The 72,089-nt window shown below is 36.8% G+C and overlaps 1 pseudogene; it reads right to left on the reverse strand.

The window, feature by feature from the left end:
• Positions 1-29,568: 29,568 nt before the first annotated feature.
• Positions 29,569-30,540, reverse strand: LOC140502626 (ras-related protein Rab-43 pseudogene; annotated as a pseudogene).
• Between the last annotated feature and the right edge of the window lie 41,549 nt (positions 30,541-72,089).

The following is a 72,089-nucleotide window of genomic DNA, read 5'->3' on the forward strand; positions in this document are numbered from 1 at the left end:
ATGCTTTCTGATTATCCCTTTCCCCAGTCTGCCCTCCCTTCTATTACACCCTTCCATTTCGTTATCTCCATCTTCTCTATTTCCTTGTAGGGCAACATAGATTTCTATACCTCATTGCCTGTATATCTTATTTCCCAGTTGCATGTAAAAACAATTTTTAACATTTAAAGACTTTGAGTTCCAACTTCTCTCCCTTCCTACCTCCCCACTCATCCCCACTGAGAAGGCAAGCAATTATATATAGATTATACATATGTAGGTATCAAAAGATTTCCATACGTCATGTTGTGAAAGATTATATTTCTCCATCCTATCCTGCCCTCTATTTATTCTAGTCTCTCTTTTGACCTTGTCCCTCCCCCAAATTTATTATTTCTAATTACTCTTCCCTCCCGTTTGCCCTCCGTGTTATCATCCCCCACACCCCACTTATCCCTATCTCCTCTACTTTCCTGTATTGTAAGAAAAATTTTTGTAGTAAATTGAGTGTCCATATTATTCCCTCCTTAAGCGAAATGTGATGAGAGTAAGCTTCAGTTTTTCCCTCTCATCTCTCCACTTTTCCCTTCCATTGAAAAAACTTTTCCACACCTCTTTTATGAGATACAATTTGCTGCATTCCACTTCTCCCTTTCTCCACTCAATATATTCCTTTCTTAGCCCTTAATTTTATTTTTTTAGGTATCATCCCTTCACAATCAACACACCCTCTGCCCTCTGTCTATATGTATATAATCCCTCCAACTACTTAAATACTGAGAAGAGTCTCTAAAGTTACCAATATAATCTTTCTATGTAGGAATGTAAACAGTTCAACTTCAGTAAGTGCCTTATGAATTCTCTTTCCTGTCTACCTTTTCAGGCTTCTCTTGATTCTTATGTTTAAAAATCAAATTTTCTGTTCAACGCTGTTCTTTTCCTCAAGAATGTTTGAAAGTCCTCTATTTCATTGAGTGACCATTTTTCCCCTGAAGTATTATACTCAGTTTTGCTGGGTAGGTATTGCTTGGTTTTAATCCTAGTTCCTTTGACTTCTGGAATGACATATTACAAGCCCTTCAATTCTTTAATGTAGAAGCTACTATATCTGTGTTATCCTGATTGTATTTTCACAATACTCAAATCGTTTCTTTCTGGCTGTTTGAAACATTTTCTCCTTGACCTTGGAACTCTGGAATTTGGCTGCAATATCTCTAGCAGGTTTTCTTTTCAGATTTCTTTCAGGAGGTGATTGGTGGATTTTTTCAATATGTATTTTACCCTCTGGTTTTAGAATATCAGGATCATGCTCCTTGATAATTTCATATAAGATGATTTCTAGGTTCTTTTTTTGATCATGACTTTCAAGTAGTCCCACAATTTTTAAATTGTCTCTCCTGAATCTATTTTCCAGGTCAGTTGTTTTCACAATGAGATATTTCACATTGTCTGCTATTTTTTAATTCCTTTTGTTTTGCTTTATAATTGCTTGATTTTTCATAAATTCATTAGCTTCCTTCTACTCCATTCTAATCTTTAAGGAATTATTTTCTTCAGTGAGCTTTTGGATCTCTTTTTCCATCTGGACAATTCTGCTTTTTAGGGTATTCTTCTCCTCATTGGCTTTTCTGTATCTCTTTTTGCCATTCGGGTTAGTATATTTTAAACTGTTTTAAACTTTAGTTTAAATTTTTAAGCTTCAGTATTTTTGGGTGCCCTTTAGCAAACAGTTTACTAGTTTTTCATGATTTTTTGGAATCACTTTCATTTCTTTTCCTAATTTTTGCTCTACTTCTCTTAATTTTCAAAATCCTTTTTGAGCTCTTCCATGGCTTGAGACCAGTTTATATTTTTCTTGGAGGCTTTGGATGGAGGAACTTTGACTTTGTTTTCTTCTGTTTGCATGCTTTGGTCTTCCTTGTCACCAAAGTAAGATGCTATGATCTGATTCTTTTTTCAATTTTTGCTCATTCCCCCAGCCATTAACTTGACTTTTGAGCTTTTTGCCAAGGTAGTTCTCTGCTTCCAGTGGGGGTGGGGGATATATTATCAGCTGCTCTATCCCCCCACCATCTTTGGGTCTAGAGTTCCAGAAACAGTGGCTATAGCTGCCTCTAATGCTTCTGTGACTGCTGGGGGATTACTCCACCTTTCTCTACTTCCCTGGGGTTGTGGCTAGACCACTCCAATCTCCTGCACTGGTCCCACAGGCTTTTCCCACTGACCTTCCAATGTATCCTCAGCATTTTGGGGTCATGAAGTCTGGAAACCACCACAGATGTGAGAGATTCAGTCTCCCTAATACCTGCTCAATTCTCCTCTGTGCTCTTGTGGCCCACAGTGGACTGTGCTCTGCTGCCAGCATGGCATGATAGACACTTCCTGGCAAATTTCTAGGCTGTTGTGGGCTGGAGATTTGCTTCACTCTGTCGTTCTGTGGGTTCTGCAGCTCCAAAATTTTTAGAGTCATTTTTTACAGGTATTTGGCTGGGCTTGGTGGAAGCACTCTTGAAGGTTCATGCTGTTACTCTCCCATCTGGACTCCACACCCTCCCTTGCTCATTTCAATCAAACTGTCTTACTTAGTGCTCATTCCATCTCCCATCTCCATTTTCCTTGCCTTTATGTATGTTCTCTTATGTCTGGAATACACTACTTACCTTTGCAGCTTAGAATCCCTAATTGTCTTCAAATTTCCGTTCGTATTACCTCATAAAAGAATCTAATTCTTATCTTTCCCTTTGCTAGTATGACGCTGATAGAAATTCCTTTCAATATGTGTTACATAAGAGTTGATATTCTTAGAGGATGGAGAACAAGACTCACAACCTGGAAGGCACTGACTTAAAAAAATACCTCTTACATATATTGGTTGAGTGGCCCTGGGTAATTGATTTACTTAATATGTAAATGTTCTAGACCAGCGTGGGGAAACTGGCACCTCAAAGCCACATGCAGCCTTCTAGGTTTTTGGGTGCAGCCTTTTGAATGATTTCAATTTATACAAAACAAATACTTTTATTGAGAGGATTTGTTCTATGAAGTTTGGATTCAGTCAAATGGCAGAATTTGAGGAAATAACAGGTCCTGTGTGGCCTTGATGCTGCAGGTTTTCCACCCTTGTTTTAGATGCTGTTTATAAGTTGCAGAGAAAATGAAGGTATCTGTTGCTAGAAATAGATGCTGAGAATTTTCACTACCATTGAAATCATAAGTTGCTTATGCTTATCTCTACTTATATAATTTCTCCCCTTCTCCTCCTAATATGTACAATGTGATATGTATATATGTATGTATGTGCATGTGTGTATTTATATGAGCATAGTTCTGTATATATGTGTATAAATTTATTATCATTTTCCCTTGTCATTTTACCCGGATATAAACTTAACTCCTTGAGGTCACATACTTGTTCACTTTTTCTGGGCCTAGCCAATACTCAAAAAAGTTTCTGATAAATTTCAAGAATTTAATAAATGCTTTTTGAATGAGTGAACTTACCTTTGAAAATGAAGAAACAAAAACAAAACAGAAAAATATTGTACTGTGTGTCAGTAACATTGAATCCAGTCCACACTCTTACACTAAATTGCTGTTTTGTTTTCTTCTTTTGTAATATGAGAGGGTTGAACAAGTCATTCTTTAAGAAAAATAATTCAATTAATTATTTTTTTCAAATTACCTGCAAAATTTTAGCATTTTTTTTCAATTTTGTGTTCCAAATTCTCTCCCTCCTTCCTTACAATCCGTCCCCACATGTTGAGAAGACAATTAGGTATTAATTATGCATGCGAAATCATTCGAAACATTTCGATATTAGCCACTGAACAAGGCGTTGTTCAAATCCTCTTCCAATTCTAACAATTTTTATGCATAAGATTTATATGATTTATTTGATATTGTATAACTTTAATTTTACTTTCTACTATTTAAGGATTCTTTTGTCTCACTGAAAAGTTAGGAAGCTGAACAAGACATTTCCTCCTTTGCTGGTTTCTAGGAGTACCCTTCGAGGGCTGGAAAGGACTTCACAATGCTGCCAGCTAGGGCTCCTATTCTGGTGTACCTATCCAATATCAGTTTCTAGGTATACTTAGTATCTCACTTTTATCATTGCGTGTCCCAGTGATTTATCTCTACTATTATTTACCAAATTGAAATCAAATAACTTTCTAAAACAGAAAGTGAATTTTACAGTTAAAGTACTCATAAGAGTGAATCACAGCTCTTGGAAGCCCCTTTGGTATAGTTGTTAAACTGTTGTTTTCAGTTCAAGTGTATTTTCCTGCTGGGCTCTATGTTAAGCTCCAAATCCGTATCCAATCTATTCTTTGAAGTTTTAATGCATATATTTTCTTCAGATAGGGTGACCAGTGAGATTTCTAGGCAGATATTCTTTTTTTGCTGTCTTTCAAAGAAGTATACCCGGTGTGCAGTTAATTAAATAATTTGGCACTTTTTGAAAACTTTGGGAAACACTTGGTCTTATACTGCATGCTGAGAGCCTCTGCTATGTCTCTTTTATTTCTTTTTTTTAGTAAATTATTTTATTTGTTTGACAATCACTTCCATATAACTTAGATGTTTTTTGCCTCATTCCCCTCATTCCCCCCTTCCTCCCCACTCCCTCCCTGAGATGGAGTACAATCTTATATAGGTTCTACACGTACATTCCTATTAAATACATGTTGCGTAGAAGAATTAAATGAGTGCAAGAAACCATAAAAGAACAAAACATAATAAAAATAAAATTGCCAGGCTTAGAGGCCTGAGGGCTACCCGAGTCTTCTTACCTCACCTCCGGAGGTCTTCGGTTGGCCAAACCGGATGCTCGTATGAGAGAAAGGACGTTCCAGAGTCGAACAAGGGTTGAGCTTTATTTCAGGGTCTAGTTACAAGTGCAGGGAATTCTTCCTTAAGAGGGAGCGAAGAATCTCCCAAGGAGGCAAAGATCTTACAATAAGAGATTGGAAGTAGAAGTATAAGCGGGGAGAGAGGGGGAGGGGAGAGAGGAGAGAGGAGAGAGGAAAAGCGGAGCCTTGTTGTCCTCACCGCTCCGCGCCCCTCCGCCCAAGAGAGCTTTCAGGCTTTCCTGATCCTACCTAAACTCTCCAGCAGCATAGTTTGCAACTGAATACCGTGCTGTTAGATAACAATAGTGTGCCCAGATCCGGGACTATCTCGAGGGCGGGGAGAGCTCTCTCCCATCACGTTTCTCACGGGAAGAGGCAGAAATACACGAGATAGCTCGGTTCACCTCGATTCCCAGCCGTTTCCTGGGGGGTCTCGTGAGAACTCTAAGATTTAGAAGTTCCCACCTTTACCCGCCCGAGACTGTCCACATGGAATTGAGCTTCCAACCCTAGCATAAAATGGTAAGCTTCTATCTGTGATCCAGCTCCATATTTCTTCCTCTGAATGTGGAAGGCCTTTTGCCTCAAGACTCCACTGGAAATTTTTTAAGTCCTTGCATTGCAATGAATACTAAGTCTATCAAAAAAAACTTCACACATTGTGGTTGTTGCTGTGTACAATATTTTCCTATCTGATCTTTTCACCCAGCATCAATTATATAAGTCTTTCTAGGCCTCTCTGAAGTATTCCTGTTCATCGTTTCCCATAGCACACAACACAATTCCATTATATTCATAAACCATAACTTATTCAGTCATTCCTCAACTGAAGGGCATCCTCTCTATTTCCAGTTTTTGGCCACCACAAAGGGAGCTGCTATAAATACTTTTGCAAATGTGAGACTCTTCCCAATTTCTATGATCTCTTTGGGATAGAGTCCCAGGAGAAGGGTGTGCACATGGTTGTGGCACTTTGAGCATAGTTTCAAATTGCTCTCCAGAATGGTTAGATCAGCTCACAGTTCCACCAACAATGAATTAGTCTTCCAACTCTCCCACATATACCTCGAAATTTGTCACCTTCTTTTTTGTCATGTTAGCCAATCTCATAGGTGTAATGTGGTAACTCAAGGATGTTTTGACTTGCATCTCTATAATCAATAGTGAATTACAGCATTTTTTCTCATGACAACAGAGAGCTTCCAATATCTTCCTCTGAAAACTCCCTGTTCATATCATTTGACCATTTATCAGTTGGAGAATGACTTGTATTCTTGTACATTTGACTCAATTCTCTACATATTTTAGAAAGGAAGTTTTCTTCACAGACACTACTCCCAAAAATTCTTTCAAATTTTTTTGGCTTCCATCCTAACCTTGGTTGCATTGGATTTGTCTGTGCAAAAACATTTCAATTTAATGTAATCAAAATTATCCATTTAGTACTTCCTTACATTCTCTTTTGTTAGGTAAAAAATTTATCCATTCTCCATAAATTTGACAAATACATTTTTCCTTGCTCATCTAACTTGTTTATAGCATCAATCTTTATATCTAGATCATGTATGCATTTGGAATTTATTCTTATATGTTGTGTCAGGTATTGGTCTACGACCAGTTTCTGCCACATTATTATCCAATTTTCCCATCAATTTTTGTCAATGAATTTTTATCCCAGAAGCCAGGGTCCATAGGTTTATCAAACAGTAGATTGCTATTGTCATTGACTACTGTGTCTTGAGTAGATAACTTATTTCATTGGTCTACCCGTCTATTTCTTAGCCCATAATAAGTGATTTTGATGAATGCTGCTTTACAATAAAATTTGAGATCTAGTAGGACTAGACCACCTTCCCCTAGCATTTTTTTCATGAGTTTCCTTGATTATCTGGACCTTTTGTTCTTCCAGATGAATTTTGATATTATTGTTTCTAATACTAGAAAATAATTATCTGGTAGTTTGACCAGTATGACACTGAATAAGTAAATTAATTTAAGTAGAATTCACATTATTATTATAATAGCTTGGCCTATCCATGAGCAACAGATGTTTCTCCACTTATTTATGTCTGACTTTATTTGTGCAAAAAGTGTTTTGTAATTGTGTTCCTATAATCACTGGGTTTATTTTGACAGGTAGACTCCCAGATATTTCATAATATCTCCTGTAGACATAAGTGGGATTTCTCTTTCTGTCTCTTGCTGTTGGGCTTTGATATCAATATATTGAAATTAATCTGGGTTTATTTTGTAACCTGAAACTTTGCCAAAGTTGCTTATTATTTCAAGAAGTTTTTCACTTCATTCTCTGCGATTATCTAAGTATATCTTCATATCATATGCAAAGAGTGATGTACGGGTTTAGGGCCCGTTCCCTCAGACCAATAGGTCTTACTCTGACCGGCAGTGCCCGTTAGTCTTGGCGGAGCGAACTGTGAACAATGAATGGAGCGGGAGATGAGACGGTGAATAACTCCGTTTATTCCAGCTAGCTCATGCACTTTTATGGCCTTAGTTACGTAAGCAGCTCGAGCAAATTTTATGCCAGTTTAAGCAAGTTTTTACTCCTACTTTCCAGGAAGTATCTGGTAGTAAACAGGGGCAGAACCATTCCTCCTAGCGCCATTTTGTCCATGCCTTACCAATCTCTCCTCAGTTTACCTGAGCCGTGACTAGTGTACACCCTCCAAGAGGGCTGAGGGTTGGCAATTCCCTTACAGAGTGATAACTTAGTTTCTTCTTTGCCTATTCTAATTCTTTCAATTTCTTTTTTTTCTCTAATTGCTCCAGCTAGCATTTCTAATACCATATAGAATAACAGTAGTGAAAATAAATACCCTTGTTTCACCCTTGATGTTATTGGAAATGCATCCAGCTTACCCCCATTGCTTGTAATGCTTGCTGATGGTTTTAGGTAGATTCTGCTTATGATTTTATTAAAAGTTCCATTTATTCCAATTCTCTCCAGTGTTTTCAATAGGAATGAGTGTTGCATGGTGTTAAAAGTTTTTTCTGCATGTATTGAGATAATCGTGGGGTTTCTGTTGATTTTCTTTTTGCTACAATCAATAATGGTAATAGTTTTCCTAATATTGAAACAGTCCTGCATTACTAGTACACATCCTACCTGATCATAATGTATTATTCTCGTGATAAGCTGCTGTATTATTTTGGCTAATATCTTATTTAAAATTTTTGTATCCTTATTCATTACAGATAGTGGTCTATAATCTTTTTTCTCTGTTTGGGCTCTTCCTGCTTCAGATATCAGAACCATATTTGTATCATAAAAAGACTTTGGTAGGACTCCTTCTTCTCCAATGTTCCCAAAGAGTCTGCATTGTTTTGGAATTGGCTGTTCTTTAAATGTTTGATACAATTCACTTGCAAATCTATCCGGCCCTGTCAATTTTTTTTTCCAAGGGAGATCATTGATGACATGTTCAATTTCTTTTACTGACATGGGGTTATTTGAAGTACTCAACTTACTCTTCTGTTAATCTGGCAATTCATATATTTTTTTTTTAAATAATAATCAATCTCATTTAGATTGTCGATTTTATGGGCATACATATGGGCAAGATAATTTCTAATTATTGCTTTAATTCTCACCTCATTGGAAGTTAGTTCACCCTTTTCACTTTTGATACTGTTAATTTTATTTTCATCTATCTTTTTTTAATCCAATTTACCAAATGTTCATCTATTTTACTGGTTGTTTTATAAAACAAACTCCTAGTTTTATTTGTTAGTTCAATAGTTTAATTTATTTCAATTTTATCAATATCTCATTTGGTTTTCATTATTTCTAATTTGGTATTTGCTTGGGGGTTTTCAATTTGTTCTTTTTCTAACCTTTTCAACTGCATGTCCAATTCATTTGTTGTTGGGGTTGGAAGCTCAATTCCGTGTGGACAGTCTTGGGTGGGTAAAGGTGGGAACTTCTAAATCTTAGAGCTCTCACGAGACCACCCCAGGAAACGGCTGGGAATCGAGGTGAACCGAGCTATCTCGTGTATTTCCGCCTCTTCCCGTGAGAAACGTGATGGGAGAGAGATCTCCCCGCCCTCGAGATTGTCCTGGATTGGAGCACACCTAGTTACCTAACAGCACGGTATTTAGATGCAAACTATGCTGCTGGAGAGTTAAGTAGGATCAGGGAAGCCTGAAAGCTCTCTTAGCACGTGAGGAGCCAGAGGACACAAGGCTCCGCTTTTCCTCTTCTCCTTCTCTCCCTTCCCCCTCTCTCCCTGCTTGTACTTCTACTTCCAATCTCTTATTGTAAGATCTTTGCCTCCTTGGGAGATTCTTCTATCCCTCCTAAGGAAGAATCCCCTGAACTTGTAACTAGACCCTGAAATAAAGCTCAACCCTTGTTCGACTCTGGAACGTCCTTTCTCTCATACGAGCATCCGGTTTGGCCAACCGAAGACCTCCGGAGGTGAGGTAAGAAGACTCGGGTAGCCCACAGGCCTCTAGGCCTGGCAATTTGTCTCATCCTCCTAGATTTTATTCATGTAGGAATTCAAAGACATAAAACTTCCCTGAGGAGCCACTTTTGCAGTATCCCCTCAAATTTGTAGGCTGTCTCATTATTGTCATTCTCTTCAGCGAAGTTGTTGATTGTTTCTATAATTTGTTGTTCAACCAAGTCATTCTTTATGGTTAGATTGTTTAGTTTGCAATTAGTTTTTAGTTTATATTTCCCAGGCCTTTAATTACATACAATTTCTATTGCATTATGATCAGAGAAGGATGCATTGATTATTTCCAACTTTCTTCACTGTATTGTGGGGTTTTTTTTAGCCTAGTACCTAGTGAATTTTTGTATCTGTGCCATATACCTCTGAGGAATAGGCATATTCCTTTCTATCCCTATTCAATTTACTCCAGAGATCGGTCATGTGTACTTTATCCACAGTTATATTCACCACCTTAACTTCCATCTTGTTTATTTTCAGGTTAGATTTATCAAGGTTAGAGAGTGTGAGGTTGAGGTCGCCCACTAGTATAGATTTGCAGTCTACTTTTTTCCTGTAACTCCCTTGACTTCTCCTCTAAGAAACTGGTTACTTTACTACTTGGACCATATATGTTTAGCAATGAAATTGCTTCGTGTGTCTATGGAGCATTTTAGCAGGATATACCTTCCTTCTTCATCTCTTTTGATAATGTCTATTTCTGCTATTGCTTTGTCTGAGATTAGGATTGCTACCCCTGCATTTTTTTTTTACCTCAGATGAAGCATAATATTTTTTGCTCCAATCTTTTACCTTTACTCTTTGTGTATGCCCCTATTTCAAAGGTGTTTCTTGTAAATAACGTGTTGTTGTATTATGTTTTTTAATCCATTCCTCTATCCATTTGTTTTTCTTTCCCTTTTTGCCTTCCCTCCTTTTTCTTTTCCCCTTCCCCTCCTACTGCCTATAGAACTAATTGTATTTCTCTTCTTAACTGAGTTTGTTTACCCTCCTTGAATCCAATCAGAAGAAAGTGCTTCTCAAACTATGCTCATCTCCCTCCCCTCTTTCCCTCTACTCTCATACATTTTTGTGCCTCCTCTTGTGATGAATTTACCTTTTCATATCTCGCATTGTAATTCCTTCACACTCTTAAATCACATTTTTATCATGACATCATTTACTTTATAAGACTCTCTCTATCTATGTATATCCCTTTTACATATTAGATAGATAGATAGATAGACAGACAGACAGTCAGACAGACAGACAGACAGACAGACAGACAGACAGACAGACAGACAGACAGATAGATAGATAGATAGATAGATAGATAGATAGATAGATAGATAGATAGATAGATAGATAGATAGATAGATAGATAGATGGATGGATGGATGGATGGATAAATAGATATCTGAAGATTTACAAGTATCATCTTACCATATAAGAAGGTATACTGTTTGCCCATATTGAATGACAAGTTCCCCCCCTCGCCCCATTTACCTCTTTCTGCCTCTTTTGAGACCTGCGTTTGAAGACTGAATTTTCTTTTGAGGTCTGGCCTTTTCATCAGGAAGGTCTGGAAATCACTTATTTCATTGAATGTCCATCTCCTTCCTGAAGTATTGTGCTCAACTTTGCTGGGTAACTGATCCTTGGTTGTAGCCCCAGCTCTTTGCCTTATGGAAGAACATATTCCAAATTCTCAAATCTTTTAATATAGAAACTGTAAGGTATTGTGTGATCCTTACAGAAGCTCCTCAATATTTGAATTGTTTCTTTCTGGCTGCCTCCAGTATTTTCTCCTTCTCTTGATAACTCCAGAATTCGGCAACGATATTCCTTGGTGTTTTTAGTTTGTGATCCCTTTCAGGAGGTGAATGGTGGATTCTTTTGATGACTACTTTCCCATCTGAATCTAGAACTTTTAGGCAATTTTCCTTGATAATTTCTTGGGAGATATTGTCCAGGATCTTTTTTTCATCATGGCTTTCTGGTATACCAATAATCCTTAGATTTTTCTCTCCTGTATCTGTTTTCCAGGTCAGTTGTTTTTCCAATTATATATCTCACTTTTTTTCTATCTTTGCATTCTTTAGATCCTGTTTGGCTAATTCTTGATGTCTCATAGAATCATTGGCCTCTACTTGCCTCATTCTATTTTTTGCCAATTTGTTTTGTTCAGTTAACTTTTGCTTCTTCTTTTTCTTCTGTCAAATGTTTCTTTTAAAGGAGTTATTTTCTCCAGTTAGGCTTTGTGCTTCCTTTTTCTTTTCTCCAATTGTTCTTTTAAATTCTTCTGAGATTTCTTTTTTCATATTTTAAAAATCATTGGTCAGTTTTTCTTCTTTTTCTCTAATTTGGCTATTCACATCCTTCCTGAATTCTTCCAAGAATGCTGTTTGTCCTTCAGAGCAGTTCATATTCCCTTCTGAAGTTTCAGGTCAGTGTACAGTCTCAGTGTTGACGTGTTTGATAATCTTATTTTGGCCATTGTACCCATAGAAAGATTCTATTATCTTTTCTTTTCTACTTTGATTTTTTTTCATGTTGATCACCCTTTTCCTGACTTTTAAAATAGACCTCTGCCTCTGCAGCACAGGGAGCTCGGTCTCACAGTTCTTGTGCCTAATACTTCAGGCATTGTGTGCTGTATCCTCTGGTTCTTTCAGCTAGAAGATAAAATGCAGCAACTGACCTGGTGCTGAGCTGGCTGGTGTTTGAAAGCAGAGACTCAGTGAAGTCTTTTTGGTTTTCTCCAGAGTTATGGGAGAAGGGTGTTCTGACCACAGGAGGTCTCCTCTGCTAAGTGAGAGCATAGGCAAGCTTTTCATTTGCTGACCCCATTGTTATTGGTGTCTTCCCAATTCCCCTGGTGTACTAAGGCATGTCTGGATTCCTTGTGTTGGTGGCTGCGGGCTTCTACCCCTGAGGCTCAGGATTTTCTTCGGTTTGCTGGGGTGGGGCCATCTGGGACAGCTCTGATCCTGCACTGGACCCCTTCTGTCACAGCAAGAAGGACACTCTTAAGCGATTTTGCTAGGCTCTCAAGCAAAGAGACTGTTTACCCCTTCCGCTGCTCCCATTGTTTCAGGATTTATCCTGGGGAGATATTCTGTGGGTTCTTCCAGGTAAACAAGGGGAGGGAGGTAGCAATTACTAATCACTCTGCCATCTTGGCTCCCGGAAGACCCTCTATGTCTGTTTTCCAAAACAAACTTGAGAAGCTTCTGAAACTGACTGCACTTTTTAGTTATTATGGTCCTTAATGTTGACTTCTAAATTGGTGTGACAGTTTTGTGATGTGGCCTGATGACCATTTCACAATGAATCAAAATGAAACATTTTCCCTGTGACCTCTCCTGATGTATGAAGTCTTGAAATCTAAATATTGGCTGAGAGTGGATATCCTTTTTTAATTGGAATCATGGAGCTGGAAAGAACATTCATTTCTTATGATTCAACCCTCTAACTTCATACTTGAAGAAACTGAATTTCAAAAATGATGTAACACTTATGGTTGCATCAGAGGGAAATGGTATTTCTTAGTCTAGAATCCAGTTACTCTGACTCTTCTAGTACATCATCTCTCTTTGTTATTTTAGGATTCCTCTATATTTTGCATATTTTGCATCTAAAACTTGATATGTCTAAAATGGAATTCATCATCTTCTCTCAGGCTCCCTCTCCCTCCCACAACCAAACCCTCTATTTCTAGTTAGAGCACCTTCAGTCTCATAATCACACAGGTTTATAACTTTAGAATCATCCTTGCTTGTTTTATCTTCCCCAAAATTTATGTTCAATTATTGAATCAATTCCTTTTTTGAATCTACCTGTACAAACACATTTACATTTTCTGATCCATCCTCTCATTTTTCTCCATTTGGATAATGATCAGTTTATTTCAGGGCTCCATCATATCTTCCTTGGATTATTGTCTTAACTTCTTCTATTGTCTCTCGCTTTCTAGTCTCCTCTTCCTACTTAGTCAGCCTTTAATGGAAACTTCTATTTTATGTTCCTGCATAAAATTTTGAAGTGCTTTACAGTTCTGAGGATAAAATGTGAAGGACTCAATTTCACATTCAAGGCAAACCTTCTTCCATGAACAGCAAACCCTTTCCTATATTCATAGCTTGGAATATCCCTTCCAGTTCCAGCTCCAATTCTATCATCACACTGAACCTCCTTTAATCTTTCTAGTCACCACTATTTTCTTTTTTAGTAATCTACACTATTTTACTACCTTGAATTGATTTAATTACAACAGGAATTTGAATTACCCAAACAACTTTTTGCTGAAAATGGAGAATTCAGTCACATTAAATCAGGAAGAAGGACTTCCACATTTCCTGATCCTCTTTTTATAGTTTAAATTTTTCTTCCTGTTACTTGTTTGGATAATGAATAGAATAGATTATCTATGTAATAAACCCAATTGAAGCAATTATGAATCACCAGTGGTTTTGTAAATAAGGAACTTTTACATGAGCTTCTTTAAACATCTGGTGTGTCTTACACATAGAAGACTTCTACCATGTGCTACTTAGAGTCTAGTGGTATGGGATTACTGAAGGTCAATTATAATATAATGGTAACTGGATTCAGAGTTAAGAGATCTGGGTTCAAATTTTGATTCCAATGTACATTACTTGTGTGTTCTTCTTAAGATGGATGATCTCTCTGAATTTTAGTTCCCATAAGTATAAAAAGAAAAAAAAAGTAATGTTATCTAGTTCATAGTAGTGAGTATACAATTAAATCATTTACAAAAATTGTTTTTGTAACTATACCTTATCATACAAATGTAATTCATTTATATAATCATGTTTCATCAAGTCAAGCCCTAGTGTTTAAAAAACTATCTTTTTTAGAAGTTAAATTCTAGGAAGTTCTACCAAGATAGAAAAGTATTAGTAACTTCCCCAGTAATGGACTATACATATATATATATATGTGTGTGTGTGTGTGTGTGTGTGTGTGTGTGTGTGTGCGCGCACACATTACATATATATAGATGATGTGGATATATACGTGTTTTCGTATGTGTCAATCCTTAGGATTAGTTAAATTAAATTTGAAGATTATTCCTGGATGATGAATTGCTTTCAAAATATCCTATAAAGTCCTTACCATTTAATGTACAGTGGTGTTACTTTTATTAAAGTAACACCTTAGGAGAAATACAGCCCTAAACAATTAAAGAAGCATTAATTACATAGAGAGAAATGAAAAAGTTAGAACAAGCAGATCAATTTTTTATTGATTTATTACTGTGTCAGGAAACTCAACATATTTTGGAGTTCAGAAAAAATATCAAAATTCTTATTAAAGAACAAAAGGTCATGATTCTCATGAATAATAATGAAAAAAAAAAGAAGGGAGTTGGTAGTCTACCAGCAACATATCTCAAAAGGTACCACAAAGCACTATCTATTAAATGATTTGTCAATGGGTAAGAGAAAAATAAGGAGACAGATGGACATAAAGAGAAAGACACACACATACACACACACACACACACACACACACAAATAAGAGAAACAGGGACCAAGAGACCCATATAGTGAGACAGATTGACAGAAAGGGGCAGATCAATCAAGCAGTATAATAAATTAGGTTCATAGGTACAAACAAAGACACTAGTGTAGTTTTTTTATAAATATAATAGGGAGCTACTCCCTATTTGCCAAAATCAACTCTGAAAACTGTATAACACATTGGTAGAAATTAGATTTACATCAATATGTCATACAAACACCTACACGGGCTCCAAATATATATCAATTACATACTATATATAAAAGCCATCATTACTAATTACTTCCTGATCAAAGAAGTAATTAGAATAGACCACTACATAAGTCAAAAAGAGTATCACTCAAAATAAAATGGGAAACTTAGATTATATAAGTTAAAAACTTTTAGCCTTAATATAATGTGGTAAATATAATGTGGCTAAGCGAGGAATAAGTAATAAGAAAAATATATTTGAAGTAGTTGTTTTGTATTTTTGTTTTTAATAATGGCATCATATACAATATCTAGAAAGGACTTATAATTTATAAGTCCAGGCACCCTTCTCAAATATACAAATAATAAAAGGATATGAACTGTCAGTATTCAAAAGGAAAAAATCAAATATATATACAATCCTATGGGAAAAAATAAACAAAAGGAAATGAGAGAACATTAATTTTTTTTAAAAAAATGGTTTTTCTAAAAAAAGAAAAGAACAGAAAAGAACATACACCCTTATTATTATTATTAGTGATACACACCTTAAATGAGGCTATATAGTAGGAAATTGTTTTGCCCCATAATATCTCCTTTTCTAAATTCTCTCTTAGTGATTTCATCATCTAATATGCATTTAATTTTGTTTTCTAGTGGTCTCTCTGATGAGCTTCATTCCCATATTGCCAACTGCTTGAACAATTTGTATTCTTTGATCTGTACTTTTCTCAAAAGGGATATGTTCAAAATCATACACTTTTTTTTTTTACATCCATCCCTCTTCTGAATATCTATTTCATTTAAAGGATATCAACATTGTTTAGTCACTCAGATTATAATTTCCATGCCAACTTAAATTCATTACTCTTCCCAAACCCATATATTAATTTTGTTTTCACTCTCTTACTTATTTTTTCCCCTCCCTATGTCTCCATTCTACCTCTCTGATCATTCAACTACAGTGCTAATTTAGGTCTATATCACCTTCACCTGGGATATTACAATAACCTGCTAATTAGTCTCCATGACTTACAACTCTCCTTTCTCTGATCCATCCTCCATCTCCTCAAGGTGTTTTTATTTGTTTGTTTAGCTTTGATTTTAGGTCCTAAAATTGAAGTCTAAACATACCACTCCTCTACTCAACTATTTGCTGGTTCCTTATTAAGTTAAATATCAAAAACAAACTCTGTTGTTTGGCATTTAATATGCTTTTCAAGGCGGCCTCATTCTAGCTTGCTGGATTGTTGTTCATTACTCCTCCTCATACGTTCCATGTTCCATCCAACATGACTTTCTTGAGTTTCCTCAAGCACAAGGCTCTATTTTATATGCCTTTCTCACTGTATTTCTTCAAAGGTCAGAAGAAGGACTAGATTGCAACAATCACTTGAATCCTTTCCTGATCCCTTCAGTTCACAGAGGCCCTCTCAAGAAAAAGAAAGGACTTAATTTAAATATCTTCTTTATGAGGGTAATAGTCAATAGCAAATTAGTTTCAGAATGTGGAAGACCTAATTTCAAGTGAAACTCTGGATATAGAAAATCTATGACACTCTGGGACAGTCACATACAATAACCTTTCAGTGTTCCAGGTAACTCTCTTTATGTGATCCCAGGCAAACCATATAACTTTTCAGGTTCTCAAGATGTTTTCCAGACTGCAGAGTTAGTGCCAATTTATACTAATAAGGGGTGTTCATAGGACAAGGGAATCATGGGAATTTTCTCAAATGGAAATCTTTTGGATAAATATAAAAGCACACATTGTTTTCCTAAGAGAAAGCAAACTCCATGAAAGTAGGCAATGTTTCATTTCTAGGCTTTTTCCCCTATCACAGTTTTTTGTGCACAGTACTTGTTTAATAAAATCTTTTGTGATTAATATGCTATGGACTTGACACCCTTCCCATTTGTGGTTACTCATCTGTGTATATTGTCCAAATTATTAACATCCTACCTCAACTGTTATGCTTAGAACTGACCACTGTACAGATAGTTGATGGCCAGTGTTGGACACATCAGATTATTACATCCTGATTCCTGTTAACGAAAAATGTTTAATCTAGACTCCATAACCATTTAAAATGTATTTTCAGAACTATATTTCAAATATTTTGTTTGCTTTGTAATCTTATGAATTTTATTTTATGCATTTAAAAGCATTGTTATAATATTCATATGAAGAGTAGACCCTCATAGGCTTGTTCAGATTGCCAAATGGGGCTAGAACACAAAGAAAAGGTTAATAACTCCTGTTGTAAATTATATCTCTCAATGCACCAGAAGAACATCTTAGATTTCTCTTGTGCTATATCCCATTATTGACTCATATTATGCTTGTAGTCCACTAAAACTTTCAAAGATTTTCTTTCACACTGCAGTACAAACATTCCTTCCTCACCTCATATATTTGAATATGATTTAACTCAACTCTAAGATATTTGTCCGATTTCAATTTGATTATGATAGATTATATCCAATTATTTACTTTCTCAAGATCTTTTTGGATGATGACTGTCATCTCATATCTAATCTATCTCTTATATTTTTATTCTATGTACAACTGTGAAAAGAGCAAAATTTATGCCTTCATAGAAATCATTTGGGCAGCTAAGTGATATAGTAGGTAGAGTGCTAGGACTGAAGTGAGGTAGACTCATCTTCCTGAGTTCAAATCTGGCCTCACTAGCTGTGTGACCATTAGCAAATCACTTAACCTTGCTTGCTTGAGATCACACAGCTAGTGTCTGAGGTGAGATTTAAACACAGGTCTTCCTAATTCCAGGTCCCATGCTGCACTGTCTAGGTGCTTCTTAAGTATTTGTTTAACAGTTGCCTCTCCCAGTAGAAAGTGAGTTGATTAAGGTCAAGCACTGTCTTGCCTTTCTTTCAATCCTCAACCCTTTCTACAATTCCCGGCATATAGTACGTCCTTAATAATTGTTTACTGATTGATATAACTACATGGAAAATTGTTCCAGATAATTACAAAGAGAAAGTCATATCCAAACATCTTTCAGATCAGGAAAGATGACAATCCATCGAAAAGATCACTTTTCCCATTGTGCTATGAGAAGAAAAGTATATTTCATATACTATTTGTGTAAATGTAGCTTATTTCAATTATTCTGGAAAGAAATCTGGAATCTTGCTAAAGAAGAAACTAAATTTTTATACCCTTTCATCTAATGATCTTATTACTAGTTATATGCCCCACAGAAATCAAAGGCATAACATTTCCATACACACATAAATGTGTGAGTATACACATATATATGCATATGTATGTATTTTGTGTGTATGTATGCATACACATGCATATATAAACACATTCATATCTGAGTCTTTCCTGTCTATCTCTATTTCTCTCTCTGTGTATCCCATCTCCCTCCCTCACTTCCTCCTTTCTTTCTTCCCTCTCTGTCAATTGCCCACTGACTCTACCAAAAATATAACTTTGTGACTATTCAGACCAAACACCCCTCCTTGGTCATCATTCATGTATATGTTTTGACTTCCCCTTAGATTGTAAGCAGAGACTTTCTCACTTTTGTATTTGCATTCCTGGTAATTAGTGCAGTGCCTGTAAAATAGTAAGCTCTTTTCATTCATTCATACTATCAGTCATTTATATTTACATACAATATCTGTCATGGCGGCAGCAGTCAAGAATAGGATGACAAATCACATTATTTTTTGGTGAAAATCTTTAATCACAATTGTGGTTCTTATATTTCCTACACCATGTTGAAACTTGTGATCAAGAATTTTAATCAAAGTTATTAAAAAGGTTAACAATGTAAGTGAAACATGAGAACTGTGGACAAGTTGCTGTATTTGATGACAATTAACACTAATAAATGTATTTGAAAGAGTATTATAGAGTATAATTGTACCCTTGCTTCTAGTCTTTTCTCAGCTTGAACCTACCAATTGATTCTTATTCTTATTGCTCTAAGTCTGTTTTACCTCATACCACTATTCAATTTTCCTAGCAGTTTTATTATATAATAAGTCTTTTTCGTAATTGCCGTGATCTTTGTGTTTAAAAGATTTCAGTTGTTCATTTCTTTCAGTGATGTTCAACTTATCTTGACCCCATATGAGGTTTTCTTGACAAAAATACTGAAGTAGTTTACCATTTCCTTCTCTAGCTCATGTTACAGAACAGGAAACTGAAGAAAGGAGGGCAAAATCACTTGCTCAGGTTCACAGTTGATAAATGTCTGAGGTTAGATTTCAACCAAGGGAGATGAGTCTTCCTGACCTCAAGATCAGTGCTCTATCTACTGTACCACCTAGCTTCTGTGTTCAGAGAATATTAAATCATTAAATACATTTGATACTATAAGATTCATGCTTACTTTGATTCATTCATCCCTCTCTCTAGCTTTTAACTACTACCAAATTGTTTCAAAATATTCAGTTTGTAGTATACTTTGTAATGTGAATTCGATGCTCTCTTTGTTATACTTTATTTTATGGGAGGCATAAGGGCTAGAAATGCAAATCTGAGTCACCATAATCAACATAATCATTTAACCTATGTGAAATTTTAGACTACATGATCTCTTCATTCATTTGTTCTTCCTTTAAATTCCTACACTCAAGATGTTTTCTAAATCCTTCATTTATCACTTATAATACTATCAGATATGAAATGAAATGCTGTAGTTGTTTAATACATCTGTTTATTTGACCAGGAATAAAACTGTAACTGGAAAACATAAGTGATTTTCCAAAGAATACAGAAGTACTTTTGGCCAGGTGAAGATTCCCAATAAAAATCTGTTTGAACCTACTTGATGCCAGGGATTTGTTAATTTTTTTCACATGTACTAATCTTTAGTATTTCCTCCTTCAAGAACTATTTCAGGGTGGAGCGAAGATGGTGGAGTGAGAGCAACTACTCACCTAAGCATTTAGACAAAATCCTTCAGATACCTCTAGAAAGAGAATCTGACCAAATTTTGGAGGGGCACAATCCAATAGGCGACAGACTGTAGCGGTTTGACAGTCCAAGACCGACTGGAAGGTCGACTGGAAGGATCTGTTCCATGGGAGTGGAGGAGCATACAGCGCACAGTGCAGCCTTTCCCCTCAGCAGCAGGGGCGAGTTTCCAGGGTGGTCTGAGGCAGCGGCAGCACAATGGAATCTCGGGCATAACAGCTTAAGGTGGGAGTCCAGCGAAACCAAGCAAGTGAGATCTGCAGAGCCCCATCTGCAGCAACTGCTTCTGAGACTATCAGCCCACAGATTAAATGTCTGTAAATCACCTACTTGAACTTCTGGGACCCAAAATGACAGAATAATCAGTAAATGCTCTCTCCCCCTCCACTTGCTGACATTGAAAGAGCCACAAAATATTTCTCCAGAAAAATCTGGGAACAATGTGATCAGCAGAAGGAGCTAACAGTCTCATGGCTTGTGAGGCTAGGAAAATAGCTAAGGAGTATTCCTTTTCCTGTGGCAGAGTACCATTGCTGTCCCAGGCAGCAGCACCTCAACGAACCAGGAGCAGAACCCGAAATCCAGGGTGTTAGAGCCTCGCAACCATCAACACCAGGACCCCAGGCACTCCTCAGCACTCCGGGGCAAACAGGAAGACACTAGGGCAGCCAAGATCAATAAATGCTGTGCTTGCTTTTGCTCTAGCCTAGTTGAGATCTCCTTTGACCAGACCACATGTCCCCCACACATAAAAAGCATGCTCCAGGGTTAATCCAGGGAAACCCAAAAAGAAAGAATTCACCCGGCCTCTGCTTTCTACCACCAGTTAGGTCAGCACCAGACTTTTTTTTTTTTTACAATGTTCTTTAATTTATTATTTTTAAAATTTATTTTCAATGTTTCACAATCACTACCAAGCAACCTAGATTTTTTTCTTTCTCTCCCGAACGTCCACCTACTCCTCCCTCCCTGAGACGGTATGCAATTTTATATAGGTTCTACACCTATATTCCTATTAAATGCATTTTCACCATAGTCATGTTGTTTAGAAGAATTAAAATGAATGGGAGAAATCATATAACAAATCCAAACGTAATGCCAAAGAAAATGATCTTCTACATTCTGGAACTGAATTCCATACTTCTTTATCTAGATGTGGAAGGCATTTTGCCTTAAAAGATCATTGGGAATTTTTTAAGTCCTTGCATTGCAATGAAGTTCTAAGTCTAACAGAAAAAATCCTCGCAAACTGTGGTTGTTGCTGTGTACAAAGTTCTCCCGGTTCTGCTCCTTTCACTCAGCATCAGATCATATAAATCTTTCCAGGCCTCTCTGAAGTCTTCCTGTTCATCAATTCTTACAGCACAATAGTATTCCATTACATTTATATACCATAATTTATTCGGCCATTCCCTAACTAATGGGCATCCCTTTTATTTCCAGCTTTTGGTCACTACAAAGAGTGCTGCTATAAATATTTTTGTACATGTGGGACCTTTTCTATTTTTATGATCGCTTGGGGATATTATCCTAGAAGCAATATTTCTGGGTCAGGAAGAGCTATAAATTAAATAAGGTCTTCTGGTTCCAAATCTAGTGTAGAAAATTTATGGAATCAAAATATGGAGTGAGGAAAATGTCATAAATCCATTCTTTTTACATTGCATGAAAATATCAAAAAAAAAAATCCCATAACAAACAACCAGTCTTCTTTTGGATTCTTGCTTAATTGGCAAACATTTTCATAATCTTCAACACGAAAACAGTCTGGTGTGTTTGAAGCATATTATAATATAATTATAGGAATTTGTTGATATATGTTTGCATATATTTATGGGAGGCAAAATGCAGTACTATATGCACTAAGCCCTAACCTACAGTGCTTTAATATAAGAAGGAACAAAATAACTCTGCATCTTGCACTGATTTAAGAAAACTTCGTTCTCAAACAGACATGCTTGCTAATTGATTCTAACACCTCTTAAAGGATTAAGACGTTCTTTACATTTAGGCTTCATATCGCAGATATTTTTTTTCTGTTCTGCATTATACAACCCTTTAGATAGTAAGAATAATTGTATCACAAGTAACATTTATAGGCTGAGTTCTCTCTCCCTCGTACACAGTTTGCTTGACCACACCACATAAGTAATTCAATTTATTGTTCCTAAAAGGTGTCTGTCACATGTAATTTCCCATTTGCACGTTAAGTGTGAGAAAGTCAAAGTGTCCAACTATGCAACTGAATTAGAATCATGACCATCCTGCAACAAAGTTAGTGCAGAACATAATACGCTATGTGTGAACTGTTTATCTTTGTACTTTCTATTGTGATCACATCGTTACCCTAATTCTTTTTTTAGTATTAATTTTATTTTTTTCAGTGTTCTACAGTCACTATTATATAACTTAGATTATTTTTCCACTCCTTCTTCCCTCTTCTCCCTCTCACTCCCAGAGATGGCATAAAATTTTATATAAGTTCTATACATATATTCATAGTAAATACATTTTCACTATAGTCATATTGTGTAGAAGAATTAAAACTAATTGGAGAAATCGCATAGCAACTCAAAACGTAAAACAAAAGAAAATGATCTATTACACGCTCGTTTTGAATTCCAAAGTTCTTTCTCTGGATCTGGAAGGCATTTTGCCTTAAAAGATCATTGAGAATTTTTTTAAGTCCTTGCATTTCAATGAAGTTCCAAGTCTACCAGAAAAAAAAAAAAAAAAAAAACTCTCACACATTGTGGTCGTTGCACAAAGTTCTCCTGTTCTGATCCTTTTGCTCAGCATCTGATCATAAAAGTCCTTTCAGACCTCTCTGAAGTCTTCCTGTTCATTATTTCGTATAGCGCAGTAGTACTCCATTGCATTCATATACCATAATTTATTCAGTCACTCCCCAATTGATGGACCCCTTGATTTCCAGTTTTGGGCCACCACAAAGAGCTGTTATAAATATTTTTGTACATGTTGGGCCATTTCCCATTTTTATGATCTCTTCAGGATACAGTACTAAAAGAGATGTTACTATGTCAAAGGGTATGCACATTTTTGTTCCCTTTGGGCATCGTTCCAAATTGTTCTCCAGACTGGTTGGATCAGTTCACAGCTCCACCAACAATGAATTAGAGTTCCAACTCTCTCACATCTTCCCCAAAATTTATCATCTAAGTCTTCTGTCATGTTAGTCAATCTGAGATGTGTTATCTCAGAGTTGTTTTGATTTCCATCTCTCAAATCAATAGTGATTTAGAACATTTTTTACATGATTATACATGTCTTTCTTTTCTTCCTCTGAAAGCTGCCTATTCATATCCTGTGACAATTTATTAATTGGAGAATGACTTGTATTCCTCCACATTTGACTCCGTTCTCTATATATTTTAGAAATGAAGCCTTTACCACAGACACTAGTTGGAAAAATGCTTTACTAGTTTTCTGCTTCCCTCCAAATCATGGCTGCATTGGATTTGGTTGTGCAAAACCTTTTCAGATTAATATAATCAAAATGATCTATTTTGCACTTCTTGATTCTTCCTATCTCTATTTTAGCCAAAAATTCTTCTCTTAACCATAAATCTGATAAATACACGAATCATTGCTCCACTAATATGTTTAAAATTTCAATCTTTATACGTAGATTATGTACCCATTTGGACTTTATTCTTCTGTACGGTGTCAGGCTCTGGTCTATGCCTAATTTTTGCCACACTTTTATCCAGTTTTGTGAGCAATTTTTGTCAAACAGTGAGTTCTTATCCCAGAAGCTGGTGCCCTAGGGTTTATCAAACAATAGATTGCTATATTCATGGACTACTATGTCTTGAGTACCTAGGTTATTTCACTTGCCCACCCTTCTGTTTCTTAGCCAGTACCAAGTGGTTTTGATAATAGCTGCTTTATAATACAATTTGATATCTGGTAAACCTAGGTCACCTTCCTTAGAATTTCTTTTAATTAATTTGCTTGCTATTCTGTACCTTTTGTTCTTCCAGATAGATTTTGATATTATTTTTTCCAACTCTAGAAAATAATTATCAGATAGTTTGACTGATATGACACTAAATAACTAAATCATTTTAGGTTGAATTGTCATTATTATATTGTCTCAGCCTACCCACGAACAACTGATATTTTTTTCACCTTCTTAAATCTGACTTTATTTGTGTGAAGAGTGTCTTGTAATTGTCTTCATATAGTCCCGGACTTTGTTTTGGCAGGTTAAATACCAAATATTTTATAGGGTCCACCTTAGCTTTAAATGGGATTTCCCTTTCTATCTCTTGCTGTTGTGCTTTGTTATTAAGATATAGAAATGCAGAAGATTTGCACAGGTTTATTTTGTAACCCTCAACTTTGCCAAAGTAGTTTTTTTTTTTAATTTCAAATAGTTTTTTACTTGAATCTCTGGTGTTCTTTACGTATATCATCATATCGTCTTCAAAGACTGATAACTTAGATTCTTCTTTACCTATTCTAATTCCTTCAATTTCTTTTTCTTCTCTAATTGCTACAGCTAATATTTGTAATACCATATTGAAAAATAGTGATGATAATGGACATCCTTGTTTGACCCGTGATCTTGTTGGAAATGCATCAGACTTGTCTCCATGGCTTATACTGGTTGCTGAGGGTTTTAGATAGATACTACTTATTATTTTATGGAAAGTTCCCTTTATTCCAATGCTCTCCAGTGTTTTTAATAGGAATGAGTGTTGTATTTTTTCTGCATCAATTGAGACAATCATATGGTTTCTGTTAGGTTTTTTGTTGATATGATCAATAATGCTAATAGTTTTCCTAGTATTGAACCAGACCTGCATTCTTGGTGTGAATCCTACCTGATAATAATATATTATTCTGGTGATAAATTGCTGTATTCTTGGTGCTAAAATCTTATTTAAAATTTTAGCATCTATATTCATTAGAGAAATTGGTCTATTATTTTTTCTCCATTTTATCTCTCTTAGTTTAGGTGTCAAAACCATATTTGTATTATAAAAAGAATTTGGGAGGATACCTTCTTCCCTGATTTTCCCAAATAATCGATATAGTATTGGTATTAACTGTTCTTTAAATGTTTGATAGAATTCACTTTTAAATCCATCCAACCTGGGAGATTTTTTCCTATGGAGTGCATTGATGGCTTGTTCAATTTCTTTTTCTGAGATGGGGTTGTTTAAGTATTCCACTTCCTCTTCTGTTAATGTGAACAATTTATATATTTTTTAAATAAACCTCCATATCATTTAGATTGTCGAATTTATGGGCATAAAGTTGGGCAAAGCAATTTCTCATTATTGTTTTAATTTCCTCTGCTTCCTCTGCTTCCTCTGCTTTCCTCTGGTTGAGTTCATCCCTTTCATTTTTTTTTGATATTGGTAATTTCGTTTTCTTCTTTTTTCGAATTAAATTGACCAAAGTTTTATCAATTTTATCATTTTTTTCATAAAACAACTCTTACTTTTATTTATTAGTTCAATGGTTTTCTTATTTTCAATTTTATTAATCTCTCCTTTGATTTTCAGTATTTTTAATTTGGTATTTACTTGGGGAATTTAAATGTGTTCTTTTTCAATCTTTTCAGCTGCATGCCCGATTCATAGATCTTTCTCCATTTTATTCATGTAGACATTCAAAGACATAAAGATTCCCCTAAGAATTGCTTTTCCAGTATCCCATAAGATTTGGTAGGCTGTCGCATTGAATGTCCTCTTGAATGAAGTTGTTGATTGTTTCTATGATTTGTTGTTTAACCTACTCTTTCTTTAGGACTAGATTATTTAGTTTCCAATTAATTTTTGATCTATGTTTCCATGACCTTTTATTACATATGATTTTTATTGCATTATGATCTGAGAGGGATGCATTGACTATCTCTGCCTTCTGCACTGGATTGCGAGGTATTTATGCCCTAGTACATAGTCAGTTTTTGTATATGTGCCACGTACCATTGAGAAAGAGGTATATTACTTTCTATCCCCATTCAATTTTCTCCAGAGATCTATCATATCTACCTTATCCAGAGTTTTATTCACGTCCTTAACTTCTTCTTTGTTTGTTTTAATGTTAGATTTATCAAGTTCAGAGGGGGGAGATTGAGGTCCCCCACTAGTATATTTTTGCTGTATGTTTCTTCCTGTAACTCCTTTAATTTCTTCTCTAAGAATTTGGATTCCATACCACATGGAACATATATGTTTAGTAATGATGTTCTTTCATTTTCTATGGTGCTTTTTAGCAGCATACAATCTCCTTCCTTATCTGTTTTGATTAGAGCTATTTTTGTTTTTGCTTTGTCTGAGATTAGGATTGCACCAGGGTTTAAGCTTCTGTTTGAATGAATTGGAGGTCACAATACACAAAGCGTCATCATCATGAGTAATAAGCAAAGGAGGAAGGAAAAGACCATAGAATCTTTCTATGGGACAAGGACCAAAACATAAATACCAAAGAGGTCAGTACTGAGACTGTACTCCAATGTGAAATTTCAGAAGTGATTAGGACCTGGTTGCAAGCACAAAGAGCCCTCTTCGAAGAGCTGAAGAAGGAAATAGAGAAAACACTGGAAAATGATTTTAAAAGTATGACGAAATAATTTATTGAAGAGAACAGCCCTTCAATAAATAAAAATTGGAAAAACGAAAAACGGAGTACAAATCTAACTAGGAAGCTTTACAGTACAGGAAAAGAGGGAAGGGAGATGAGCCACAACTCTGAGATACCACATCACACCTCTCAGATTGTTTAACATGAGAAAACTGGAAGATGATAAATGTTGAGGAAGAAGTGGGAGAGTTGGAACACTAATTCATTGGTGTTGGAGCTGTGAGCTGATTCAACCATTCTGGACACTAATTTGGAACTATCCCCAAAGTCCTACAAAAGTGTGCATACCATTTGACCTAGCAATAACCCTTCTCGGACAGTGTCACCAAGAGATCAAAAAAATGGGAAAGGGTCCCACATGTATTGAACTAGTGAAAAAAACTAAGAGTTGGTTTTATGAAAAAAAAACTATAAAATTGATAAAACTTTGGTCAATTTGATTAAAAAAGAAAAAAAAATTACCAATATCAAAAATGAAAAGGATGAACTTATCTCCAATCCTGGGGAAACTAGAGCAGTAATTAGAAATTACTTTGCCTAACTTTATGCCCACAAATCCGACAATCTAAATGACATAGACGTTTATTTTAAAAAAAAATAAATTTCTCAGCTTAACATAAGAGGACTTTGAATACTTAAATAACCCTATCTCAGAAAAAATAAATTGTACAAGCCATCAATAAACTCCACAGGAAAAATTCTCCAGCGCCAGATGAATTCACATGTGAATTCTATCAAACATTTAACGAACAGTTATGTCCAATAGTATATAGACTACTTGGGAAAATTGAGGAAGATGGAGTCCTCCACAATTCTTTTTATGATACATATATGGTTTTGTTATCTAAACCAGGAAAGCTAAAACAGAGATAGAAAATTATTGATGAATTTCTCTAAGGAGTACAGAGGCAAAAATTTTAAATAAGATTTTATCAAAAAGAATGAAGCAAATTTTCAAGAGAATAATATATTATGATCAGGTATGATTTATACAAGGAATGCAGAGCTGTTTCCTTATTGGGAAAACTCTTAGTATTATTGATCATATCATCAACAAAACTAGCAGAAATCACATATTATCTCAATAGATGCAGGAAAAGCTTTTGAAAATATATGACATTCATTCATATTAAAAACACTACAGAGCATAGGAATGAATGGAACTTTCCATAAAATAATGAGTATCTACCTAAAACCTTCAGCAAGCATTATATGCAACGAGGATGAGTCAGATGCATTTTTGATAAGGTAAGATATGTAGCAAGGATGTCCATTATTACCACTCTTCTTCAGTATGGTACTAAAAATGTTAGCTGCTGCAATAACAGAAGAAAAATAAATCGAAAAAACTAAACTTTCAGTAGGGCCTTCCATTTCCTGAAGAGTTGCAGTAAAGGAGCAGAGGGAAATTTCTCGTCCAACTTTGTTAGAAAACAGAAAGGCCCAAGGCCCACTGTTTTGCTAACAGGGAGCTGGTATGTGTTGCTGCCATCATGGACCCTATCGCTTTCCTGTGTTCCCCAGACTCAGTGATGAGCTGTAGGGGACTACTCCAGATGGAAATTTCCAATTTTTCTCTAATCAAAATCTCTAGAACTCAAGATAATGAGTTTTTCCGTCCCCTAACAGTAAGTGAAAAGTATATTGGAAGGGCCTTATACTCCCCCACCACCACCTTGTACTTCTGGGTAGTTTCATTTTCTGTTTAATTAACAGGTTTACATTTCTTCTAAAAATATAAACCTCAGAAACTAGAGAGAACACAAAATCATAGCTGGTTTGGGTGAAGAGGAATTGAACTCTTCCCTCCTTGCCTTTGTCTGAGGTATGCTTCCCCATTCTCCATTCCTGCTCCTCAGAACACTTTACCTGTTGAATTACTCTTAAAGGAAAGCCCCGACTCCTGCTTAGAGCTGGTAGGAATGAAAAACCCTGGGGTAGGAGGGAAAAAGGGTTTTTAGAACTAGAAAAAAGAGAAAAGTTTTTAAAGCTAGAACAAGTCTGAGTCTGGCATCTTCCCACCCTCTCACTTTGAGTCCTCAGGGAAGAGCGTAAGCTGAGTTGGGCTGATGGGTGCCAAGATGGCACTTACCACACCTTGCTCATCCGATTCTGTTTGCATAAGGGGTGGCCTTGGAAAGGGCAAGTTGCATCTCGGGCTGAGAAACGAAAACTCAAGTGACAGAGTCACTTGGAAACAACCAAACAATCAAAAAAGTATGAAAATCAAACAGAAGCAAAAAAAGGACCTAACTCCTGTTCAAACTCCACTTCACCCAGGTGGGCCACTGGGTAGCTGACCTAAAAAAAGTCTCTTAGCCTCATTATAGTCTGAATGATCAGATTTACTATGATATAAACCAGAACTGGCAAGGGCAATTGAGTGGAGATAGAGGAAGGTGGAAATGGTACCTCAGGGATCTCAATAGGTATCATTTTCCTTTCATAGGTGAGGAAAATTCTCTCCACTTATCTCACCAACTAATTTTGAGAGCTTGGATAACACCTGAAACGTGAAGACTTTAAAGGGACACAGGCAAAGGATTCTGGGTAGGAACTACTTTTTCCTCAAATCAGTTTGAGGGAGTATGTTCTGGTCTCCCTTTTTCTTTTCTGCATTTAAACCAAAGTCAACTGATCGGTAAGCCTATAGGTCATCCTTTTAGCAAAGGAGCCAAATACCCCTTAATCCTTCCTTCAGGAAAACTTTCCCCTTATGCATTATAACCATACCAGTAGACCTGACTACCTCATAATATGTCCCGTTTAAAAAGAAAAAAAAAAAACAATCAGCAAGGCACAATATAACTATTCTGTTGGACCCCATTTTGGGGTTGTAGTTATTGCAATATCACTACTTAGCATTAGGTCAAAGAAAACTACAATATTAACACTATCTATCATTCCATTTGCATTGGTGTCGCCTCTTGACCTCCTCCTCCTCTGCCTCAGCCCACTGCCATCAACACTCACAGCCCCAGCTTTCTGTCACGTCCATGCTGTCAAACTTGACGTTGTCTGTGTTCTTCTCACTGAACAGGGGCCCATGGTGCCTCATCGTGAGCTCAGTGGCCACCTTCACAAAGACTTCTTCCACATTGGTGAAGTCCTTGGCAGATGTCTTGATGACACAGAGGATCTCATAACGCTCAGCCAGGAGCTGGGCTTCAGTCAGCTGAACCTCTTGAAGGCCACGTAGGTTTAACTTGTTTCTAATCAGCAACTGGACTATGTTGGCACCCGCATATTTTCTGACATCCTCAATCCAGTGTGTCACCAAGAGGAATGAACTCTTTTTGGTGATGTCATAGGCAATGATAGCTCCATTGGCGCTAATAACTCTGAGTGATGGTACAGAAATGCTCCTGGCCAAAAGTGTTCCACATCTGCACCTTGTCCTGCTTTCCCTAAATCTCCATGGTCTTCATGGTGAAATCCACACCTAAGGTGCTGCCCTGACCCTCCAAGAAACCTCCCATCTTGAAGCGCTGCACCATGCAAGTCTCATGCACACTCCCATCCCCCACTAGAATCAGCTTGAACAGGAAATTGTACTCCTTGTCCAATTCCCCTGAGCCCAGAAAAGCTTTTTCTTTTCTTTAGACTCAAATTGCTAAAACAATAAAAAATGAGCTCATCCTATCACCAAGTGAAAAATAATTTTTAAAAAATCTATCCTTCTTGTAAAATTTAGTTCCATTCTTCTGGGCACTGTAGTGTCTTAAAAATAGATTTGTGAACCCCTGAGGAGCAGCATTGTAACTGTCTCTGGATGTCCTCACAAATTTACTGGTGTCATTGGAAGCTGAACAGAAATGGCTAGCTCATCAGGAATTTTCATATACACAGTTTTCTGCTTAGCCTTTATCCCTGTGTCCCAGTCCTCTGTCCTCATGTTTGTCCCACTCTGGGCTGTCAACCTTGGCCTTCCCATCACTGCCTCCCACTTCTTACCAGGCATCTGATGTTGGCCTCATTAAAACTAGATGACTTTGAAACCTAGCCTCCCTGACTCTTATTCCTTCAGGACCCTACTTAGAGGAACTATTTTTTAACTTTTAGTCTATGAGGTTAATGGAAAATAAGAGAAGGTTGTATCTACTATATCTCCAGGCCTTATCTCTTCAGTACCCAGTGAATCTGGACACATTCTCAGGGGCCTTTTAGAGTCAGAGTGCCCTACTTTTGTTACCTCTATGTAGAATTTTTGAGGCACAAAAAATAACTCATCAACTTACCACTAACTCTCTTCCCTCTAATAATATAGGCTGCTATATGTTCTCAAATCTTTTCTTTGGATTTCAGGATTAGAATTCTCCCCAGGAATTCATCCTTGAAGGAGGTAGATTCTGTGATATGCTCCTACACTCCCTTCTAGGCTAGACCCTGGGGATGGGGGGATTCAAGCCAGGTTGAATGCAAGTTGGAAGACTGAGCAACTGCCAGCCTTCAGAAAGGGAACTCTGCCAAGCTGAGGTCTATTCCCCTTCTGATCTCATAGAAGGCAGGTACACACAGAAAAAGGTAGTGATGATCCCAGAGAGGTAGTTGGCTGAAGTTGTCTAGGAAGGAGGGGAGGGGGTCTTTTTTCCTCCCAAACTTTCCCCTCGCTTGTCCCCAAACTCCAGACACTCTCACAAAGCTGCCAACAAGAAGTGCAGAGCCCTAAGATATCTCAACTTTCCCAAAATATATACTGCCAAAATCTTGGATTCTGCTAAATCATTAACTCTCAGGGTCTCTGAGGATGGTGATGGATTAACTAAGCTATTTGCCTCTTCATGATGTGGAGGAGGGGGACGAGGAAGTACCTAGAAGTATTTTTTCTTTCTTGGTCTGCATCAGGAAAACTTCTGTGTGCCCCCAATAAAAGCTACCTGGTTTCTATTGCACATAAGTCTTGTCCCCCGTACAGAATCAAGGAGCTAGACTCCTTAATCCCTCAAGCAACATCTGTTTGGAAGAGAGCTGCTCTACCCCCAGATCCCTCTTAAAAGATCCTGTGAGTCTCCACATCCTTGGTTGTTGCTACCACTCATTTGAAGGTGTAAAACTTCCTGCATTTTGGCAAAAGTAATCACCCAAAATGGATATTTGGAAGCCAGACCTTTCTCTGCTCCCTGGGTTATTGTGCTTTGCATTCAATAAGGTGCTGTAAAATTCTGAACACAATCATTTCCTAGGACTAAAATGGGACCAGTGGTATCCCCTACCCACCTCAGCACCAAAAGATTGCTATTTCCCTAACCTGGGGCTAGCACTGATACTCAGATCATCATCCACAGTAGAATTCCCCTTTGTGAGGATACACGATGAATTTTTATCAGCCCACACCACAGATGCAGAACCATAACTTGCTTTCTTATTTCATTGGTTTCTCAGCCTCCCAATTTTTCCTTTTCAACCGGGCTGCCAAGTTAGAATTTACCGTGTAGTTAGTTGCATTCGGGCTAAAGAGAAGACTTTGGTTAAAAATATATGCCTTAGCTAAATGACAGTGGTAGGGGTGTTCCTGGTCATCTGGGACGGTGGAGAATGAGGTTTATGATTGTCTTGTAAAAGAAGGGGAACTCCTGCTATTTGGTGGCTTTGATACAGGAAAATTTCAGATTTCTTTATACTGTTTCTTTAGTTTTATCCAGTTCCCTTCCTCTGTTTCCTTTGACATTGTGTCTGGAATTTCCCAGGCAGAGTAGAAGTTAATGCTAGTTTTTAACTCTCCCTCCCCCCAAAAAGCCCCAGTTTCTCCTACGTCAATGGCACCTCAATTTTAGAAAACGAATTCCCCTTGTCTCTGACCACTTTCTTGCTTTCCAAATATAGTCAAATGTTAATCTTTCAACTTCTCTCAATATTTCCTCCATTTCTTTTGGCTCCTTGTATCCCTTCCCTACTACAGACTTTTTGATCACCTCAAGCCTGGATTACAATAAGCACCTCTTAATTAGGCCTCTGCTTCCCTTCTCTTTCCCCCAGGACACATCCTATATGTCACCAGACATAGCTTGCTCCAGTCCATCTCTGATATCATTCCCCTTAATATCCCCCATACATTTGATGTTACCCGCTGAGTAAATCCCAAATTCAACCTGGTGTTCAAGGCCTTCCATTATTTTTCCAGGCTTTTCTTACTGCTCTTTTTCCAGCACTGTTCCTTTACTGACATTATTCAACTCTGCCTGAAAGTTCCCTTGCCTCCCACTGAGGTCTATCACTCACTATCTCCATCCATCAAAATCTTACCATTCTAGAAGGCCTTGCCTGATTAAATGTTACCTCTTTCCCCAGTTAAGTCCTCCCCATGCTCCTTTTACTTAGGGGCACGGCATTTTGAAATTTAGTTTGTGGTAGAGGTCTTGCATGGATAGCTATTCTCTCTTTGAGGATTCCATCTAATTTAACTTTGCCCTGTGGTCTACCACATGGCCACACATCAGAAGGTTCTAAGTGACTATTAAATGAATGCAATATACAGAACTAAAAGGATTTGCAAAAATCTCATTCCACTTGAGCCTTGGGGAGAGCAAGACCTATTTCCTTCTATCAGCCCAGTGTTTGCCCATTAGAGACTGTTGGGTAACTGCTTAAGTGAACCAAACCACCTTAAATGCCCTTCCCTTCCACACCTCGCCCACCCATAGTGAGGACAACCTGGTCTAACCTCTTCTTTGGTTATAAATCACAAAAGAGCAAGGGGAGGGGCTATTAGGGCAAAGTGAAGCCAGCTTTGCCAGCCCGGGAGGTTTGCGAAATGGACACTGGTTTGTGATGGAATTTCATCTCCCACCAGCTCTGACAAGCTGGACTAGTTTGAGTTTTAAGTTTTAGTTAGCATAACCCAGGGAAATGTGGAATGATCATAACTTTGTCTGGCCTGAGATTTAGTGGATTAGCTTCCCTGTCTCCCAGGTGTCTGAACTGTCTAATCTTGGCTCTCTGTTGATTATAGATATCTTTAATTTCTTCCACTGAAAATTCTCTGTTCATATCCTTTGACCATTTATCAATTGGGGAATGACTTGTATTGTTGTATATTTGACCCAGTTCTCTATATATTCTAGAAATGAGGCCTTTATCTCTGAGATTAGCTGTAAAAATTCTTATACTACATCCCTCTGAATTTTGGTTGCATTGGGTTTGGTTGTGCAAAAACGTTTCAGTTAAATGTAATCAAAATTATCCATCTTGCACTTCATAATGTTTTCTATCTCTTCTTTAGTGAAAAATTCTTCCCTTCTCCATAAATCTGATAAATGCACTATTCCTTGCTCCTCTAGTTTGTCAGTCTTTACACCTAGACTGTGTACCCATTTGGATTTTATTCTTGTGTACGGTGTCAGGCATGGTTCTATGCCTAGTATCCACCACACTTGTTATCCATTATTCCCAGCAATTTTTGTTGAACAATGAGTTTTTATCCCAGAAGATGGGGTTCTTGGGTTTATCAAACAGGAGATTGCTGTATTCATTGCCTACTGTGTCTTGAGTACCTAGCAGATTCCACTTGTCTACCCTTATAATAATTAGCCAGTACCAAGTGGTTGTGATAATTGCTCCTTTATAATACAGTTTGAGATCTGGTAGCCATAGGCCACCTACCATAGCATTTCTTTTCAGTAGCCCCTTTGAAATTTTGGACCTTTTGATCTTCCAGATGAATTTTGATACTATTTCATCCAGTTTTAGAAAATAATTATCTGATAATTTAACTGATGTTACACTAAATAAGTAAATTAATTTAAGTAAAATTTTCATTTTTGTTATATTGGCTCAGCCTACCCATGACCAACTGATGTTTTTCAACTTAACTTAGATCTGAATTTATTTGTGCAAAAAGTGTCTTGGAATTGTGTTCATATAATCCCTGGGTTTCTTTTGACAGGTAAAATCCCAAATATTTTATATTGTCTACCCTTGCTTCAAATGGGATTTCTCTTTCTATCTTTTGCTGTTGAATTTTGTTACTAATATAAAGGAACACAGGACATTTGTGCTGGTTTCTTTTATAACCTGAAACTTTGCCAAAGTTGATTGTTATTTCAAGTAGTTTTTTTACTTGAATCTCTGGGATTCTCTTAGTATATCATAATATCATCTGCAAAGAATGATAACTTAGTTTCTTCTTTGCCTATTCTTATTCCTTCCATTTCTTTATCTTGTCTAATTGCTACAATAACATTTCTAGTACCATACTGAATAATAGTGGTGATGATGGACATTCTTGTTTCACCCCTGATCTTATTGGAAATGCATCTAGCTTATCTTCATTGTATATAATGCTTGCTGAAGGTTTTAGTTAGATACTGTTTATTATTTTATGGAAAATTCCCTTTATGCCTATGTTCTCCAGCGTCTTTAATAGGAATGGGTGTTGTATTTTTTCAAGCTTTTTCTGTATCTATTGAGATAATCATGTAGTTTTTATTAGTTTTGTTGTTGATATGATCGATAATGCTAATGGTTTTGCTAATATTGAACCAGCCCTGCATTCCTGGTATGAATCCTACCTGATCATAAATGTGTTATTCTCATGATAAGATTCTGCATTCTTTTTCCTAAGATCTTGTTTAAGATTTTTGCATCTATATTCATTAGAGTAATTGGTCTATAATTTTGTTTCTGTTTTATCTCTTCCTGGTTTTGGTATCAAAACTATATCTGTACCATAAAAAGAATTTGGGAGGACTCCTTCCCCAATTTTCAAAAATAATCTATATAGTATTGGAATTAACTGCTCTTTAAATGTTTGATAGAATTTACTTGTAAATTCATCTGGCCCAGGAGATTTTTTCCTAGTGACTTCATTGATGTCTTGTTCAATTTCTTTTTTCTGAGATGGGGTTGTTTAAGTATTCAATCTGGGCGATTTGTATTTTTCTCTTCTGTCAATCTGGGCAATTTGTATTTTTTAAAATACTCATCCATCTCGTTTAGATTGTCGAATTTATGGGAATAAAACTGGGCAAAGTAATTTCTAATGATTATTTTAATTTCCTCCTCATTGGAGGTGAGTTCACCCCTTTCATTTTTGGTATTAGAAATTTGATTTTCTTCTTTCTTTTTTAAATCAAATTGACCAAATCTTTATCAATTTTACTAACTTTTTTCATAACACCACACCAACCATTTGCTTTTATTTATTAGTTCAATAGTTTTCTTCATTTCAATTTTATTAATCTCTCCTTTGGTTTTCAGTATTTCTCATTTAGTATTTCTTCGGGAATTTTCAACTTGTTCTTTCTCTAGCTTTTTCAGCTGCATGCCCAAGTCATTGATCTTCTCTTTTACTATTTATTTATATTCAAAGATATAAAACTTCCCCTAAGAACTGCTTTTGCAGTATCCCATAAGATTAGTGAGGTGGTCTCTTTTTTGTCATTCTCTTGAACGAAGTTGTTGATGGTTTGTGTGATTTCTTGTTTAACCCACTCCTTCTTTAGGGTTAAATTATTTAGTTTCCAATTGATTTTTGGTTTATCTTTCCAGTATTTTATTACACACAATTTTTATTTCATTATGATCTGAGAAGGATGCATTGAGTATCTCTGCCTTTCTGCACTGGAATGTGAGGTTTTTATGTCCTAGTACATGGACAGATTTTGTATGTGTGACATGTACCGCTGAGAGAAAGGTATATTCCTACCCATTCCCATTCAGTTTTCTCCAGAGATTTATCATATCTAGGTTATCCAGAGTTTTGTTTACCTCCTTAACTTTTTTTCTTGCTTATTTTGAGGTTAGATTTATCAAGTTCAGAGAGGGGGAGGTTATGGTCCCCCACTAGCATAGTTTTGCTGTCTATTTCTTCCTTCAACTCCCCCAAGTTCTCCTCTAAGAATTTGGAAGCTATACCACTTGCAGCATACATGTTTAGTAATGATATTGCTTCATTGTCTATGGTGCCTTTTAGCAGGATATATTTTCCTTCCTTTTCTCTATTGATTAGATCTATTTCTGCTTTTGCTTTGTCTGAGATTATGATTGCTATCCCTGCTTTTCTTACATCAGCTGAAATACAACATATTCTGCTCCAACCTTTAGCCTTCACTCTGTGTGTATCCCCGCACTTCAAATGTGTTTCTTGTAATCAACATATTGTTGTATTATGGCTTTTAATCCATTCTGCTATCCGTCTCCGTTTTATGAGAGAATTCATTCCATTCATATTCACACTTATTATAATCTGTGTATTTCTCTCCATCCTCTTTCCCACCATTACTGCTTTTAGATCTCCCGTCTCCCTTCCCCACCTCAGTAGTTTTCACTTTTTCACCAACACCTCCTGCAGCCTTCCCTTCCTTCTTTTACCCCTCTCCCTTTTACACTCTTTTACCCTTACTACTTCTTCCCTCCCTTTTAGCTTCCCTTCCCCTTTCTTCCCCCTTCCCCTCCTACTGCCTATAGAGCTAGTTTGAATTATATGCTTGATTAAGTTTATTGTTCCCTCCTTGAACCAAATCAAATGAGAGTACCTCACAAACAATGCTCATCTCTCTCCCCTCTTTCCCTCTAGTATAATTTTGTACTTCTTCCTGTGATATAATTTACCATTTTTTACTTTCTCCAATTCATACCTCTTGTTACATTCCCTTCGCTTGCTTAAATCACATTTTTATCATCCCGTCATTTGCTTTATATCCATTCCCGCTATGTATATCCCTTTTATATTTCATAATAGATGTACAATTCTCATGATTAACAGGTAAAATCTTCCCTTATAGAAAGGTAAACAGTTTACCCAAATTGAGTAGCCAGTTTTTTTCTCCTTATTTATCCTTTTATACCTCTCTTCAGACCTGCATTTGAAGATGGAATTTTCTATTAAGTTGTGGCATTTTGTCAGGAAGGTCTGGAAATCCCATACTTCACTGAATTACCATCTCCTTGCTTGAAATATTATGCTTGCCTTTGCTGGGTAGTTGATCCTTCGTTGTAGTCCCAGCTCCTTTGCCTGATGGAATATTGGATTCCAATTCCTTCAGTCTTTTAATGTAGAAGCTGCAAGGTCCTGTGTGATCCTGACTGTAGTTCCTCTATATTTGAATGATTTGTTTCTGGCTGCCTGTTGGATTTTCTCCTTCACTTGATAGTTCTGGAATTTCGCAACAATATTTTTTGGAGTTTTACCTTGTGATGCCTTTCAGGAGGTGAACAGGGGATTCTTTCAATGACTCTTTTGCCCTCTGGATCTGGCACTTCTGTGTAGCTTTCCTGGATGATTTTCTGGAAGATATAGTCCAGACTCTTTTTTTTTATCGTGGATTTCTGCCAGGCCAATAATTCTTAAATTTTCTCTTCTGAAACTATTTTCCAGGTCAGTTCTTTCTCCTAATAGATATTTTGCAATTTCATCTATCTTTTCTTTCTTTACTCTTTGTTTGATTGATTCTTACTGTCTCATAGAGTCATTAGTTTCTACTTGTCCAATTCTAATTTTTATGAAATTGTTGTCTTCAGTGAACTTTTGCATCCCCTTTTCCATCTGTCCAATTTTTCTTTTTAAGGAGTTATTTTCTCCAGTTAATTTTTGTGCTTCCTTTTCCATTTGTTCAATTTTCCTTTTTAAAGAGATATTCTCATTGGTGAATTCTTTTTTTCACAGTTTTAAACTCGTTGGACCGTTTTTCTTCTATTTCTTTCTTCAATTGTACCAGGAGACCTGTTTGTGCATGTGAGCAGTTCATACTCCCTTTTGAAGTTTCAGATGGAAGTGCAGTCTCACTCCTGACCTCTTAGGTATTTGTGTTTTGGTCTTTGTCCCTAGAGAAAGATTCTATGATTTTTTTTTTGCCCTTGTTTTGCTTTTTCCTATTCGTCATGATAATTCTACATTGCGGCTTCTGGTCTTTTATTTAGAGGCTTCAGAACTTGATTTGAGCTGATTGTTGGGGAAAAAAAAAACTAAGGGGAAGTGTCTTTTTATCTTTTTGTTTTGTGTTTCCCTGATTTACCCTGGGTATAGTTTGTTAATCATGGGAGAGAAGTATTCTTGTAAAATGAGACAGCCTTAGCCAAGCTGAGGCAAAGGCAAGCTCAGGGCTTGGTGATCCCAGCTGCCATGTTTTCTTCCTGCTTCCCCTGGAGTTCTGAGGCATGCTTGGATTCTAGTGAGAATTTCCGCCCCTTCTGGGTCTCCTCTCCTAGGGCTGAGGCTTGCCTGCATAATAGTGCGAGTCTCCACCTACCCTGGAGCTCGTCTCCTAGTGCTGAGGCTCACCTGGGCCCTAGTATGAGTGTCCTCTCCTCCTAGGACTCCTCTCCTAGCGCTGAGGCACAACTGGGTCTTTGTGCGAGTTTCCACCTCCCTGGGACCCCTCTCCTTCTTGTTCACCTCTTCCACAGTAGGAGGAATCTCCCTTAGATATTTCCTAGCCTCAGGTGTTATGAGACTATTTGCCCCCTCTGCTGTTCTCACTGATCCAGGATTTTTCTGGGGAAATATTTTATGGTTCTTTAGAGGTCATCAAGGAGGGAAAAGAGAGCATTTACTGATCACTCCACCATCATGGCCCCTGGAACTTCAAGTAGGTGACTTGCACATGTTTAATCTGCGGGCTGAAGTCTCAGGAGCTGCTGCAGCTTATATCTGTGGCTCAGTTGCTGTCACTGTCTAGGCTCTGTTGATCTCTTGCCCTGAGATGCTGCTCCATCTTTCTGCCTGTTGCTGTCTCAGGTCTCCCCAGAGCCCTCTCACTCCACAGGGCTGGACATGCTGCACTTTGCACTGTGGGCTCACCCTATGGAACAGACCCTTCAAATCAACCTTCCAGTCTTTCCTGGGCTGTGAATCTGCCACAGTTGGTCTCCTATTGGATTTTGAACCTCCAAAATTTGGTCAGATTCTCTTTTTAGAGGTATCTTAAGAAGTTTGTCTAAGAGCTTAGGTGAGTTGTTGCTCTCACTCTGCCATCTTTGCTCTGCCCTTGTTATGATGCATTTAAAATAAAAACTGGAATCAGATTTGGGAATTCTCTACTCTGAAAAAGTATGGATGTGGAATCATTCCAACACTGTGTAGGGATTTTTGTTGTAATTTTTCATTTTTGTGAAACTGCCATCCCCTAAAAAAGATCTGCCTCAAATCTGGGGAAGAGAATATGTCCCACCACTCCCATAGTAGTCTATCTGTTGGTTACTCGAGGGAAGAAAGTTGATATCCAGCAGGGCTATTGGATTGCCAATGTAAGTAGGAGGTAAGAAAGCTCTTAATTCATATTGAATTCAATTATTCCATTTCTAAAATTACTTCAGAGATAAAGGTGTTGGGTGGCCACCTTTGGGGTCCTCTTTTCTTTCTCTTTTGTCACTTTCTCTGTATGCTGTAGCTCCTCAGTTACTTTTTGCCTCAGGAGAACATGGGGAACTATTCTCTTTTTTTCATTTGACCTAACCAGATAAGGTCAAGGCAATTTGGAATGTGAGGCCTTGAGAGTTAACTTTGTATACTTTAGTCATGTTTTGAAATTTTGCCTTTCTTCTATTAATGGATTTATAAAGTTTATTAATAAAAAAATGTTTCCTTTTAAAAATAACAAAAGAAAAAGAAATTGAAGGAATCAGAATAGGAAAAGAAGAAATTAAGTTATCACTCCTTGCAGATGATATGATGATATGCACAGAGAATCCCAGAGGCTCAAGTAAAAAAAAAACTACTAGAAATAAGAAACAGCTTTGGCAAAGTTGCAGGTTAGAAAATAAACCTGCACAAATCTTCTGCATTTCTATGTATTACTAAAAGCCCAACTGAATCCCAACAGCAAATGATAGAAGGAGAAATCCCATTTAACTCTAGAGTAAATGTTATAAAATATATGGGAGTCTACCTGGCAAAACAAAGCCAGGGACTATATGAACACAAAAGCAAAATAGTTTTCACACAAATAAAGTCTGATCTAACTAAGTGGAAAAACATCAGTTTCTCAGGGGTAGGACAAGTCAATATAATAAAAATGACAACTCCAACTAAATTAATTTACGTATTCATTACCATACCAATTTAACTGTCAGATAATTATTTCTATAGCTGTAAAATAATATCAAAATTCATCTGGAAGAAAATAGGTCCAGTTGGCCTAGCCCTACCAGATCCTAAATTGTATTATAAAGCAGCACCTATCACAACCACTTGATACTGGCTAAGAAACAGGAAGGCAGACCAGTGGAATAGCCTAGGTCCTCAAGACGCAGTAGTCAAGGAATATAGCAACCTACTGTTTGATATACCAAAAGACCACAGCTTCTGGGATAAGAACTCACTGTTTGACAAGAATTGTGTGAAAACTGGATAACAGCTTGGCAGACATGAGGCATAGATCAATGCCTGACACCATACATAAGAATAAGTTCCAAATGGGTACAGGATCTAAGTATAAAGATTGATATTATAAATAAATTAGTGGAGCAAGGAATAGTGTGTTTATCAGATTTATAGAGAAGGGAAGAATTTTTACTAAAAAAGAGAACAGAAAAGCACTATGAAGTACAAAATGGATAATTTTAATTACTTTAAATAGAAAAGTTTTTGAACAACCAGACTCAATGCAACCAAGATTAGGAGGGAAACAGAAACCTGGGAAAGAATTTTTACAACTGGTGTCTGTGACAAAAGCCTCATTTCTAAAATACAGAGAGAAGTGAGCCAAATGTACAAGAATACAAGTCATTCTCCTACAGATAAGTGGTCAAAGGGTATGAATAGGTAATTTTCAGAGGAAGAAATTAAAGATATCTATAGTCATATAAAAAAATCCTCCAAATCATGATTGATTAGAGATGCAAATCAAAACACCACTGAGATACCACATCAGACCTATCAGAATGACTAACATGACAAAGCAGGAAAATCATAAATGTTGGAGAAGATGTTGGAGAGTTGGAATATTAGCTCTTTTTTGGCAGAGCTGTGAGCTAATCCAACCATTCTGGGGAGCAATTTGGAACTCTGCCCAAAGAGCTACAAAAATGTGCATAGCTTTTGAACCAGCAATGTTGCTTCTAAGACTGTAGCCCCAAGAGATCATAAAATGGGAAAGGACCCTACGTATGCAAAAATATCTATAGCAGCACTCATGGTGGTGGTCAAAAACTGGAAATCAAAGGGATGTCCATCAACTGGGGAATGGGTGAGCAAATTGTGGTATATGAACGTAATGGAATACTGTTTAGCTATAAGATATTATTAACAGGAATACTTCAGAGAGGACTGGAATGGCTTATATGATCTGAAGCTGAGAAAAAGGATCTGAACCAGGGGAAATTTGTACACAACAGCAACCACAGTGTGTGAGGATTTTTCTGGTAGACTTAGAAATTCATTGCAATGCAAGAACTTAAAAATTCCCAAAGGTCTTTTAAGGCAAATACCTTCCACATACAGATAAAGAACCATGGAATTCAATCACAAAATACAGCTGATCATTTTCTTTTGTGTTAAGTTTTGGTTTGCTTATGATTTCTCCCATTCTTTTTCATTCTTCTATGCAACATGACTAAAGTGAAAATGTGGTTAATAGGAATATATGTGTTGAAGCTGTATAAAATGTTATGCCTTCTCAGGGAAAGAGGGGAGAGAGCGGGGGGAAGGATGAGGATTGAGGGAAAAATAATTTAAGTTATATGAAAGTGGTTGTAGAATACTGAAAAAAAAGAAAAAGGAAAAAGGAAACCAAAATAACGGCTAACTGAAAATCCTTTAGTAATCCCAAGTGAATGTGAATGGGATAAACTCTCCCATAAAATGGAGACAGATATCAAAATGGATTAAAAACTATAATCCAACCATATGTTGTTTGCAAGAAACACTTTTGAAATGGGGAGATACAAATAGGGTTACAGCAAAAGTTTAGAACCTAATATATTGTGCTTCAGCTGATGTAAAAAAGCAAGAGTATCAATTATAATTTCATTAAAATCAAAAACAAAAATAGATCTAGTAAGAAGAGATAAGGAAGGAAACTACATCATCCTACAAGGTACCACAGACAACAAAGCAATTTCATTACTAACCGTATATGCTCCAAGTAGTAAAGCATCTAAATTCTTAGAGGAGAACTTAAGGGAGTTACAGGAAGAAATACACAGCAAAACCATTCTAGTGGGTGACCTCAACTTCCCCCTTCCTGAATTTAATAAATCTAACATCAAAATAAACAGGAAAGAAGTTCATGACATAGACAGAATTCTCTATGAGGTAGATATGATAGATTTCTGGAGAAAATTGAATGGGGAGAGAAAGGAATATACCTTTTTCTCAATGGTACATGGCATATATACAAAAATTGACCATGTACTATGCCTTAAAAGCCTCAGAATCCAGACTTCAGAATCCAGAACGCAAAAGAGACAAGATAGTCAATGCATTCTTCCCAGATCATAAAGCCATAAAACTTATATGTAATCAATGACTATGGAAGCATAAACCAAAAACTAATTGGAAGCTAAGCCATCTAATCCTAAAGAATGTGTGGGTTAAACAAAAAATTATGGAAACAATCAACAACTTCATTCAAGGGAATGACAATAATGAGAAAATGTGTCATATTTTTTTTAGTGTTTTTATTATATTATAATGCAAAAGCATTTCTGAGAATAAGTTTTATATCTTTGAGTGCCTACATTAATAAATACAGAAAGAGGAGATCAACGAACTGGAAATGCAGCTGAAAAAGCTAGAGAAAGAACAAATTGCAGGTTAGACCAGGAAGAACAGAGTACGTGCAGTGCAGTCCAGGAAGCATGGAGGACATGCACTGAAGCCCAGATAGCACACAGCACATGCAGGGTGGCCCAGGAAGGGTGGAGTGAAGCCCGACGTGGCAGAGACAGAACACTGAATAGACTTCAGGGAGTCACTGACAGTAGCAGTTCCCAGATTGCACAAGCCACAAAGGGCCCAAACAGCTTTGAAGGTTATCGGGAGGGCTCAGTCACCCAGGAGAGTGGAGATCTATCTGGACCCTGGCAGCAACCACTGAAGCTTCAGCTTCTGTTACTGGAGCCCTCTTCCTAGACTCCTTAGGGGAATTGAGCAGAGGTGATCTGAATCTCAATCCTGAGTGGCAGCCCTGGGAGACCTCTGCCTAAAGCACCTGGGAGAATTAAGCAGCTCATCAAATCTCAGTCCTGAGCTCGGACGTTATAAAAACCTCAAAAGTTATGTAACTGCCTGGGAAAATGCCCCCAAAAGGAGAAAAGTGTAAGACAATAGAAGGTTACACTCTTGTTGAGCAGATATTTTCTTCCATTTTTTCTGATGAAGATGAACAATTTAGGTCTTCAGATGAAGATTTAAAAGTGAAGGTTTCTGCATGCAAAATGTCCAAAATAAAAATGCAGTGGTGTCAAGTCATGGAGGAGCTCAAAAAGGATTTTGAAAATCAAGTAAGAGAGGCAGAGGAAAAATTGGGAAGAGAAATGAGAGCAATGCCAGAACACCACGAAAAGCCAATCAACAGCTTCCTAAAGGAGACCCAAAATAATACTGAAGAAATAAACACCTTAAAAATAAACTAACACAAATGGAAAAAGAGGCTCAAAAAGACAATGTGAAGAAGAATGCTTTAAAGAGCAGAATTAGATTAATGGAAAAGTAGGTTCAAAATCTCACTTAAAAACATAGTTCTTTAAAAATTAGAATTAAGCAGATGAAAGCTAATGACTTTATCAGAAACAAAGAAACTGCAAAACAAAACCCAAAGAAGGAAAATATAGAAGATAATGCGCAACATCTCATTGGAAAAACAACTGACCTGGAAAATAAATCCAGGAGAGAAAATTAAAAAATTATGGGACTACGTGAAAGCCATGATAAGAAAAAGAGCTTAGACATCATCTTTCACTAAATTATCAAGGAAAACTGCCCTGATATTGTAGAAGAAGAGTGTACAACAAATATTGAAAGAACTTACCTATCACCTCCTGAAAGGGATCGGAAAAGAGAATCTCCTGGGAATATTGTAACCATATTCCAGAGTTCCTAGGAAAAGGAAAAAATATTGCAAGCAGCAAGAAAGAAACTGTTGGGGGTGTAAGCTCAGTTCCATGTGGACAGTCTCGGGCAGGTAAAAGTGAGGACTTCTAAACCTTAGAGTTCTCATGAGGCCCCCCAGGGAATAGCTGGGAACTGAGGAGTCAGACACAGGCTATCTCGTGCATCTCCGCTTCTTCTCCGTGAGATACGTGCTGGGGAGAGCATCCCACCCTTGAGATTGGCCCGGGGTCTGAACTCACCTGTTGTTTACTAGCTAAAGGCTGAGAGCACGCCCGGTATTCACGTGCAAACTATGTGGTGGGAGAGCTTAAGTAGGGTCCGGAAAGCCTGAAGGAGCTCTTTGCGCTGAAGGGCCCTTAGAGGGCAGAGGGTCCCTCCCCTCTCCCGCTTCCATTCTCTTGCTGTAAGATCTTTGCCTCCTTGGGAAGAGGAGGATTCCTCTCTCCTGAGGAAGAATTCACCCTGCACATGTAACCAAGACCCTGAATAAAGCGTAACCCTTGTTCGACTCTGGAAAGTCTCTTCTCTTATACGTTTATCTGGTTTGGCCAGCCGAAGACCTGCGACAGGTAAGGAAAGACTCGGGTAGCCCTTCGGCCTCTAGGCAGGACAAGAAACAATTTTAATATTGTGGAAATACAATCAGGATAACACAAGATCTGGCAGTTTCCAGGCCATGAAATGTAATATTCTACAAGTCAAAGGAACTAGGATTAAAACCGAAAATCACCTACCCAGCAAAAACTGAGTATATTACCTCAGGGGAAAATTGGTCATTCAGTGATATAGGGGACTTTCCATCATTCTTGATGAAAAGACCAGAACTGAAAAGGAAATTTAACTTTCAAAGACGAGAATTGAGAGAAGCATGAAAAGGTAAACAGGACAGAGAAGTCATAAAGCACTTTCTAAAACTGAACTGTTTACATTCTTACATGGAAAGTTAATATTTGTAACTCTTGAGACTTTTTTCACTATTTGGGTAAGTTGGAGGGATTACACACACACACACTTGTCCAAATATATATATATATATATATATATATATATATATATATATATATATATATATATATATATATATATATATATATATATATATATATATATATATATACATATATATATATATACATGTATATATATGTATATATATATATATGTATATTCATATTTATACCAACAGATGAAGATCACAGGGTGAGTTGAATAAACAGGGATGACACCTAAAAAAAATAACATTAAATTGTGATGGAGGAATATATTGGAAGGAGAAAGGGATAAATGGAATGAGGCAAATTATCATTCATAAAATATGCAAAAATAAGCATATTCAATTCAATCACAAAATGTAGCAGATCATTTTCTTTTTTATTACGTTTTGTTTTATGATATCTCCCATTCGTTTTAATTATTCTATGCTACATGACTAAGGTGAAAATATATTTAATAGGAATGTGTATGTAGAACCTTTAGAAAACTGTTTGGTCTCTCTGGGAGGAAGTGGGAAGGGAGGGGGAAAGGAAGACAAGGAGGGGGAAAATCTAAGTTATATGGAAGCTGTTGTAGAACATGGAAAATAAATAAAATAATTAAAAAATAAAATTAATTATATCAAGGAATAATATCATGCAAAATTGGGCAAGAGAAAGAAAATGGCAGAGATTTAGTAGAAGGAGAAGAGATTAAAAAAATGAGGTAAGGATAACCCCCAAAAATTCTATACAAGAATAATTCATCTACAATCACTCATGTTTCTTTACTAATCTACAGTCAGACATCCTAGGGAAAGCACTCAAGTGGGCCTTAGAAAGCATTGACAACATTAAGACTAATACAGATGATGGAATGACAATTGACCTATTTGCAATTCTAGCATATATTTCTGTGAAACTTCTCCCTTGAAAATGCCAACAAGGGAGGTAAAGTCAAGATGGCAGAGTAATTATATGCACTTTTAGAGCTCAATCCCCAAGCCCAGTCAAATACTGTAAAATGGCTCTAAAGAAATTCTGGAGCTGCTGAACCCACAGAACAACGGGATGAAGCAAATCTCAAGCCCAAGGGAGACTGAAATGTATGCAAGAAGAGTCTATTGAACCATTCTGGGGGCAGAGTGCAGTCCAAGACAGGCAGCACTGGCACAGCCATGACATGAGCAGTCCTTGGAGAGACTGTCTCGCACCTGTGACAGTTTCCAGACTTCAGGACATCAAAACATGGAGGAAAAATTGAAAGGTCAGGGGAAAAAGAAGGTGGGACAAGTGTGGGAGAATGGAGTGGTCTGGCCCCAGGGTCAGGGCAGTAGAGGGGCAAGGTGGAACCTGCAGCAACCACAGCAACAGCAGGGGCAGAGACTGCGACTGCCTCTGGAGCTCTTGTTATGTAGATTGTGTGGGAATTCAGTGTCTGACAGTACATGCCTCCAGTCCCCCTGGAAGAAGAGATATACCTTGACAAAGAACTCACAAATCAAGTGATTGACTGCGAAAATGAGCAAAATCAGAAAGAAAAATCAGACTATGGAATCTTACTTTGTTAACAAGAAAGTCCAAAAAATGCAAAGAGAAGACAACAAAGTCAAAGCTGCTCTGTCCAAAGTCTCTAAAAGTGTATGAATTGGTCTCAGGCCATGGAAGAGCTCAAAAAAGATTTTGAAAATCAGGTAAGAGAAGTAGAGCAAGAACTGGGAAGAGAAATGAGAGTGATGCAAGAAAATTATGAAAAGGAGTCAACTCTTTGCTAAAGGAGACCCCATAAAATACTAAAGAAAAAAACCACTCCAAAAATAGAAAAATCGAAATGACAAAAGAGATCCAAAAAGCCAATGAAAAGAAGAATACCTTAAAAAGGAGAATTGGCCAAATGGAAAAGGAGGGACAAAAGGTCACTGAAGAAAAATAATTCCTCAAAGATTAGAATGGAACAGATGGAAGCTAATGACTTTGTGAAAAATCATGAAGCTAAACAGAAAAGCAAAGAAATGAAAAAAAAAATAGCAGACAATGTGAAATATCTCATTGTTAGAACAACTGACCTGGAAAATTGATCAAGGAGAGATAATTTAAAAATTATTGGACTACCTGAAAACCACGATCAAAAAAGAACCTAGATATAATCTTTCAAGAAATTTTCAAGGAAACTTGCTCTGAAACTCTTGAACCGGAGGGCAAATAAATACTGGAAAAATACATCCATCTCCTCCTGAAAGAAATTCCAAAAGGAACACTCCTTAGGAATACGGTATCCAAATTCCAGAGCTCCCTAGTTAAGGAGAAAATATTGTAAGCAGCTAGAAAGAAACAATTTGAGTATTCTGGAAATATAATCAGGATAACACAAGATCTAGCAGCTTCTATATTAAGGGATCACAGGGTTTGGAATATGATATTCTTGAAATCAAAGGAACTAGGATTAAAACCAAGAATAACCTATTCAGCAAAACTTAGTATAGTACTTTGCGGGGGAGGGAATGGTAATTCAACGAAACAGACGACTTTTAAGCTTTCTTGATGAAAAGACCAGAGCCTAATAGAAAATATGATTTTCAGACGCAAGAATCAAAAGAGGCATGAAAAGGTAAACAGGACCAGAAATCATAAAGGACTTATTAATGTTGACTGTTTACATTCCTACAAGGAAACACAATATTTATATCTTTTGAGACTTTTCTCAGTACTTTGGTGGGTACATATAGACAGCGCACAGGATTAATTGAATAGGAAAGGATGATATCTAAAAAAATAAAATTTAGGAATGAGAGAGGAATATATTGGGAGGAGAAAGGGAAAAACAGAATGCCACAAATTATCTTTCACAGAAAAGAGGAAAGGAAAACGTTTTTTGCATAGGAAAGGAAGAGAGGGGATGTACGAGGAAAAAAGTGAACCTTACTTTCATCATATTTGGCTTAAGGAGGGAATAATATGCATACTCAATTTCCTATGAAAATCTATGTTACACTACAGGAAAGTAGGGAACAATGGGATAAGTGGGGTGGGTGGATGGCAAATGGGAGGAAGGTGTACTTAGAAGTAAATACTTATGAGGAGAGATAAGGTCAAAATAGAGAAGAGTATAAATGGGGAGCAGGATAGATGGAGGGAAATATAGTTAGTCTTTCATGTCATAATTTATATGGAAGTATTTTGCATAACTACACATGTATAACATATATCGAATTGCTTGCCTTCAAAGTGGGGATGGGCGGGGAGGGAGGAAGGGAGAGAAGTTGGAACTCAAAGTTTTAAAAAAGAATGTTTTTTTAAATTATTTTATTTATTTTCATTGTTCAACAAGCACTTCTATATATCTTATATTTTTTTCCACTCCTTATCCCTTATTCCTCACTCCCTCCCAACTCCTTCGCTGAGACACCATAACTCCTTGGACAGTCTGATTCTTATTAAATGCGTGTGGCATAGAAGAATTAAAACGAATGGGGAAAAGTATAAAACAAAACATAACATAATACAAAAGAAAATGATCTATTTCTTTCTGTGACCCAATTTCATAGTTCTTTCTCTGAATGTGCAAGGTGTATTGCCTCAAGAGTCCACTGGAAATTTTTAAAGTCCATTCATATCAAAGAGGTAATAAGTCTACCAGAAAAGCTCCTTGCACACTATGGTTGTTGTTATGTACAAAGTTCTCCTGCTCCTGCTCCTTTCCCTCAGCATCAGTCCATGTAAGACTTTTCAGGCTTCTCTGAAATCTTCGTGTTCATCAATTCCCATAGTACAACAGTATTCCATTACATTCGTATAGCACAACGAAAATTTTCCCAGTTTTCTTCTTCCCTCCTAATCTTGCTTGCATTGGGTTTGGTTGTGCATAAACTTTTCAATTTAATGAAATCAAAATTATCCATCTTTCTCTTCATAATGCTCTCCATCTCTTCTTGGGTCATAAATTTCTCCATTCCCCATAAATCTGACAAAGGCACTATTCTTTTCTTCTCCAAATTCTTGACAGCATCAATGTTTATACGTAGACCATGTATCCATTTGGACTTCATTCTTGTCTACAGTGTCAACCATTGGTCTATGCCAAGTTTCTGCCACACTGTTATCCATTTTTTCCCAGCAATTTTTTTCAAATAGTGAGCAATTGTCATAGAATCTGGGATCCTTGGGTTTCTCAAACAGTAGATTGTTACGTTCATTAACTACTGTGTCTTGAGTAACTATCCTCTTCCACTGGTATTTCCCTCTGTTTCTTAGTCAGTACCAAGTGGTTTTGACAATTGCTTCTTTATGGTACAATTTGAGACCTGGTAGGGCTAGGCCAACTTCCCTAGCATTTATTTTCATTAGTTCCCCTGATATTCTGGACCGTTTGTTCATCCAGATGAATTGTATTGTTTTTTTGTTTGGCTCTTCAAAATAATTATCTCTTAGTTTGATTGGTATGGCACTGAACAAATAAAGTCATTTAGGAGGAATTGTCACTTTTATTTTATTAGATTTGTCTGTCCACGAGCAACTGATGTTTCTCTACTTACTTTGACCTGACTTTATATATGCCAATATTGTTAGTAATTGCGTTCTTATAGTCCCTGGGTTTGTTTTGGCAGGTGGACTCCCAGATATTTCATAGTGTCTACCGTAGCGTTAAATGGGATTTCTCTTTCTATCTCTTGCTGTTGGAATTTGTAAGTAATATACAGAAATTCAGATAATCTATGGGCATTTTTTTTTGTAACCTGCAAATTTGCTTTAATTGTTTATTATTTCAAAAAGTTTTTTTTTTTTACTTGGTTCTCTGGGATCCTGTATCATATCATCTGCAAGGAATGAAAATTTAGTTTCTTCTTTGCCTAGTCTAACTCCTTTAATTTTTTCCTCTCATCGCTACAGTTAGCATTTCTAATACCATATTGAATAACAGTAGTGACGATGGACATCCTTGTTTCAACCCTGATATTTTGGAAATGCATCTAGCTTCTTCCCACTTCATATACTGCTTGCTGTGGGTTTTAGGTACATACTGGTTATTTTATTGAACTTTCTCTTCACTCCTATGCTTTCCACTGTTTTCAATAGGAATGGATGTTGTATTTTTTCAAAAGGTTTTTTCTCCATCTATGAAGATAATCATGCTGTATCTCTTAGCTTGGTTGTTGATATATTCAATAATGTTAATAGTTTTTCTGATATTAAACCAATCCTGCATTCCTGGTATAAATCTTATCCGATAGTAATATAATCCTCATGCTATTTTGTTATCTTATTTAAAATTTTTGCATTTATATTCATTATAGAAACTGGTCTATAGTTTTCTTTCTCTGTTTTAGCTCATCTTGGTTAAGGTATCAGAACCATATTTGTAAAATGAAAAGAATTTGGTAGTAGCCCTTCTTCGGGCAATTTTACCAATTATTCTATATACTAATGAAATTGACTCTTCCTTAAATGATTGAGAGAATTCACTTTCAAATCCATCTGGCCTTGGAGATTTTTTCTTAGGGAGTTCATTTATGGCCTGCTCAATTTCCTTTTCTGAGATGAGATTATTTAAGTAATCAATATCCTCTTATGTTAATATGGGTAATTTTTATTTTTAAAATAATAATCTATCACCTTAGGTTCTCGAATTTATGAACATGCAACTGGAGAAAGTAATTTCTAATTATTGTCTTATTTTCCTCCTCATTGTAGGCTAGTTCAGCTTCTCATTTTTGATGTCCTTTACTTGTTTTTTTTTCTTGCTTTTTTAATCAAGTTGAACAAAGTTGTATCAATTTTATCGTTTTTTTCCCCCCATAAAACCAATACTTCATTTTATTTATTAGTACAATAGTTTTCTTAATTTCAATTTTGTTAGTCTCTCCTTTGGTTTTCAGAAATTCTAATTTGCTATTTACTTGTGAATTTTCAATTTGTTGTTTTTCCAGCTTTTTCAGCTGCATTCCCAATTCATTGATCTCTGCTTTCTCTATTTTATTCATGTAGGCATTCAAAGATATAAAACTTTCCCTAATAATTGCTTTTGCAGTATCTCATAAGATTTGGTAGATTGTCTCATTATTTTCATTCTCTTGAAGGGAGTTTTTGATTCTTTCTATAATTAGTTGTTAAACCCACTCGCTCTTCAACATTAGATTGTTTAGTATCGAACTAATTTTTGGTTCATGTGCCATGGCTTTTAAGAAGGTTGCCTTGACTATCTCTGCCTTTCTGCACTAGATAGTGAGGATTTTGTGGTCTAGCTCATGGTCAATTTTTGTATATGTGCCATGTACCACTGAGAAAAAGATATATTACTTTCTATCGACATTCAATTTTCTCTTCAGAGATCTATCATATCTATCCTATCCAGAGTTCTATTCATCACCTTAACTTCTTTTTTTCAGGTTAGATATCTCATGTTCAGAGAGGGATAGACTGAGGTCCCCTACTAGTATAATTTTGCTGTCTATTTCTTCCTTTAACTCCCTTAACTTCTCCTCTAAACATGTGGATGCTATCCCTCATGGAGCATATATGTTTAGTAATGAAATTGCTTTGTTGTCTACGGTGCTTTTTTGTAGGATGCAGTTTCCTTCTTTATCTCTTTTGATTAGATCTATTTCTGCTTTTTCTTTGTATGAGATTAGAATTGCTACCCCTGTCTTTTTACCTCAGCTGAAACACAAAATATTCTGCTCCAACCTTAGACACTTACCCTGTGTGTACGCCCCTGTTTTAAATGTTTTTCTTGTAAACAACATATTTTTGTATTATGATTTTTAATCCATTCTGCTATCCCTCTCCATTTTATAGGAGAGGCCATCCAATTCACACTCACATTTATTATAACTGTCTGTGTCTTTCTTTAAATCCCCTTTCCCTTTGTTTGTATTTTAGTTCTCCCTTCTTCCTTCCCCTCCACAATAGTTTCATATTTTGACCACTGCCTCCCTCACTCTTCCATCACTTTTTTCAGAACCCTTCCCTTTTAATACCCTTTTCCCTTACTACTTCTTCCCTCTATTTTTTGTCTCCCCTCCGTTTTCTTTCCACCTTCTCCTTCTACTGCCTCTAGTGCTAATTGTATTTATCTTCTTAACAGAGTTTGTTGTACTCTCCTTGAATCCAATCAGGAGAGAGTACCTCTCAAACAATGCTCATCTCCCTCCCTTCTTTCCCTCTAGTGTAATATGTTTTTGTGTCACTTCCTATGACGGAATTCATGTTTGTCTGCCTCCTTTTCACTGCTCCAGCAACAAACCCTTTACACCCTTTAAATTAGGTGTTTTATCATCACATTATTTAATTTATACACAATCCCTCTATCTATGTATACCCTTTTTACATTTCATAATTAATATCCAATTCTCCAGATTAACAAGCATCATCTTCACTTATAGACGTGTAAACTGTTTGCCCATAATTTGTAACAAAATTTTCCCCACTGTTTTCCTTTCCATACCTCTCTTGATACCTTTGTTTGAAGAACAAATTTTGTATTGAGATCTCGTCTATCCACCAGGAAGATCTAGAAATCTCTTATTTCATTGAATATCCATCTCTTTGCTAGAGATATTATGTTCAAATTTGCTGGGGAATTAATCCTTGGTTATAGTCCCAGATCCTTTGCCTTATGGAATATCATATTCCAAATCCTTCGCTCTTTTAATGCAGAAGCTGCAAGGTCCTGTGTGATCCTCACAGGAGACCCTTGGTATTTGCATTGTTTCCTTGTGGCTGCCTGCAATATTTTCTCGTTCAATTGATAGCTCTGGAATTTGGCAACAATATTCCTTCGTGTTTTCACTTTGGAGTCCCTTTCAGGAAGTGAAAGGTGGATTCTTTCCACGACTATTTGACTCTCTGACTCCAGGACTTCTGGCCAATGTTCCTTGATTTTTTCTTGAAAGATATTATCCAAGGATCTTTATTTCATCATGCTTTCTGGTAGAGCAATAATTATTAGGTATTCTCTCCTGGATCCATTTTACAGGTGAGTTGTTTTCCAGTTAGATATTTTACATTTTCTTCTCTCTTTTCATTCTTTAGATTCTCTTTGACTAATTCTTTATGTCTCATAGATTCAGGAAATTCTACTACCTTGATTCTATTTTTCATCAAAATGTTTTCTTCAGTTAACTTTTGCATCTCCCTTTCCATCTGTCAAATTTCTCCTTTAAGGAGTTGCTTTCTTCAGGTAGGTTTTGTACTTCTTTTTCTATTTGTCCAATTGCCCTTTAAAATTCTTCTGTGATGTTTTTTTTCTTATTTTTCAAGTCATTGGTCAGTTTTTCTTTTATTTCTCTAATTTGGATTTAAAAAACCTTCCTGAGCTCTTCTGTGAAGGCTCTTTATGCTTCAGATTGGTTCATATTCCCTTCTGAAGTCTCAGACAGGAATACACTCTCAGTGCTGACTTCTTTGGTATTTGCGTTTTGGTCCTTGTCCCCACAGAAAGACTCTATGATCTTTTCTTTTCTGCTATGCCTCTTCCTCATGAAAATAACAGTTTTCCTGGCTTTTAAGATAGACCTCGATGCCTGTGGCACAGAGAGCTCTGTCCCTTGGTTTTTGTGCTAAGAACATGAAGCTTTGTGTGTTGTGACCTCTGGTTCTTTCATAGGAGCTAAAATGCTGCAGCTTACCTTGTGCTGAACTGGTTGGTGTTGGAAAGCAGAGGTCAGGTGAGATCTTTTTGAGTTTCCCCGCAGGTATCCTGGAGCAACTTCACTAAGTGTGGAATAGGGGTGGTCTGGACACAGAAGGTCTCCTCCACCGTGCTATAGCATAAGCAAGCTCAGTGACTGGTGATACTATCTGTGCTAGTGTCTTCTAGATTCCCCTGGGGTGCTGAAACACATCTGGGGTCCTGATATTGGAAGTTGATGGCTTCAGCCCCCTGGAGCTCAGCATCTTCTCTTGGTTTGTTGAGGAAGTGTTGTCTGCGACAGCTCTGACACTGCACTGGTCACCTTTAGCCACAGCAAGAGGTACAGCCCTTTGTGATCTTTATAACCTCAAGAGCTAAGAGTCTGTCTACCTGTTCTGCTGTACCCACTGTTCCAGGGCTTTCCCTGGGGATATATTCTGTGGGCTTGTCCAGGTCAACAAGAGGAGGGAGACATCAATTACTTATCACTCCACCATCTTGGCTCCCAGATCCAGAAAATCCCCCTCAAAAACAAATGTTAAAAATTATTTTTACACACAACTGGGAAATAAGATATGCAAGCAATGATGTGCAGAAATCTATCTCGTCCTCCAAGAAAGAAGAGGGAGGGCAGTAGGAGATGGGAGGCATGTGATTGAAGAGTGGGGCAGATGAAGGAGAAGTGATTATCAGAATGCATGCTCTTTTGCCTGCATGGTGTGAAGAGATGGGGAGAAAATTTGCAATTCAAAATCTTGTGGAAATGAATGTTGAAAACTAAAAATTATTAAATAAAACAGAAAAAGAAAAAAAATAAAATGGCAGATAATTTGGAAAAACACAACTCTGGCCAGTGGATTGGAATAGATCAATCTGAATACAAATTCAAAAAGGCGATGCCAAGTAATATGCAAATTGCTATGCAATTGCAATCATTTTCAACATCAGAAAGATTATGCTTAAGATTCTGCTGCCTAGGCTTCAAGAGTATGTGGACTGAAAATTGTGAGAACAGAAGGCTAGTTTTCAAAGAGACACAGGAACTATAGATCAAATAACCAACTTTACCTGGATTGAGATGAAAGAAACATGGTCAAATTAAAAAAAAAACAAAAAAACAAAACAAAACAAAAACAAAACTACTTCTACTTTATTTGCTACACTAAATCTTCTGACTATGTAGATTACAACAAAATGTGGCAAATCCTCATAAAGACGGGCATATTAGATCATCTTACTTACCTCCGGAGGAATTTGTATGTGGGCCAAGAAGAAAGACTCCAGATCAAACGAGGTAAATCTAATTAGTCTAAGATTGGAAAAAGGAGAGGTTGATGAAACCCCTTCAAAACCCTGTAAAAATGACTTTGAACAAATTTTGGGGTTGCAGAACACACAAAATGATGTAGTGAAGCAAATGTCCAGGTGAATACAGACTGAAAGTTTGACAGGAAGGGGAAATCACATTAAGTTGGGAGAGGAGCACAGTCCAGCATGTGCCATGCCAGCATTGATAGGGCCAGAACAAGTTTCAGAGGACAGAATCACTGGCAGTTGTGATTGTTTCCAGACCTTTTGACTCACAAATGCTGAAGGCAGCTTAAAGAGTCAGTGAATAAATTTCATTGGACATGGATGACAGAGGAGCTTGGGCCTACCCCATTGCTGGAATGCAAAGGTGGTTGCGATAGTGGCAGTGGGGCAGCAGCAGCAGCAGTTCCTGCTTCTAGAGTTCTAGCCCATAGACTATGTGGGTATTGAGCAGTGGATCAGAGGGAGATTGCAGGGATCTCTGCTGGCAATAAGGCAGGATTCTCTTGCTTTGTCTGTGCTTGAATCTAGGTTCCAATCTGCTTGACAGTCTTGGGGCAAGAAGCACCAGTTTTCCAGAACGTATGACTACAGTGGAGAGAGAATTCTTCTCACAGGTCCAAGGCATAAAATAGTGCTTGTCATTGCTCAAAGAGTAGAGCACAGACAAGGAAACTAGTAAACGCCTCTCCTTTGATCACATGGCCATGGAAGAATTGGAAATTTACTGGGATTTAGAAGTATCTCTGAGAACAGATGCACAAAATCCCTGAAGTTTGACACAGGATGCTTTGCACACTGAAAGTCAAGGCCTACCTTAATAAAAAGTTAGAATGTCAAAAAATTTGATTGGGAAAATGAGGAAAAAGCATTAAAAAGCTCAGACTATAGAATTTCACTTTGTTGACAAAGAAGATCAAACCATACAACCAGAAAAAGACAAAAAAGTCAAACTTCCTATAACCAAATACTCCAGGAAAAATATTAAGGAGTCTCAGTCCATAGAAGACCTCACAAAGGATTATGATATTCAAATAAGAGAAGTAGTGGAAAAATTAGGAAGAGAAATGAAAGTGATGCAAGAAAATCAAGTCAACAGTAGACTAAAGGACATCCAAAAATACTGAAGAAATTAAGACCTATTAAAAAGGACTAATCTAAATGGCAAAAGAGTTTGAAAAAGCCAATGAGGGGAAGAATGCCTTCAGAAAAAGAACTGGCCAAATTCAAAACCAGGTACAAAATTTCACTGAAGAAAATAATTCCTAAAAATTAGAAAGGAGGAAATGAAAGATAATGATTTTATGAGAAATCAAGAAGGTATAAAACAACAAAAAGAATGAAAAAAATAGAAGACAACATAAAATGTCTCATTAGAAAAATCACTGACTTGGAAATTAGATCCAGGAGAGAATATTTTGCAATTGTTGGACTTCCTGAAAGTCATGATCACAAAAAGAGCCTAGATATCAATTTTAAGAAATTATCTAGGGACGGGGCCAAGAGGGAGGAGTAGAAGGATGGACCTACTCTAGCTCTCCCCACATAGCCGAGAAAATACATGTAAAAATTACTCTAAAAATACTAGAGCATCATAAGCCACAAAACAACAGAGTGAAAGAGATTTCTAGCCCAAGACAACCTAGAAGGTTGATAGGAAAGGTCTATTGCACTAGACTCAGAGTGGAGCACTGCTCAGCCTTCACTATACAGCATAGTACAGACAGGACCTGAGCAAGCTTCATGGGGGGGGGGGAATCATGAGTAGCAGTTGTGATTCTCATATTTCTCAAACCACAAACATGAAAGAGAGCTTCAAAGGTCAGTAAGAAAGATCTTTCAACTGGGTCAGAGGGGATATTGGGACTGGTCCAAGACCTCACCCAAGGGTGATGACAGCCACTGTGGCAGGGTGCACTTTTGGAGCCCTTGACATAAAGACCATGGGAGAATCAAGCAAATGATCTGGATCTCTGCCCTGAATGACATTCCTTGGGTGATGCGGAGGTCTGGCCTGATGGAGCTGGTGAGGACAGTGGCTTCTACAACCAAAATCTTGAAAAAAAATATGCAGTGGTCTCAGTCGACGAAAGAGCTCAAAAATGATTTTAAAAATTAAGTAAGAGAGATGAAAGAAAAATTGGGAAGAGAAATGAGAGTGATGCTAGAAAATCTTGAAAAGTGAGTGAACATCTTGTTAAAGGAGAAACAAAATATACTGAATAAAATGACACCTTCAAAAAATAGACTAACCCAATTAGCAAAAGAGGTCCAAAAAGATAATGAGGAGAAGAATGTTTTAAAAAGCAGAACTGGCTAAATGAAAATGGGCTTTCAAAAGCTCGCCGAAGAAAATAGTTTCTATAAATTAGAATGAAACAAAAAGATTCTAATGACTATATGAGAAACCAAGAAATTTTAGAACAAAACCAAAAGAATGAAAAATTAGAACACAATATGAAATATCCTGTGGCAAAAACCACTGACCTGAAAAATGCATCTGAGAGAGAGAGATAATTTAAAAATTATTAATCTACCTGAAACCCATGATCAAAAAGAGCCTAGATATCATCTTTCAAGAAATTATCAAGGAAAACTACTCTGACATTCTAGAACCAGAAGGCACAATGGAAAAGGAAAGAACTTACCAATCACCTATTGAAAGAGATTCCAAAACACAAACTCGAAGGAATATTGTAGTCAAATTCCAGAGTTCCTAGTTCAAATATAAAGTATTAAAAGGAGCCAGAAAGAAAATTCCAGTGTTGTGTAAATACAAGCTCCAGACCTTAAGACCGCAGGATAAATGTCTGGAAGTCACCTGCTTGAATGTCTGAGAGTCAAAACGTTGGAGTGATCTATAAATTATCTCTTCACCTCCCCTTGTTGACTTTGAAAGAACTATAAAATACTTCCCCAGAAAAATCCTGGATCAGTGAGATCAGCAGAAGTGGCGAACAGTCTTATAGCATGGGAGGCTAGGAAAATAGCAAAGGAATGTCCCCCATACTGTGGTAAAGGAACAGAGCTGTCTCAGACAACCAGAGATCCAGGAGTGTCGAGTATAGCACTAGGACACAGGTGTGCCTAAGCACTCCAGGGGAAATGGGAAGGAAGCCAGAATCACCAAGCACTGAGTTTGCCTTGGCCCTAGCTCAGCTGAGGAGATCTACTGTGACCAGAGTACCCCTCTCCCAAATTTAACAAGGTAGCTCCAGGGCCAATCTAGGGAAACACAAACAGATTTCACCTGCCTTTTGTTTCTGACACCAGCCAATTCAGCACCAAGTACTTTAGAGTCTAGCTGAGAGAACCAGAGGCCACAACACATAAAGCATCAATATCATGAGCTAGAAGCAAAGGAGGAAAGAAAAAAACATAAAGTCTTTCTATGGGGACAAGGACCAAAACACAAATACCTACCAGTTCAGTATTGAGATGATACTCCAATCTGAAACATCAGAAGGGCCTATGAACTGCTTGCATGCACAGAGAGCACTCCTGGAACAGTTGAAGAAGGAAATAGAGGAAAAAATGACTAACGATTTTAAATGTACCAAAAAAGAATTCACTGAAGAGAACAGTTCTTTAAAAAGGAAAACTGAACAAAGGGAAAAGGAAGCAAAAAACCTAACTGGGAAAATTGGACAAATGGAAAAGGAAGTTAGAAAATTAACTGGAAAAAATAATTCCTTAGAAGGAATACTTGGATAGTTGGAAGAGGAGATGCAAAAGCTAAATGAAGAAAACGATTTGATGAAAATTAGAATTGGACAAGTAGAAGGTAATGACTCTATGACACAACAAGAATGAGTCAAAAAAGAATCTAAAGAATGAAAAGATAGAAGAAAATGTAAAACATCTAATTGGAAAAACAACTGATCTGGAAAATAGATTCAGGAGAGAAAATTTAAGAATTATTGGCCTACCAGAAAGCCATGATGAAAAAAAGAGTCTGGACAATACCTTCCAAGAAATCATCAAGGAAAACTGCCCAGGAGTGCTAGATCTAGAGGGTAAAAATAATCATTGAATGAATCCACCATTCACCTCCTGAAACGGAACCCACACTGAAAACACCAAGAAATATGGTTGCCAAATTCCAGTGCTACCAATTGAAGGAGAAAATATTACAGGCAGCTAGGAATAAAACATTCAAATATTGAGAAGCTAGAGTCAAGATCACACAGGACCTTGCAGCATCTACATTAAAAGACTGAAGGAATTGGAATATGATATTTTGCAAGGCAAAGGAGCTGGGACTGCAACCAAGGAACAATTACCCAGCAAATTTCAGCATAACATTTCAGGCAAGGACATGGACATTCAATGAATTAAGGCACTTCCAGACCTTCCTGATAAAAAGGCAAGAACTCAATAGAAAATTCAATCTTCAAACACAAGTCTCAAGAGAGGCATAAAAACGTAAACAGGGGAAAAGAAAACTTCTTACTCAATTTTAAGGGAAGATGATACTCTTTAATTTTGAGAATTGTATATCTAGTATGAAATAGAAGAGGGATATTAAGAGATAGAGGGAACAGTTATAAAGTGAATCATGTGATGATAATAATGTGATTTAAGTATGAGAAGGGATTGTAGCAGGAGATGTGAAAAGGAGCAAGAAGAAGATAATAAATTACATCACAGGAAGAAGTAAAAAAATTATATTACAATAGAAGGAAAAAGGGGAGGGAGATGACCATTGTTTGAGAGGTACTTCCATCAAATATGGTTAAAGCAGGGAACAATCAACATAAGTATATAAATTTATTTAGCTCTATAGGCAGTAGGAGGGGAAGGAGAAGAGAAAGACGAGGGGAGGTTAAAAGGGAGAGAGGCAGTACTAAGGAAAAAGGGCAGTAAAAGGGAGGGGGACTGGAGAAGGAAGGGAAGACTCTGGGAGGTGGTGGTAAAAAATGAAAACTCCATTGTGGAGGGGACGGGACAAGGGAGAACTAAAAGCATAAATGGTGAGAAATAGGATTGGGGGAGAGACACATATAGTAGTCATAACTGTGAACATGAATGGGAAGAATTTTCCCATAAAAGGGAGACAGGGAGCAGAATGTATTAAAAGCTATAATCCAACAATATATTGTAAACAAGAAACACATTTCAAACAGGGTCATACACACAGGGTCAAAGTAAAAGGTTAGAACAGAATACATTGTGCTTAAGCTGATGTAAGAAAAGCAGGTGGTAGCAATCTTAATCTCAGAAAAAACAAAAGCAAAAATAGGTCTAATCAAAAGATATAAGGAAAAAAAAACACTATACCTTGCTAAAAGGCACCAGAGAAAATCAAGCAATATCATTACTAAACAAATATGGTCCAAGTGGCATGGCATCTCAATTATTAGGGGAGAAGTTAAGGAAGGTACAGGAAGAAATATACAACAAAATTATACTATTGGGGATCTCAGTGTCTCCCTCTTTGAACTTTATCAAGGTAATCTTAAAAAAAAAAACAAGAGAGAAGGTAAGGAGATCAATAAAACTCGGGATAAGGTAGATATGATAGATCTATGAAGAAAACTGAATGGAGATAGAAAGGAATATAAGTTTTTCTAAGCAGTACATGGCACATTACAAAAATTTACTATTTAGTACGGCATAAAAAATCTCAATCCAACCCAGAAAGGCAGAAATGGCCAATATATCCTTCTCAGATTATAACGAAATAAAAATCATATGTAATAAAACGTCATGTAAAATAGACCAAAATTAATTTGAAATTAAATAAGCTATTCCTAAAGAAGGAGCAGGTTAAACAACGAATCATAGAAACAATCAACAATTTCATTGAAGAGAATGACAATAATGCAAAACATACCAAATCTTTTGGGATACTGCAAAAACAGTTCTTAGGAGAAGCTTTATATCTTTAAGTGCTGATATGAATAAAATAGAGAAAGAGGAGATCAATAAATTGGGCATGCACCTGAAAAAGCTTGAAAAACAACAAATTGAAAATTCCCAAGGAAATACCAAATTATATATACTGAAAACCAAAGAATAGATTAATAAAATTTAAATTAAGTAAACCATTGAAGTAATAAATTAAAGTAAGAGTTGGTTTTATGGGCCGGGGGGGAAAGCCAAGATGGTGGAGTACAAAGATACACATATGCTACTTCTGAAGCCACAGCCCACAAAATACCTGTAAAGAAGAACTCCCAACAAATTCTGGAGCAGCAGAAGTCCCAGAGCAATGGAGAAAAGGAGATTTCCAGAGAGTTCCAGAGAGACCTGAAAAACCGCCAAGAAAGGTCCTGTGCACTGGACCTTGAGCAGAGCCCAGCCCTGCCTTGGCCACGCAGCACCAAGAAGAGCAGATCAGAGCAGGCTTCAGGGACAGAATCTCCAGCAGCCACCAAGGTCCCTCCACCCACAGGTGTCAAAGGTCAGTGAGAGGGTCTTTTCAGCTTGCTGAGAGGGGAGCAGGGTGTCTCCATAACTCAGGCCCCCTTGGGAGACAGCAGCAGACAGGGGCTCCCAAAGCAGGCAGGAGTTCGGATCCATTGTTGAAGGTCTCCCCATAAACCCCTTGAGGGAAGTGAGCGCCATGTGGCAGCTCTGCCCTGACCTGAGCACCTGAACTTAATCTCAAACTGAATAGCAGCCCTTCCCCTGCCAAAAGCCCTGAGGCTGGGAAGCAGCATTTGAATCTCAGACCACAAGCACTAGCTGGGTGGATCTGGTGGCGAGGTGGGTGTGGAAAGGAAACTTAGAAGTCAAGTAACTGGCTGGAAAAGTGCCCAGAAAAGGGAAAAAAATAAGACCAGAGAAGGTTATTTTCTTGGTGAACAGATATCTCCTCCCTTCCTTTCTGAAGAGGAAGAACAATGCTTACCCTCAGGGAAAGCCATAGAATTCAAGGCTTCTGTATCCCAAACATCCAAAATAAATATTCAATGGGCTCAGGCCATGGAAGAGCTCAAAAAGGATTTTGAAAATCAAGTTAGAGAGGTGGAGGAAAAACTGGGTAGAGAAATGAGAGGGATGCAAAAAAAGCATGAAAAGCACGTCAACACCTTGCTAAAGGAGACCCAAAAAAAGCTGAAGAAAATAACACTTTGAAGAATAGGCTAACTCAATTGGCAAATGAGGTTCAAAAAGCCAATGAGGAGAAAAACGCTTTAAAAAGCAGAGTTAGCCAAATGGAAAAGGAGGTTCAAAAGCTCACTGAAGAAAATAGTTCTTTCAAAATTAGAATGGAACACATGGAGGCTAATGACTTCTTGAGAAACCAAGAAATCACAAAACAAAACCAAGAGTTGGTTTTATGTAAAAAACAATAAAATTGATAGACCTTTGGACAATTTGGTTAAAAAAAAAAAAGAAAGAAGAAAACTGAACCACCAGTGTCAAAAATGAATGGGGTGAACTATATTCCAATGAGGAGGAAATTAAAACAATATTTACAAAGTCTTTCCCTTAACTTTATGCCCATAAATTCGACAATCTAAATGAGATGGATGATTATTTTTTAAAAAATGACATAAATTACAGAGATTAATAGAGGAGGAAGGTGTATACTTTAACAACCCCATTTCTGAAAAAGAAATTAAACAAGTCATCAGTGAACTCCCTAGCAAAAAATCTTGAGATCTGGATGGATTTACAAGTGAATTCTATCAAACATTTAAAAAAAGGGATAATTCCAATGCTATATACTCTATTTGGGAAAACTGGAGGAGTCCTCCCAAACTCTTTCTATGTTAGAAATATGGTTTTAATACCTAAATCATGGAGAAACGAAACAAAGAAAGAAAATTATAGACCTCTTTCTCTAATGAATATAGATGCTAAAATTTTAAATAGAATTTTAGCAAAAAGATTACAGCAACTTATCACAAAAATAATACATTATGATCAGGTGTGATTCATACCAGGATTAAAGGGCTGGTTCTATATTAGGAAAACTATTTGCATTGTTGATAATATCAACAACAAACTTAAGAGAAACCACATGATTATGTCAATAGATGCAGAAAAACCTTTTTACAAAATACAACCATCATTCTTATTAAAAACACTGGAAAGCATAGGAATAAAGGGAACTTTCCACGAAATAAGCAGTATTTATCTAAAACACTCAGCAAGCATTATATGCAATGGAGACAAGCAAGAGGCATTTCCAGTAAGATCTGCGGTGAAACAAAGATGTCCATTATCACCACCATTATTCAATTTGGTAATGCAAATATTAGCTGTAGCAATTAGAGAAGATAAAGAAACTGAAGGCATTGGAACAGGCAAAGAAGAAACTAAGTTGTCATTCTTTGCAGATGATATGATGATATACTTAGAGAATCTCAGAGATTCAAATAAAAAAATTACTTGAAATAATAAACAACTTTGACAAAGTTTCAGGTTACAAAATAAATCCACACAAATCTACTGCATTTCTGTATATTACTAAAAAAGCCCAAAACAAGAGATAGAAAGAGAAATCCCATTTAAAGCTAGGGTAGACACTACAAAATATTTGTGAATCTACCTGTCAAAACAATCCAGGGATCATACGAACACAATTACAAGATGCTTTTCTCAAAAAAATAAAGTCAGATCTAAATAAGTGGAAAAACGTCAGTTTCTTGTGAGTAGGCTGAGTCAATATAATAAAAATGAAAATTCTACTTAAACTAATTTACTTATCTAGTGCCATACTAATCAAACTATCTGATAATTATTTTCTAGAGCAGGAAAAAATGGCATCAAAATTCATCTGGAAGAACAAAAGTTCCAGAATAGCAAGGGAACTAATTAAAAGAAATGCTAGAGAAAGTGACCCAGGTCTACCAGATCTCAAATTGTTTTATAAAGCAGCAATTATCATGTCACGTGGTACTGGCTAAGAAACAGAAGGGTAGACAAGTGGAATAGGCTAGGTATCCAAGACACAGTAGTCAATGAATATAGCAATCTATTGTTTGATAAACCCAAGGACTCCAGCTTCTATGATATGAACTTACTGTCTGACAAATATTGCCGGGAAACCTGCTCAAAATTATGGAAGAAACTAGGCATAGACTAAAGCCTGACACTATACACAAGAATAAAGTCCAGCTGGGTACATGATCTAGGTATTAAAATTGCTACTATAAACAAAATTAGTGTGGAAGGACTTGTGTATTTATCAGATTTATGGAGAAGGGAATAAATTTTGACTAAACAAGAGACAGAAAACATTATGAAGTGCAAAATGGATAATTTTGATTACATTAAACTGAAAAGTTTTTGCCCAAGTCAATCCAATGTAACCCCGATTAGGAGGGAAACACAACACTGGGAAATAATTTTTGCAACTAGTGTCTGTGATTAAGGCTTTATTTCTAAAATGTGCAGAGAACTGAGTGAAATGGACAAGAATGTATATCATTTCCCAATTGCTAAATGGTCAAAGGTTATAAAGAGGGAGTTTGCAGAGGAAGAAATTAAAGCTATCTATAGTCATACAAAAAAATCCTCTAAATCGCTAGTAATTAGAGAGATGCAAATCAAAACAAATCTAAGGTACCACATCAAACCTATCAGACTGGCTAACATGAAAAAACAGGAAGATGAAAAATGTTGGAGAAGATGTGGGAGAGTTGGATCAGTAATTCATTGGTGGTGAAGGTGTGAGCTGATCCAAACATTCTGGAGAGCAATTTGAAACTAAACTGAAAAGGCTACAAACATTTGGATACACTTTGACCCAGTAATATTGTTTGTAGCCCTGTATCCCAAAGAGATCACAAATGTGGGAAAAGGTCCCAAATATACAAAAATATTTATAGCATCTCTTTTTGTGATTGCCAAGAACTGGAAATTGAGGGGATGCCCATCAATTTGGGAATGACTGAAGAAGTTGTGGTATATGAATGTAATAGAATACTATTGTGCTATAAGAAATAATGAACAGGAAGACTTTATAGAGGCCTGAAATGACTTATATGAACTGATGTTTAGTTAAAGAGCAGTATCTGTAGATCACTGTACACAGCAGCAACCACAGTGTCTGAGAAATTTTTCTCATAGACTAAGCCCTTCCCAGCAATCCAAGGACCTAAAACACACCCAAAAGAGTCTTCTATCAAAATGCCATCCGAATTCAGAGAAATAACTATGGAATTGGAAAGCAGGATGAAGAAGAATATTTTCTCTTGTTTCGTGTTTTGTATTGTTTTTCTCACGGTTTGTTCCATTGGCTTTAATTTTAATGTGAGTAACATGAAAATTTATTTGATATGCATGTATGTGTGGAACCCATTGCATACTGTCTCAGGGAGGGAGTGGGATTAAATCTAAGACTTATGGTAGCCATTGTAGAAAACTCAAAACAAATATAAGAACAAAAGACAGCAGCAGTTGGCAACAGTACTTATATCAGAAGGGAAAGTGGACAAATGGCTCATTGAATAATGGAAACTTCTGGTTTCCAAAAATATTATAAAATAATACTATAATAAGTCTAAGGGAAGTTAATGAGGAGAATGGGGTTCAAAATTTGGAAGAACAGAAAACACTGTGGCAGATGTGTGAATAACTGAAATCCCTTATCACTGCTACATCACTCATTTGTGTGATATTTGTGATTTATTTTCTAAAGTCTTTCTATATTTCCTCATTCTGTCTACACCATCTATTGCATATTATAGTAACAAAAATCACTCCTAGTTTTTCTTATTCATTAGATCTCATTATCCTTGATTTCAGACATCCCCAGAATTTAAGTGCCTAGAACACATTAGGTGTTAATTTTGCTTATTGACTACCTCTTTCAATCTTTTATCTTCACAGAAATTTTCTTAGTCATGATTCATTCTCCCATTTCCTGGATTTTCTCCTGTTCATATATCTTCTTAATATGCAGGGACACACTATATTCTATCAATGCTATTTCTTTTGAATAAGGTAAACCAGAATCCAGTCATGGATTTCATCCTACGATGTCTGCAGTGAGTGTGCTCTATGGCTCATAATTCCTCTCCTTTCATTAGGCACCTTAATTTCTCTTATTTCTTGCCTAAATGTTGAATATTTATTAATAGGAATTTAAGATATATGGTAGCAAAGATAAGACATGAAGTCCACAACAATTCCCAGTGAGGCCTGAGCAAAATAAAATGCAGTTCCTCTGATTTTAATGCATTAATGATAAAAAAGAAACGAGTATATTATTCATGGTCAATGTGCTACCCTTAGGAATTCTGATCTATTTTTGGTAGACTCCACTTCTATTTGACCTTAATATTACAGGTCTTTATTTTTAGTAGCCCTTTGCTTGTATCCTTGTTTCCTATGAATTTCTAGGTAATTGAAATGCTGTATTTTGTCTTCTTTCTTAGTGTCTATGGTATATAACATTTATATGTGTATGACATGGTTGTCTTTATCCCTCTCCATTCTTAGTTTGAACTCCTTTTGGAACAAATTTTCAAGACACCAGGATGAAAAAAAATGTAACTAAACTTTCACCCAAAAACCAGTATATTTTTTAATCTGCTTAGTATACAGAAGAAAAAAATAGCACTAAAAATAAGGGAGATATTTCTGTGGACAATGTGATACAAAGTATATTCCTGAGGCATAGATTAGTATAAGAATACATTTTGGAAAGAGAAACACAACTACTTTGAGATGGACTTATACTTATGAAAGTTTGGAAAACTTGGAAAGAGTCAGAAAAGAAGGGAAAGATGTATCCTCGACTTGTGCCTAGCTCCCAATTTGATGTTGTGGGACCATCCAAGAGAGGCAGAGTTGGTACAACAGTTTTGAAGAGGGAAACTTTCAAAGAGAGAGACTAGTGTTATTCCAGATGTTCTTTTAGAAATAATTCCAGGTGAGAGAATGGCTTTGGAAGCTGCAGTGAAGGCAGTTACTCAACATGTCACTAATTTCTATCTTTTCCATCGAGAGACTTTAGCGACTACATTTACCTTTGGATGAGATCAGATTCTCTCTCTCTGTCTGTCTCTCTCTCTCTCTCTCTCTCTCTCTCTCTCTCTCTCTCTCTCTCTCTCTCTCTCTCTGTGTGTGTGTGTGTGTGTCTACCCCTCTCTCTCCAAAATAAGATCTTATCTCACTCCATCAAAACTCATTCATTTATATATTTATTTTTGGATCTTCCAAACTCTATAACTCCAACATTTTCTTTTTTTTGTTTCTTTTACTTCAATAAACATTTAATTTCTGTCATTTATTTGAGATGAACTTTTATGTAACCACTACTCAGTGAAAAGAGTTAGGCTGGTAAGTATATGATAAGGATTATCTAACTCCTAAAGATTGGAGACCAGGGAAATAATAACAGCTAAATAAGCAACCTGAAATGGCGTCAGATTAATATAATTCTCACATGATAAACCTTTTGATCAAATGGGAGGAACGAAGCATCAACTAGGAATGGCCTTTCTCTAGATTACTTTAGTGTGGAAACCTCAATCTCCTATGAAGAGGAGTAAACTAGAATTTTGATATTATTGTCTATGACTCAGAAACACATATATACGTTTGGATAATTCATATGGAATTATATTTATGTACTTTTGAGTATTTGTATACGTGTTCCTATTGTTCTTATTATCCAATTACATTCATCCTCTATATAGCTGCTAAAGTAAAAATTAGTAAGATTTAAATCGCAGGTCTAACTATTTTACTTTTTGTGCTAAATTGACTTCAGGAGCTTCTAATTGCCTATAGGAGGACAGGAAAATTCTGCTGCGCAGAATTTGAAACCTGTGGCATTTCGAATGTAGCCTATCTTTCCAGGATGATTATGTATCACTCCTCCTCATACACTCTGCATTTTATCAAGAATTCCTGGAGCAAAAGGGAAAGAGGGCTGAAAATATTTTAGAGAGAAATAACATTCTAGAGAGAATATCTAGCAGTGACTACTCAAGTGTGGCAAAGAATTCACAGACATCACATAAAGGAGGAGAGATGTTGGATGATAGCTGGTGAAGATACTGAGATCCAACAAGGGCTGTTTTTTTTTTTTTTTAATGGGAGAGATGGGTGTGATTTAAGAAGGAGACAGAGAAAAGGAGAGTTTGAAAATTAACAAGAAAATGGAAATAATAGATCAAACATGGTAAAGAAGATGGAGTGGTGAGGGATCAAGACTGCATGTAAATAAATTTGCCTTGGAATGGAAAAAGACCATTGATTTTGATGATAAAAAGCAGGAACAGAGGGTGTTGGATGACATTTGAGTGGAGTGACATAAGGAGGATAAAGGAAGAGGGAGATGATGATCTAATGTTTTTTTTAAATAAAATGTTGAACAAAGTTCTTACAAAAGAGGATGCAGGCAGGAAGTGTTTTGTGTGGTTGAATATGATTGAATAAAAAGATTTGGAATATTTAATTTTTAATATAAATAATTAATTAATTAGTAATTGGAAAAAGATTACCTTCCTTTAGTGAGGGCTCAATGAAATAACATAACATAAATCTGTAGTGAGTCTAGATAGCAGGCTTTTCAAATTTTTCACTAACTCTACTCATGAGTCCTGAATAGGAGCTAAGGTAGCAAACACGTGGTGGGAATAATCCAAAAGTGAGGCATGCTCTTTTTCTTCCCCACTTTTAACAATGTTGACTGTTGTTCCCTCTTGAATATGCTCATTTTTCTCTCTCTGAACTTCTATAATTCTGTTTTCTTTTGATTCAGTTACTTTCTGCACAACTTCTTGGTCAACTTGACTGGTTCTAATGCAGCTAAATGTAGTTATTAACCAAGGAATATCCTGATCCTCCCCTACAATCTGCTCTCATGATACCATATTAGTGTACATTTTGACTCTACTCACTGTAATACAATCCTTACGAGAGAAGAGATTTTTTTCTTTCCTGTGTATCATAGTTCCTAGGACATAAGAAAACAATTGATAAAATATTTATGGATTAATATATTAATTTTTTATCATGTTACATAAATCCAACTTGATCATTGAAGATGGAGGGATAATGTATCATTTTTGTATTTTCTTGATCCAATTAAAAATATTTTTTAGAGGCAACAGTAACCAACAGGATAGGGAATATATAAGGGCATTTCGATTAATGGGAATGGTAAGACAAGGGAGGGATCTTTGGAGGGAGGTGGAGGTTAAGTAATTCGAGTAATTATGACAAAAATATTTTTGTCAATTTCATGCTTTTTAACACCACATTATTTTAGAGAAAACATGGCCTACTACATACCTCAATGTGTTCTTTCCCTTATAATATTTTTTGATATCTTTTGCTTAGTGACATGATCGTCTTTTACTAGTTAAGGTAGTCATTAAAGTCAAATTATTGACTAACTTTAAGAACACTGAAAAAATATACTTAAGCAGCAGGAGAGATGACTGGAATAAATAATGGAAAGTGGAACATGAAAATGATGATCTCCATTTCACAGTGAAGGGTGATTGCCCATTCTTTTCATATATACATCTGTATAGATCCATTTCCTCACTACATTTAGAACAATTAAAATGAGAGACAGACATATGAGACTAATTTATTCTGCTCTTATATTTAATAATGGAAAAAATAAAAAGAATGTCAAGAGTTTTGTTTTTCAAGTAAAGTGGTTCCATGTGGAGGAAAATATTCTCAATGTATTATTTGTATGGAGTTAAATCCTTGAACTAAAGAAATTAATTCACAATTCAATGTAAGTTACTGAAAAGACTTTGCAATATCTCCAGAAAGACTAGGAATGTCTTTTTATTCTTTGCTGTCATTGCTGAGTGGCATCCTGTAGGTGATGGCTAATAAAGGAAATGAAATTCCAAACAGTGATCTTGTTTTAATGTTTACTTTTATTATTATTTATTTTTATATTTTGACATTCATTTCCTCAAAATTTTGAGTTCCAATTTTTCTCCCCATCTCTGCCGTTCCCCCACCCCATAACACTTTGCATTCTGATTACCCTTTCCTTAAATGTGCCCTCCCTTTTATCACACTCCACCCTTCCCTTATCCCCCATCATCTCTCTTTTCTTGTAAGGCAAGATAGATTTCTATATCCCATTACCTGTATTTCTTATTTCCCAATAATATGCAATAGCAATTCTCAACATTTGTTTCTAAAATTTTGAATTCCATCTTCTCTCCCTTCTTCTTTCAACACCCATTCCCACTAAGAAGGGAAGCAATTCAGTTCAGGGTATATATTTGTCCTTTTGCAAAAGACTTCCATAATAGTCATGTTGTGTAAGACTAACTATATTTCCCTCCATCCTACTCTCTCCTCCGTTTATTCTCCTCTCATTTGGAATCTCCATTTCCAAAAGTATTTACTTCTAATGACTCCCTTCTCCCATTGGCCCACCTTTCTATCATCCCCCCTGACCCCAATTGCCCCCTTCTTCCCTACTTTCCTGTAGTGTAAGATAGATTTTCATACCAAATTGAGTGAGCAGGTTATTTCCTCCTTAAGCCATATGTGAATAGAGTAAGCTTAACTTTTCCCCTCTCACCTCCTCCCTTTTCTCCACCTTTGGAATAGATTTTTCTTACTTACTAAAAAAATAGATTTTTTTACTTTTATAAATGATAGTTTACCCCATTCCGTTTCTCCCTTTATCCTGCCAATATATTACTCTCTCACCCCTTAATTGTATTTTTATAGATATCATCCCTTCTGATTCAACTCAACCTGCTCTCTCTGTCTATGTGTGTGTGTGTGTGTGTGTATGTGTGTATGTGTGTGTAATCCCTCCACCTACCCAAATACTGAGAAAAGCCTCAAGATTTACAAATAATATCTTTCCATGTAGGAAAGTAAACAGCTTAGCTTTCTGGAGCCAAGATATTGGAGTAGAAAGATGCATATACTCTAGTACTTCCCCCACAGCCCAAAAAATACCTGTAAAAAATGACTCTCAACAAATTCTAGGGCAGCAGAAGCCACAGAACGACAGAGTAAACGAGATTTCCATCTAAAGGTAACCTGGAAGGTCGACAAGAAAGGTCTATCCCAAGGTACGCTGAGCAGAGCAGAGCCCAGACCTGGCCATGCAACATGGGGAGGAACACGACCAGAACAGGCCTCTGGGGCAGAATCCCCAGCAGGGAGGGTCTTAGATCCTTCAACCCACAAACAACAAAGAAAGCTTTAAAGGTCAGTGTGGGAGGGCTTTCCCAGCTAGTCGAGAGGGGAATGGGGTCCACCAGGCACTGGCCCCTGGTGGTGGCAGAGGCTCCAGCAACAGGCTGTGGGCAGCTACGTTACCCATGGAAGCAGCCTAGGTCCACTGGCCAGGAGGCTCAGCTTAAAGCTTCTGGGGGAATTGAGCAGGGGATCTGAACCTGAGACCTTTAGTATCGAGTCGGCCCTCACACAAAGACCTTGTGGGAATTGAGCAGCTGATCTGAATCTTAGGCCTAAGCACTGTCCTGGGGGGGAGAAGGAGCACTAGGACTGGCATCTTGACAAAGGATTCAGAAGTCAAGTAACTGGCTGGGAAAATGCCCAAAAATGTTAAAAAAAAAAAAAAAGCAAGATCAGAGAAGGTTACATTCTTAGTGAACAGGTATCTCCTTTCAACCTTTCAGTTGAGGAAGAACAATACGTACTGTTAG

The sequence above is a fragment of the Notamacropus eugenii genome, chromosome 4 (genome assembly GCF_028372415.1).
Source record: "Notamacropus eugenii isolate mMacEug1 chromosome 4, mMacEug1.pri_v2, whole genome shotgun sequence".
In the NCBI taxonomy this organism is placed as follows: domain Eukaryota; kingdom Metazoa; phylum Chordata; class Mammalia; order Diprotodontia; family Macropodidae; genus Notamacropus; species Notamacropus eugenii.